The following is a 72,089-nucleotide window of genomic DNA, read 5'->3' as shown; positions in this document are numbered from 1 at the left end:
CGATTAATACTACCAAAATTATATATTCATGACTTGTTTAAGCCTATTTCACTTATCTACACATGATCTATACATCTAGCATAAACATGTTTAATGTTTTAAACATTTATTCACCAATTATGTTGTGCAAGAATAATTAAAACACTTTCTATTCATTATTAACCACTCATTATCAAAAACTAATATGAGTGGAGTCTAATGTTCCCCTATCAACACAGGTGATCAATTGGTGATGTTTAACAAGTCCCTGTAGTAAAAAAAAACTCATGGTGACAAATTTGCAATTTTAGTGAACTTTTAAACAACGGTTATTTAAATAATCGTCTTTAAAAGTGAAAATGATGACAATTATAGAAAGAACCATCGTTAAAAATGCAGTACTTTCAATAATCCTCTGAAGACAAACGTGGTTTAATAAGAATATCAACGGGAATAGTTTTTTCGTTGGTCATTCCAAGGGCTTCTCTCATATCAATAGCTTCATTAGGTTTATTAAATATTTCAAAAGAGTGCAAAAAATTAGCTAAAGTTAAATAAATCATGTTAAGACCAAAGGATATTCCTGGATATATTCTTTTGCCACTTCCAAATAGTAATAACTCAAAATTTTGACCCTTAACATCAACATATCTCTGAGTAATAATGAACATTTTTGGTTTGAAAACTTCAATGGATCCAATCAAATATTAGGATCAATTTGGATCTTCGACAAGTTTGTGATTAATCGAGTTCTCTTTTTTATATAATAGTCACCTAACATGCAATCTTTTTGTGAATTCATGAGGTGTTGAGAGAGGTCTTGGTAGATACAATCTCAGTGTCTCTTTCACTACTGCTTGAAGGTACACTAACTTGTTCACATCTGACTCATTTATGAATCTCTCTTTTCCAGTTTGAGCGTTGATATCTTCTTTTACCTTTTTTAATATAAGAGGATTTTCCAATAAGAAACATATTACTCATTGTAAGAGTGGTTGTGCTTGTATAAGTGGTGTGAGACCTTGGAAAATTAACCCATAATTATCTGTCTAATCTGTCTTTAATGCACTGCTGAGTCACCTGGCTGCTTCCTTAAATGCACCGCGCCACACACTCAGTCTCATTAAAACGCACTCACACAATCTGACGCACGCCGGCCAAGTGTCACTTTGGAACCTTCTGAATCTGAAGTGGGGGTGCAGGTGTCAGCAGAAGAGCGCACGTCCGTTTTGGGGCATGGGCAACACAGAAAAATCGTTTTCTGAAAAACTCTGCTCATTCTCTGCATGCTCCTTCTTCTTCCTCAGAACTCAACCTCCATTTTTTCTCCACCTTCTCTCTAGAAAACATTCAACTTCTCTCTACTGTTACTCACCCATTTCTTCTCCTTTCAACATTCAGAACCGTAGGAACGTTCCCTGCACCGTGAGCTTCCATTTGAACCGAACAGTTTTCAGATCTGAAACGGGTAAGTTTCCCTTCAGTAGTTCGTTCTTAGGTTTTCTGAAAAACTAGGTCTTTGGCTGCATGCAAGTATTTAGTCTGAGTATATCGATTCTTCTTGTGGTTAGATTGATTGGAATAGTAAGCGATCGTTACTGCTAGAGAATGAACGTTGGACGAGTCTCCATTCTTTCGTATTAAACGTTGCAGTCATCAATCCGGGTAAGGGAAGCTTAGTAATTTAATTAATACTTGTGTGTTGTATGTAAGCATGATATGAACTGAATGTATGAGATGTATGCGGATTGTGTAGGCATGAACGAACGTTATTGTACTGGATGAATAGAGTATATGTTGGTTGAAATGTATGTTTATGGTTGATACGTATGAATATGAGATGAGCTATAAATTTGAGGTATGAATGATAAATGTGAATCATATAAAGTCTGGAAATTGAGATTGATATGAAGTATAAAGTATGAACTGATATGTTGAAAATTGTTAAATTGAACTAGATGAAAATCTGAAATATGAAGTCCTTGCTATGATAAAATACGTTCGTCATCGTACGGTCTTATACCGTTCGGTTTCTAATCAATTGCTTAAAAAGGAATTCTTTCATTTGGAAAGAATTCTGATCGAGAACGAACGACCAGTGAAGTGCTATGTTTGAGCGTTCGGCTCAACTTAGTCTTACCGTATTCTTCAAATTAAATAATAAAGTATTTCAATCGTCAGTCTTAAAATTTGTAATGCTCGGTCTTATACCAAGCGTTCGTCGTGAGAAGCGCTCGGTCTGATACTGAGCGTTCGTCTTAATTAATTATCGGTATTATATCTAGCGTTCGTCCTAAGTAGTGTTCGGTCTTATATCGAACGCTCGTCCTTACTTTGATTTCTAAACGAGCGTAAATAGCGTTCGTCCAAATTATTAGTAAATGTATATTATCACGTTCGGTCATTGACTGGCAGTCAATCCCTTTAAACAAGTCGTTCTCAGTATAGTTAATTATTTTCTCCTGTTGTGTCTTTATCCATTTGGATTCGACCTCGAGTCTTATACCTAAATTAATTCTGAACATTTATTTTATATCTCTAAGAGTCGGTTCATTCAACTGATTCGAGTAGCATTGACGTTCGTCATATAAGTATGTGTTGACCTATTCTGATTGACAACGAATCTTCTAAATATAGTCTTTAGCGTTCGTCTTCGTCCTTCAGAAGTATGAACGTTCGTTATTTTATACCTTTGAAACTAAAGATGAAAATGATGATAAATTATAAGACTTTGCAGTGCAAACACTATATTGAGTGATTATGAGTTTATGGAATTTGAACGAGCGTTCCAGGGAGGAATGACTCTTATATTTATTAAATATTAAATTTGGTAAAGTATGACTGTGGATAAGTTAAGACTCGTTGTCCATCCTGATGTTCCGTGAGTACTCATCCTCATGTAGAGGGGGTAGGTCATGTGTGGGAACGGCAGGAGGTCCTTAGTCCATAAGTTAACATGGGCGACGTAAGAACGGACTAACCTCGAGTGACAGCTGTGGAGTGTATTTCAGTTACTACATCACTCGGGTGCAAGGACGCTTGTAACTACACAGATTCATACAGTCCGGACGATCGGTCTAGTATATATATATATATATATATATATAGTTCTGATGATGTTTTATATGTTGAGTTATGTGCTTGTGTAGATTGAAATGTTATTGTATATGTTGATGTATAAATTAAATTACCTAAGCTTACCCTTTCGTTTTCCTTGTGTTGCCTGTTGTCGTTGTACGTTCGTCCTGTCATTGCAATGATCATCCGTGTGGATGTGAGCAGATGGAGGTGCGTCACTTGAAGAAATGCTAGAAGAAGAAAATTTGGAAGACGCGAATCTGGTGGAAGTGGAAGTTAAAGCCGAGCCTTAGAGCGCTCGTTAAGTTTTAGATTAATAGACGTTCGTTTTGTTTTTTTTTTAACGTTCGATTAAGTTTTGTAAAACCGTTCGTCTTTGAACTCTTCGTTTTTGGTTGTAATTGTAATTATCCCCGTACTTAAGTCGTTCGACTTTTTGAACCTCGTTTGTTAATATAATTAATTCTAATTTATAGTTATTACTGTATTTTAGGATGTTACAAGTGGCATCCAAGAGAATGCCTGCAAATCAAGTGCAAGTTCTATAATTAAGAGAAATGCTAGGAAAACAAAAATTCTACTTGTAAATTAGTTTCTATTAATATTAAAATATAAGTAGCTAAAATTTTGGTAATGATATTAGAGATTAATTAACACTATAATTTATAAATCAATTATAAATTTTATTAATAATAGAGATTATGTTAGATATTGATAAATTTTATTTTCTAAAATAGTGTTTAAACTAGTCAATATAATAATTAATTATATTTATTTCTAAATTATTTGTTATTTAATTTCTTATAATGAATTAATTTTTTAAAGAAATTAATTTAAGTGATTTTTTGTTATTTAAGTTATTTAATTTTTAATTATTTGTTAGGATATTTTTCTGGAAGAAAAAATCTAATTAGAGTATTGATTCTCTAATTTTTCAATTTAATACTTTTAAATTGACATTTGTAAGACTTGGTTTATAAATTGAGTACCACTTGTACCATGTTATCTTAATAGATTTTTGTTTAGTAAAAAAAAATCATTCAGGAAAATTACATGTTAGAACATGAGTTTTTAGTTTAAGTTGGAGGTTTTATAAAAATGAAAAAGATAACCTATAGTAATTATAATATAGTCACTGGGTTTTAAATATATGTGGAGGATTTAAAAGGAAAATAATATTTGGTTGTAATGAAATCTTTTTATGCAAATTAAAAAATAATACTTCAATATATTAATATTTTAATAGTATTTGTTTAAAATATGATGCCGATTAAAAATAATACTCCAATATATTAATATTTTAATTATATTTGTTTAAAATAGGATGAGGAGCTGCATCTCCATTGTAGTCCGATCAGCCATCAATGTTTTTTAATTGTTTGTTGCCGTCGAAATTATCCCTTTCAACCAATTCATTAGAGGACATTTTCAAGACGTGTTGAGTAAGGGTTTTGAATTTTTAGAGAAACCATAAAAAAGAATTTAAAAACCCACCTTAATTATTTAATTCTAGTTAAAAAAACATGAAAATTGGAAAGCTGCAAAAAAAAAAACTTAAATAAAAAAGTTATTTGAATAATGAGTTAATTTAGACAGATTTTTCAGGGTTAGTCAATATTTCTTTTAAATTTTTATTTTAGTTTAAATAAATGAAATAAATATATCAAACCTTTAAAAAATTAAAATCAATTACTTTTATAATAATTAATTATTAAATTTTAATAAAAAAATATCCTATATGAAAAATAAAATTTGAATTTAAAATATACCAATAAATATTAAATTTCATTATTAAATTGGATCTTAATTCCAACAAAATTATCATTCATTTCTCAAATCTAACCGTTATTATGTATTTTATTAAATTTATTTATCTTTGTTTAGGTCTAGTTATCACTATTAGAGTTTAAACAAACAAAAATTAATAATTTATTATATTGTATATTTATGCAGATAAAATTTAATTTCAAAAGTTGAAAAAAAATTATAGAGTTTGTGATCCAATTCAAATCACATCCAAAACAAATTGTGAATGGCGCACGGTTTATCCAACACCCGCTTGTCTGGCGCCCTCACAACTGACTTAGAGAAATATCTACTAAACTTAATTAATTAAATAATGCATAAAATTCTCCTAAAAATAAGATTGAAATATATTTTTATTTAACTTATTTTACTTCTCCAACCAAATTGTTTGAGTCACAAAATTCCAACAATCTCCTTGTTCACTCAAAGTCAACATATACACTAAGTTTTTTTGTCCTTGACCTTATCATCTAAAGTTTCTTTACTTTTGGAAGTCCCGATCACAATTTCTTGCTTAGTCTTTACGTCCTTACAATATTTCACAATTTTCTCATCTACTTGTAGTTGTTCTTTTGGCTTTTCCGCATTTTCAGCTTTTGTTTTGGGAAGAGTTGTCCTATAATGCTTTTCTTCCTCTAATTTTTCTGGTTTAATTTGACTTTCACTAACTTTAATACCCACTAGCTCTATTTTCTTGTCATTCAGAGATGAAGTTCTTTTAGGTCCTCTAACATCCGTACGAACTGCAGCTTGTTTGTTGCTCTCCAAGATTTGTCTTTTGGAAAAGGCAACCTTGTTTGTTTTCCATATTACAAAGTTGCGCATACGGGTGATTTCTCTTCTAGTTTGGGAAGCCCTTGTATCCGCATATTGTCTTCAACCTTGTGCACAACAAACTGCTCTTTATCAATCAAATTCAAAGCAAAACTCTTGTCTTTCATTCAAACTCTGAATAATTCTTTATTATCTGAATCTTTAATCATGCATGTTTTATCTTCAAATAGAACTTTATAGCCTTTCTCTAGAAGTTGGCCAACACTCAACAAGTTTTGGTCAATTTCAAGAACATATAGAACATCAGTAATTAATTTCAAACCTGTGCAACCTTTGATCGCGATGGTTCCTTTGCCCTTCACTACTATTTTTGCTCCGTTTCCAATTCTGACATTTGTGTAGTAGGTTGCATCAAGATCTTTGAATAATTCTTAATCATAAGTGTCAACACCCAATTTCGTCCGGGTAAATATAATTCATCACAAAAATAAATAAAAAAAAACATAAAAAAAACAAAATGAAAAATACTATTTATTTTACTTTTTGCACCCCCAAATTTTCTTTTAAACACTTAATCCAATGGCCCAAAATAATCTCACTTTTTTACTTCCTCACCACCCATATTTTCTTATCACACCCCATTCTCCACATCACCATCCACCTCACCCTCCACATCATCTACCTTTTTCATTTACTTTTTCCACATCATTTTCATATTAATTTTATATATCAACTTTTCTAATTATTCCACTTACATTTTTTAATTATATATTCTCCATCAACATTTTTTATCCATTTTTCTCCACCTTATTTTTCCACCCACTTTTTATATTATTTCTTTCACTTATTTTCCACATTAACTTTTACTCTTCACTATATTTTATTTCACCTAATTTCTTCACCAACTTTTTATATTATTTCTTCCACTTAATTTCCACACCTAATTTCTCCACCAACTTTTTATATTATTTTTTTCACTTATTTTCCACATTAACTTTTACTATTCACTATCATCATGCGAAGCCGAATATATTGCTTTAGCTGAGACCACATGTTAGTGTGCTTGGCTAGAGACAATTCTGGATGAGTTGAAGATTGAATGTTGTAAGCCAATACAACTATTGATAGATTGTATGTCAAGTTTAATCAGGTAATAACCTACTCTTAGTTAAGCAGGTATGTTAAGTTTAGTCAGGTTATGAAGTTAGTTAATTTAAATTGATCTTTAAATATATCTACAAAGTTAAAAATTCACATAATATGTACATCTATAACTAGGGATGACAACGGGTCGGGCACGGATAGTGCCTATCCGCAACCCGACCCACATGCAAAAAACCGTACCCGCAACTCGACCCGCTAGCTGCTGGATATCCGCATAAAAAAAATCCACGGATTTTTTTCAACCCGCGAATACCCGTTGGATACCCATTTTCAACCCACAAATATTTAAAAAATATATTTTGTGAATTTTTAAATAAGGTTTAAATTAAATTACAAGTTAAAGAGAACAATTTAATATATTTGCTACATATTAAAAAGACACAATATAGTTTTTAAACAAGTTAAAGAAAACAAATACATAACAAATTTTGAAAGAAAAAAAAGATGAGGAAGAAACACCAACTGAAGTCTCAATTTAGTCACATGATTAACCCACAAATACCTATCAATGTATGAAATAGAGAGATAAAGAATTTCCGAGCGAACGCAAACAGGAACCCTAAACCCAAATTTCGGAAACGAACGCAATCACAGAAATCTCCAAATCACGATAACCACCAGGGTCTTCAAAAATCCAATCTACATCAATGAACTAAAATCCAAAAAAACTCAACACTCATTCGAATCATAACCCCAAAATCGCGTCACCAATCAACAGGGAAGAAATCAAGAAATGAACTCCAAAACGTGAATCAAAACGTACAAAAGAAACCCCCAAAATCAGAAAACAAATAAAACCCTAATTTCAAATCCCAAATTGAAGCAGAACCCCAATCAGAACCAAGAGAGAGAGAGAGGAAGAGGGAATGAAGCCTACTCCCTGCGCGAGCTGAACTAGAAGGAAGAAGAAAAGAGTCCTCCGTTAAGAGAGAATTTTCTAATGGGATTATATGTATATGTTTGATATCTCTATTAGGGTTAGCACAAAAGTAATGTAACCCCTTTTTTTCTTTTCTTCTTTAAAAAAAAGGTAATTGAAAGAAATCCTAAGTCATTGTTATTAAAATTTCCCCTTTTTTAAGAGTAATAAAAGAAATTTAATTTTAAAAAATATTAATTTTTTTTTCGGGTAATGGGTATCTGCGGGTTGGATAGTATAATACCCGCATCCGACCCGTCTAGAAGCGGGTATTAAAATACCTGCTACCCGTTACCCGCGGATAATAAATATCCGCGGATAGTAACTATCCGTCACGAGTTATATCCGCGGACGTGAATTTTTTTGCCATCGCTATCTATAACTCAAAATAAGCATAACAATGGTATTATTTACTAAAATAAATTTATGTATAATTCAACATAAATAATTGTTTTTTCACTACAAGAATACACTAAATTAGCGGTGAAAAGATAGTGTTGATCTCCACTATGATGCTATTAGCGTCTTGATTAGCATCGACTAGACGATGCTTACTTGAGATTATTAAACTGAAAATAATATAAACATAAATTAGTTATTATGCAAGAGTCAACAAATATAATTTTGTCTCTATTAGCGTGCCTAAACGATACTAAACTTGATATTATAAAACTAATAATAATATAAAAATATATTAGTTATTACATGAGGATGAGCAAAATATATTTTATTCTCAAAACATTGGTTAGCCTACGCTAACTTGATATTATATTTTATCCCATTAAGATTGGTTATTCTACAACAATAAACAAAACACTACTTCTACACGTTCTTACCTTGTACTTAGGGCAGCTCCAGAATTGCTTCCCTCTGTTCTTAGCAGTTCTAGCTGTTCTTACCATTATTTTCTCTCCACAGAGGCAAAGGAGTGATATACCATCAATGGTAGATACTCCACCACCACGAAAAATGACATCACAGTTTTGATTCCGCCACCCATTGCATGTCGAAGATGAACAAGAATGCGACTTCTGCACTTCATTATCCATCACTTCGAATCGAACAAAGAACGCGCACCCTCCCACTTCCAACTACATAATCTTCACCCACGAACACCGGCGCTTCGAATCCAAGAAAGAATGGGATTTTTTCCCTCACGCGAACCCTAGTAGTAAGAACCCCCAATTTCTTTCCCCAATCTCAGTTGCATTCCTCAATTAAAACGTCTTGCCCTTTATCGCGATTTTTGGCCTCTCACGCGAACCCTAATAATAAAAACCCTCAATTTCTTTCCCCAATCTCAGTTGCATTCCTCAATTAAAACGTCTTGCCCTTTAATTTTTTCAAATTTCCTAGTTTGCCCTTACCCAAAACTTAATATACATCTGTGCATACCAATTATTTAATACAAAAATCGTTTTAAATGCCACGTCTGATTAGTAATTGCACTGAACCATGCCACGTAACCAATACTATAACGGCCGTTTGTCCAATTTAACGGCAGGCCTGTAATTGATTCAATTTTACAAAAACAAGGACTCAATTGATACGTCGAAAAGAAAGAGGACCTATTTGAAATTCATGACCAAAATAGGGACCTACGGATACATTAAACCAAAATACAATTTACCTGTATATTATTACATACGGATTTGGATTCATAGGTAAATAATATGTTGCATATGAATTTTACCTACGAATGTTGGAAATTGCTTTACATACAAATTATTATGTAAGTAGTGGGGGAAAAATTTATATATAAATATTCTGTATGGAAAATTAATATGTAATGTTGTAGCGAGAATTTTGCTAAGGATTATAAAGATAAATCCATACGTAAAACCCTAGAAAAAATTGACCTATTAAATTTCAAAATAATAATAATTAAAAATAAAACTAAAGCTTTTGACTAAGCACTCACACAATATATTTCTCACTCACACGCGATTCTCCCCTCTAATACAAAAAGTCACACCCAGTTTGAATTCCCAGTAAATAAGTCTATTTAAAATTTCATTTTACAGTTAGGGAATTATTTCAAATATTATTTTGAGAAAAATTTCAGTTATATATATATAAGTATTTTATTTTGTAGATAGAGATGAGAAAATTTGTTTGCAGTGATACTTTATAAACATCAACTCAAACCAAGAAATATTATTTGCACTTCTGTTAAAATCTATTCGATTTTCTGTTTAATTTTGCTTTATATATTGATAATCGTGATCATGAACTATTTTTACGAATGTAGTTTAATATCACTTTATTCATATTTTATAACAATTCTATCATTTTAATTCCTGATCATTTCTTACTTAATTTTCTTCTCTTCATTAACAATAATTTTTTAAAATTATAAAATTTTTAATGCAGCTTATTATCATTGATATTCTATTCCCATTTTGATATCACGGATGAAATTAATTTTTCATATTTTACCAAATGTTATTTTTAAAAATCAAAGTAAAAATACTTTTAATAAATTCAAATATCTTTAAAGGCTATTGTAGCAACTGGTGGTAGCTGTCCAATTTATTATCGGATCATGTTAATAATTTTTTTTAATAATTTTTTGACAATAGACTACGTATTATTATTTTATTAATTCGTTAATATATTTGAAACGGACTAATACAAATTATTATATAAATTATAAAAAAATTGTCAAAAAATTGTTAAAAAAACATTTTTCTTTGTCGTCAGAAGAAGTTAAGTAATGAAGCAATGACAAAAAAAAAAAAGGAAGCAGGCAGCCAAAACTGAGTATGAAACACTATTGCAAGGAAACAATAAAATGAAATCAAAGGGTTACATTGTTTGATGGCAACTAAATGAATGCCACATTCATCTAGCTAGGAACAAAACTATCACATTCTTACATAACACTTTCAAAGGAAAACTCGATTTAATAAACTTAAAATAGACCATAAACTATCACTCTATTGGACAACATAAAATAACTAAGCACAATCAGATCACTACTAACATAATTTAGAACATGCACACTACTAACATAAGGATTACAAAGATTCATAATAGTTTGGAGGTAGGCGTGGCTTAACCAAAACCTCCAGTGGAGTAGCTCTCGTATTGACAAATCCAAACAACTCAGTCATATCAACAGGTTCAGTCGAAGGATTTGAGATGTCAAAGGAATGCAACATATTAGCCAAAGTGAAATGAAGCACGTTTAAGCCAAGGGACATTCCAGCACACATTCTTCTCCCACTTCCAAAGGGTAACAACTCAAAATGTCGACCTTTCAGATCCACATGTTGGTGAGTGGTGAGGAACCTTTCTGGTTTGAATTCTAAAGGATCTGACCAAACACTAGGGTCTCTGTGGATCTTCCACAGGTTATGCATTAGTCGAGTTCCCTTTTTTATGTGGTAGCCACCTAAGATGCAGTTTTCTATGAATACACGAGGTGATGAAAGAGGTGCTGGTGGATACAATCTTAATGTCTCTTTCACTATGGCTTGAAGATACACAAGTTTGCTTATGTCTGATTCTCTTATGTATCCATCTTTCCCAATTTGCATGTCTATTTCTTCTTTAGCCTTTTCCATTGCAAGAGGATTTCGTACTAGCAGACTAAGTGCCCATGTAAGAGTAACAGCAGTTGAATCAGTTCCACCCAAAATCAATTCCTGCAAATATGTTCAAGCTTCACCAAGAATTCTTCGAACAAAAACAGGAAATAAACTGGAAATACTATTCAATATTTGACAGAATACAATTTTGCTTCCATGTCCATGTTCATAGCATTTTAGTAAATGGCTCATTACTATACTTACCAGGGTAGTGGCTTTGCAAATGGTATCAGCATCAAACCCATGAATCGGAGCCCCATTAAGTGCTGAAATCATCACATCCATGAAGTCTTGATCGCCCTTAACCTTTTCACCCAAACCCTTCTTCTCACGGTGCTCCTCCAACCACTCACTCAACAACGTGTCCATTTCCTTAGCCGTTGCTTTCATGGCCTTCTCATGGCCCCCCAGATCCAACCACCTCAAGCAAGGAACCCCATCAGCCACAGTGAAAGTGCCCATCAAATTCATGAACTCATCTAAATTCTTCATAAACCTTTCTGCCTTCTCCTTGCCCTCCACATGCGCCACACCAAAGTACCTCTTCCCCACCACCATCCTCACTATTATATTGAAAGTCAAATGTTCAAACCACTCTTTCATGTCCACCAAAGTAGCAGCACCATAACTAGATTCATTCTCCTTCTTGTTGTTTACACTAGTATTGCATAAATCGCATAGCTCTTTGAATGAGGTTTGAATCTCTGAGATACGAATGTGGCTGAGTTGCTCTATTCTGCGGTTGGAGAGAAACTCTTTAGTCACAATCTTTCGAAGCTCTCGCCAATAGGGTCCGTATGGAGCCAACCCTACGAAGGCTTGGTTGTAGGACATGACTTCCACAGCAACGAGTTTAGGGCGTGATGAAACGGCAAGGTCGTTTGTGGTGAAGAGTTCCTTGGACATTTCCCAGTTGCTGAGCACCAAAGCATCTTTCAGACCGAGTTTGATGGTGAACAAGGGTCCATACTTGTCAGCCAAAGCAGCCAAAGTTCTATGGGGTGTTTTTGAACCATTTAACAGTGAAAGATGACCAAGTATTGGCCATGCACCTTTCACTATAGGAGCCCGTTTCTCAGAAGAAATTCTACGATATAGATAGAAAAATAACAAGATTAGAGAAAGAAACGATGCAATAAGAGTGGTGGTGTTTAAGGTTAAGCAATTTAGGAGAAAGTCCATTTTTGCTTGTTAAGGTGGAATGTCTTGAAACTGTTTTTCTTTCTGCTTTTATAGGGAAAGCATGGGTCTAACCTTTCTGCATGGCCACATGTTTGACCAATATGGCGTCATTTTTTGTTTATAATAATGAATGGAAGCTTGTGTGGAATAGTCAAAATTTTTGTAATGTTGTGTATGAAATATAAGATATTCTACTATAGCAACTTTTTGTTACGTGATCTGCAAGTATTATAATATATTAGTCGATAGTTCTGCATAATAGAGACAAAACTTGGAGACGAAACAAGGGTTATTATGAATACTTCAAATATTGATTTTTTTTTTTAAAAATACATTTTTTTTAATTTATAAATAACTTTTTATATTACTGTAATATTTTTTGTTTTTGTTCCTACAAAATTAAAATTCAGTATTTCTATTCTTATAACATTTATTTTTACTGTACATAAAACTTATTTTAGGAAACTCCGAAAGTTTTACATTGACCAAACCCACCTACTAGTTTATTTTAAGGTGGCTGAAGCGAATAATTGGACAACCTTGGTGACCAAGGATAGTTGACCAGGAAGGATAAAAGTGTAGCAGTGAGACATTGACTCATGTGACCAATAACAAGACCAACGCATTCATGCATCTTTCACATTGAATATAACTAATTATAATCAAACAGAAAGAAAGAAAAGGAAAAGGAAAGAGTAGAAAATTGTTATAATTAATTTTAGTAGAAAGATGAAAAATAAATTTTCTATGCTTTTTGAAAAATACAATTTGAAATATATTAAAAAGTTTCTAATTACGTATTTTAGAAACATTATGAAAAAATATATACTTATAAATATTACATTGACCGAAGAACGTGATTGAAAAATAGGAGATAAAAACGTAATAATAATAATGAGAGAACAAAAATTATATTCGTTGAACCTAAACTCTACTAAATTTCGTTTAAATAATCAAAATAATTATAAAATAGTTTAAGTTATTTATAAAAATAATCACTATGATATATTGACACAAATTGTGCCCAAATATTAACAGGGACATTAATAATATGCCAATTTAATTATATTAATATTTAAAAGTTAATTTGATATTTTTTTTACGTTATATATCTTATAGTACTGAATTGTAATTGGGATATATATACGGAAAAAAATGAAATAGTAAAAATTGATAAGCATCACCGTTTTTTGCTATGTATACTTTTAAACTCGCACAATAGACCTTTTTTTACACAAAACCGTTGTCTATTCAGACACGGTGGCAGTTTCGTAATTAACGAAACCTTATAAGCCTCGGTTCAGACGAGACCGGTGCCAAAAAGAGATCTCACTTCGGTTGTGAAGGCAACCGGTGCCTAATTATCAGTGTCTGACGTAGTTTCTGACGCGGTTAAGAGAAACCCGAGGTGAAAGAACTATACGACATTGGTTGGTAGGAAGGACCGAGGCATAAGCCTCTACTACCTCAGACCCGAGGCATATAAGCCTCTCTTTTTTTTCCCAAAATTTTCCCCAAGTTAACCTAGCTCCCTCCGCACTCTCGCCTCCCCTGGCTCTCCCTCCCTCCCTCCCCTGGCTCTCGCCTCCCCTCCCCTCCCCTCGCTCTCGCCTCCCTTGGCTCTCGCCTCCCTCCCCAGGCTCTCGCCACCTCTCGCTCTTGGATTCTTCTCTCCCTCCATTCCATTGCCGCTTCTTCCTTACCCCCGCGAACCTCCCACAACTAAACCACACCACGCCACTGCCAGCCCCAGATCTACCACCGTTTCCGTAAAGAGCACGCGATGAAGAGGAAGGAGAGGCATCGCGTAGTCGGCGGCGGCGGAGGAAGAGCAGCGCGCGACAGAGGAGTGGACAATCTCCGATGAGATGCGGCGGCTGGAGGAGAATATCGGCATGGCGGTGGCGGATGCGGAGGGCGCGGGGGCGAATGCGGAGGGCGCGGAGGCGAATGCAGAGGATGTGGCGGAGGAGGAGGAGAAGCGGCAGAGGAAGCGGTGATGGCGGAGGCGGAGGCGGAGGCGGCGATTGAGGTGGCGGAGGCGAATCCAGAAGCTTTTTTCTCCAGATTTCATTTCTTTTTGTTTTGAATTGAATTGAATCTGAGTTCACACCGAAGATTTGATTTTGTTTTGATTTGTTTGGTTCCTTTGTTAAATTGAATTTGACTTTACTTGTTAAATTGATTTGTTGAATTGAATCTGAGAAGGATCCTTTGTACCAAAAAATTTGTTTTATCTGCCATTGAAGCGTGATTTAAGCGTGTTTGGTCTGGTTTGTTTGTGAAATTTTTTTGTCAAGAAGCTTGAGCAAAGACATAAAAGAAGCTTGAGGCACCAAAATGATACGAGTGGCTAAAGAAGAAGAAAAAAAAATAAAAAAAAGGACCTTACTGCCTCGGTTCAGGCTCCAACCGAGGCAGTAAAGGGAGTGAAACGATTTCGGTTATTAGAACCGAGGCCTAATCGTATCATTATATGTCCCGTTTCAAAACCGAGACATAAAGTCCACCGCTTTTTACCTCGCCCGAATATGCCTCGATTCAGGAACCGGTGTCTATCAGCGAAAATAATCGCTATTATTTCCCTTAACTGTACTAGTGATTAACCTCTCTTTTTTAATTGTTCAAACTCTTGTTCATAAGTACCGTTTGAGAATTTAGCTAAGTTGCTCAAAGTCAAAACTACTGTCGAAATAATGTAAACAAATTTATTCGTATTGATGTTGGTTGTGTTAAATTCTCTTTAAATTCACAAGGGAAGTAGGAGATAATATGATCTTACAAGGAAGTAACTAATCATATAATAAAACCAGATGCACACAAAACTGAAAATCTTTATCTTTCACTCACTTCCACTGATAGAAATTCCATGATCTGTAACAATGTTGCATGACAAATTTAAGATTACAAAGTGTAGTTTTAACTAATTTATTAGAACAGATAATAACACTGCTACCACATCACATGGATTCATAATAGTTTGAGGACAAACGTGGTTTAACAAGAATCTCAAGTGGAGTAGCTTTTTCATTGGTCATTCCAAGGGCTTCTCTCATATCAATAGTTTCATTAGGTTTATTAAATATTTCAAAAGAATGTAAGAAATTAGCTAGAGTTAAATGAATCATGTTAAGACCAAAGGATATTCCTGGACATATTCTTCTGCCACTTCCAAACGGTAGCAACTCAAAATTTTGACCTTTAACATCAACATCTCTGTGAGTAGTAATAAATCTTTCTGGTTTGAATTTCAATGGATCCAACCAAATATTAGGATCAGTTTGGATCTTCCACAAGTTTGTGATTAATCGAGTTCCCTTTTTTATGTGATATCCACCTAACATGCAATCTTCTGTGAATTCACGAGGTGCTGAAAGAGGTCCTGGTGGATACAATCTCAGTGTCTCTTTCACTACTGCTTGAAGGTATACTAACTTATTCACATCTGACTCACTTATGAATCTCTCTTTCCCAATGTGAGTGCTAATCTCTTCTTTTACCTTTTCTAATATAAGAGGATTTTTCAACAAGAAACATATCACCCATGTAAGAGTGACAGTGCTTGTATCCGTGGCACCCAAAATCAGTGCCTACAGATATCAAATGCAAATTCTATAATTAAGAAAGATGTTAGGCAAACAAAAATTTTACTTATAAATTAGTTTCTATTAATATTAATAATATAAGTAGCTAAAATTTTGGTAATAATATAAATTAGTTTCTAATTGGAGTATTGATTCTATTTAGCACTTTTAAATTAATTGACATTTTGTAAGACTTGGTTTATAAATTTGAATACCACTGGTACCATGTTATCTTAATAGATTTTTGTTTAGTAAAAGAAATCATTCAGTAAAATTACATGTAAGAAACTAATGAGCTTTCAGTTAAAGTTGGAGTTTTTATAAAAATGAAAAAGATACCCATAGATAAACCTAGAGTAATTATCATATAGTTACTGACTTTTACATGTAAGAAACTAATGAGATTTCAGTTAAAGTTGGAGTTTTTATAAAAATGAAAATGATACCCATAGATATAAACCTATAGTAATTATCATATAGCTACTTACTTTTAAACATGCCGAGGATGTTAAAGGAAAATAATATTTGGTAGTGTAATGAAATGTACGGATTAAATATACGGAGGATTTGAAAGAAAAATAATATATAGTTGATACTTTAATATATTAATGTTTTAATTATATTTGTTTATACATTTTAATAATATTATTATATTGTTAGAATAGATTATAAAGAATTTTGTTTTATAAGGCGCGCGTAAAGTATAATTTTTCTTTAAATGAACCAGAAACAGATTAAAGAAGCAATAAGAAGACCAAATTTAAGCATATACAATCCATGAAAAATTGTTATATGCAACACACATACCAATGTTGTGGCTTTGTTTATAGTAGCAGCATCGAAGCCATCGATGGTGGCACCTTCAAGAACTGAAAGCATCGTATCCATGAAGTCTTGGTCGTCACTTTCAACACCCTTTTCACCAAATAAAGCCCTCTTCTTGCTGTGCTCCACCAACCACTCATCTAAGATCACATCCAATTCTCTGGCAGTTTCTTTCATGGCTTTCACTCCCAAATTCATCCACCTCAGAACAGGAACAGCATCAGCCACCGTGCACACTCCCAACATCTGCATGAACTCCCTCAAAGCCTTCACACACTTTTCTGCATCTTTCTCACTAACCACTGCGGTTTTACCTATTGCCAAAACAAATCTCTCTTCAATATATCTTTAAATTCAAACAACAAAAATGGAAAGAACATTCTTTTAATCACACTTTATAAGGTTTTCTGAGATGCAAGATCAGAAGAGAGAGCTTCTAATGCTTGTTTTTAGACAGAAAGATTTTACCAAATAATCGCTTCCCAGCCATGGTTTGGAAAACTATATTGAACACCAACTCTGTGAACCACTGCTTCATCTCCACCACCACACACTCATCACTCCCCTTCTTCTCCGACCAAACATGAAACAGCTCTTTAACAGAACTTCGAATCTCAGAAACCCTAACGCGGCTTAGAAGCTCCGTTTTGCGGTCGGAGAGGAACATGGTCACAATCTTCCGTATCTCACGCCAGTAAGGACCATAGGGTGCGAACCCAAAACTTGCTTGGTTGTACGCAACGTGTTCAATGGCCACGAGCTTGGAGCGAGAGGAGACGACGACGTCGTTTGTGGTGTAACATTCTTTCGTCATTTTCCAGTTGCTGAGAACCAAAGCGCGTCTAGAACCGAGCTTGATGGTGAAGAGGGGTCCATATTTGTCAGCCATGGCTGCCAACGTCTTGTGGGGTGTTGGTGAGCCCCCGAGAAGCATGAGATGGCCGAGTATGGGCCATGCACCTGAGGCCATTGGAGGTTCTGGCAGATTACTACCGGCTTTGGAGGGACGAAAGAGAAATAGAGAGAAAGATAACAGTAATGTTAGAGAAAAGAGAGCAAGTGCAGTGGTGTTTAGGTTACTCACAAGGAACAAATCCATTTTGCTAGGGTTGATGGAGGAATGATACAAATGTTTATATGTGTTTATATGTTGCTTATATGTATTTTTAACTTAATCAAAGAGTATCTAAATTAAGGGATACCAAAACTTCTTTTACTTTTTAAGATTCATTTCGTTTCTTATTATAAATTTGTATAAATTTGTGTTAAGAAGTGAATTTTAAAACTAACTCAATCTTATAAAATCGGTTTGTAAAGTGAGGTTTGTATTCACTTATATATTATTAAATCGGCCTTATCCCTAATAGATGTAGAACTTCCAATTATCCCTAATCAATGTAAGACTTTCAATACAATCTTTCACGCGGAGGTATATACATTTTGAGTGTGAGACTCAACCCCAAATAAAATTGCATCCACTTATATATTATAAATCGACCTTATCCTTAGTCGACGTGGAACTTTTAACCGTTTGATTCAATTTAATAAATGATGATGTTACATTTTAAAAATAACTAAATGAAAAATATAAAGGGGTAAAAAAAATAGTAATTCATTGGAAATTATTGTCATATAAGAGACGTTTAATCCATGACACTTGCACTACTGTAATAAGAATGTCACTTTTGGTGTTTGTTCAGCAAAACTGGCACACTTGGAAGGATAAGACGTCTAGCACAACTGAACAATTCAAAACAGACAAATAGAGAAAGAGAAAGAGTTGTTCTATGCTTATTTTAAGGTCAGATATACGAAAATAGTTAAGTCGGCTGAGAATAAAATGAAATGGTTACAATCTGCACATTTGTTTAATATTTTCAAACATCTGCCCCATCCCATAAAAAACCGTTATGTTTGGTATAGCTAGTCATAGATTCCAAGTACAGGATTGAACTAATTACTTAATTAAAAGTTTTAAAATTTTGCGAGCAAACTTTATTTTGTCCAGGGATCGATATTAAAGAAAGGAAAATTAATATTTATTATTAAATAGATTCTGTTATCGTTAATTAAATAATTTGATACTAACATAAATATCCATTTATTACATTAAATGTTACTTTATACTAAACTTACTTTAAAAATATCTAAACAATTTTAAAATAATTTTAATTTTTTAACTTTTAAAATTATATTAGAGTTGGCTAAATTTATTCAAATAACACCACAATTTCATCTATAATAATATACGTAATAGTTAATTTGATATTTTGGTAAACTTATTAAAAGTTTTAATAAGATTGGAATTCAACTTACTTCTTCATCAGAAGCTAATTTCTTCTTGTTATGGACGTATTCAGCGCGTCAATTTTGTTATATTTGGTGTAGCTAGTTATAGATTCCAAGTACAGTAGTTATAGATTCCAACAAGTTTGACCTAATTATTTAGTTAAAAGTTTTAAATTTTGACAGGAAATTTGATTTGGTCCAGAGTGATATTAAAAAGGGAAAATTAATTACTGCATTGAGCTTTTGCAAGCAAATCAAGGAAGACAGTTAGGTTTGAGATTTTCATTTCCTATTTCCTCTTTACATAGAAATTGTGTTCTACAGTTAAACAAAGTTATTTTATATATTTTTTATCAAACACCATCCATCCAAGATATTCCTTTTAATTCAAAATCGTAAAACCATGAATTTTATTCTTTAATTTACGTTAAATATAAGAATCAGCCTCATATTTAAAATTTCAACCGTTATATTATAATTTAACCAATTACATAATACTTGGTAAATCTTATTATAACAAGGAAATTTTGATCACAAGCGTAGTTGGTGGCTTATTTAATTGTTGCTTAATAGTAGTACATGCAACTGGTTTCAGCATCTATGAGATTAATTACTTGACACACCTTGGCCAAACACATGCTACACTCGACGATTATTCGACACTTATTATCAAGTTCTAGTTCTTAAAACCCATATAGATTGTTTAAACCTTCCCTGTCATCTTGTCTTGTATTCCGTCTTACCCCTGAATATGTGGGTGCCATAATCGCGTTAGGATCGTTACTGTGTCCAAGCCCCAGATTGTGACCAAGTTCATGCAAACAAACAGTTTCAACATCAATGGTTGGTGATGACCCTGTAGTGCTCCAGTTTTCATCTGCATCCATGTGCATTCTTCCATCATCTGGAGCAAAAGCGTGTGCCAGAACCCCACCTCGCCCATCAAATGGGTAAAAATCAAAGTGTAAGCCACGGTGGAAGCCAGCGACTATGTCAGATTGACCAGTGGTTTCAGTGAACGTGAAACTGTTGTTCTGTCCCCAGGTGTTAAAGGCATTCCTCAATGCTTGTTTAAAGTCATTCTGGCTGACGGAAACAGATGAAGGCATTCGAGTCACTCGATAGGTTAAGGTAAACTTGCTCCATTTTGGATTTCCTGGGAAGTAAGTGTAGTTTTGGGGGGGCGACGACGACGACAAACCATTAGGGTTAGGGTTAGGAGTGGCTGTGATATCAGGCAATCCACAACGTGGGAGGCTCATGGTTTCGATGGTTTGATCATCCACCACACCACTGGTGTGCAAGCCATGGAAAGCTTGGTACTGTTTCAGAGCAGATTCATCGTTTGCATCGAAGTTGTTGTCGGAAGATGATTTGTCGTTTACTTGGTAGCCTAAATTTTTGAGGTGGCTTCTGAGGATGCCTACGCCATCCGCGTTTTGTCCCCTACGAATGCCCCTCAGGTTTTGGAGAGTTCTTATAAATGGAATTGCACACTCGACAGAGGGAAAAGGATTCAACGCACAGAGTACGAGGAACAAGAGTAAAGGTTTTAGAGCAAGAGACATGGTTGGATAAAAAAAGAACTAGGGTTTCTAGTTTTCTAAATGTTTGATGTGTATTTTGGTGCATGGATGCATGGACATTTATAAAAGGAAGGGGAGTTGGGATATTCTAATTGGTGTGGTCAGATGCATATTAGAAAAGATTTTGTTTATGTAAAATTCAATGTACTTTAATTACTCTGTAAATTCAAAAGTCTTATAATCTTTTATTACCTTGGGTAACACCTAAAAATTTATTGGCTACATCTAGAGGGTTGATTTATAAACTTCAGAATTTTATAAACATATGTTTACAAGTTTTACGAAAAAAATGCTTGTTGTTTAATTTGAAATTGGTAATTTTGATTGAATTAACATCACTACAATTACAAAAAATGTGTGTATATAAAATAATTTATCACCTTTATCAATCAAGAGAGTTGAGCAAAAATTATTCTATATATCAAGAAACAAAATTAAGTATTGTTTCAATTTAGACGGTAAAATTGAGTGAATATTATAACAAAGTTCTAACAAATTCTTTTTTAATATTATAATATATATATATATATATATATAGAGAGAGAGACGACATCTCAATAATCCGCAACATCAAAAAAAATTTAAGTCAAATTCATAATAAATATTAAATAGAATCAAGAATAACGAGTAAAAATATTTAATTATTTATTTGTAAATGACGTGAATATAGGTATTATAATATTTAATATATATATATATATATATATATATATGGTATTCGTTATTTTTGTTTAAATATTTTTAACAATTAAGTAATTTAGTCTAATCTTTATCATGAGATTTCTGCAGTATATATTTTGTATTACTTCGTTTTATTTTCTTTTAATAATTTTTTATACGATCACATATGACTGATGAATTTTGAAATGTCAACATACTTAACATATCAAAATTGATAGTAATATTTAATAAGATCTTAGAAGTCAATTTATTTTTAATATTAACATTTCCTTGTATTTTAAATAAAATTTTCAAATTATTTACTTAAGTACACTTAATTATTTTAGGAAATAATTAATATCCTTTTGACAAAAATTTTCTTCCTTCATTAATATATATTTAATGATTATTTTAATATGAGAAAGAGGAAAATGAAGACCTTTCTTACTGATCACTTCACACACACACAATATATATATATATATATATATATATATATATATATATATATATATATATATATATATATATATATATATATATATATATATATATATATATATATATTAGAAGAGTTCTTGTTTATTGTAAGTGACACACATAATTAATAATACTTCAACACATAATTAATAATACTTCAAGTCAGAAAATTTCTCTCGTTTTAGCTTTGGGTATCTCTCTATTTATAAATAAAGTAATTATTAATAATGTATATTAAAAATAAGAAGACAATATTTCAATTACAAAATACAAATATATATAATAAAAAAAATAAACTCAGTTATCTTTTGCTAAAATATTTCTTTCATTTAAGATCTTAACTAAATAAAAAAAAATTATAAGAGTTAAGCCCAATTAAGCCCATATAATTTGATCAGGTTTTCATCGATCATCTATCTTGGAGTATTGGGTCAAATTCCTGACGATCCAGATGGTACATAGATCCCAGTGTTGAGCTAGAGTGTATGAAACGTCTGAAAAAGTTCGTTAAGTCTATTTTGAATACTTTCTTATCAAACTTTTTCACTTATTTTGTTTTAATTAGTTATCTTGTTTTATCAATTTTAAATTTGGTGTCATCTCCTCGCACAATCGCTTTAGTTTTCTATCTAGTGCTTCACTTTCTCTAGTGTCATCTTTTGGTACGTTTCTCCTTTAGTGTTCGTCTCTAGCTATGTAATAATTTATAACTTTATTTATTTTTCTTGTAAAATTAAGAACTTATTGGTTTTATTTTAGCTTACCAATGAATGACAACCAATCGTGTCATACTTGATTTAAATTGACCTTTTAGGTCGGCCCACTAATGCAAAAAAAGAGTTTTCAACGTTGTTAGAAAAGTAGTCCCTATATCTCAAGCCAAGAAGGGGGTAAATTGAATTTCAAAAGTTTTATAAATCTTTAAAGAATCTTGAAATCACTGATAAAAGGTGTTTGAATCAATCAAGTAAAGAAATATAAAGAAAGACTAAAAACACAAAGATTTATACTTGTTCAATTCTCACAAGCCTACATCCAATCTTCCCTCAACAACCTTAGTTGGGGGAGGGGGGAATCCACTAATCAAGATTTGAGTCCAAGAATACAATGATACACTCAATGTTATCCTTACCACACTCAAATCTTAACACAATCAATACAATAGAGGATACACTCACTCTCACACTTGGCCTACCCAACACAGGTATCAAATCATACACAAAGTATAAGAACCTAATGAGATTACACTCAAGTAGTGCAGAAATATCAGAACAAGTAAGCTCTAGTGAGTCTTGATGGGTTTCTTGATTCCTTCTTCACCAATGTAACTTCAAAACCTCAAAGAACTCTTCTTGAGAATGCTTGTACTCAACTCAAAGAGAATGCTAATATATGTCAATCAAAACGTTAAAGAGTCACGACTCCAATCTGATTTATATAGAAAATCAGATTATGTCTCAGTTTAATCGATTAGATTAATAACGTAATCGATTATGCTTTTTTTTCTGTTTTAATTGATTAGATCACTTATATAATTGATTAATTTGACACTTATGCCTTATACTGCTTCTATCAACTAAACTAACAGATTAGATTATTGGCATAATGGATTAGACTAATGTTTCTGTTTTAATCGACTATGCCATTTATGTAATCGATTAAAGTATCATTATGCCTTGTTTCACTTCATTTCACATAGTCTAACATATTAGATTATCTGCATAATAGATTATGCCTAACTTTTTTTTAATCGATTATGCTACTTATGTAATCAATTATAACATACAGTTTTGTCCTGATTTTGCTTCCTATGTGTTCTTACTTCTTTTAATGGATTAGATTACTTATGTAATCGATTAATACTACCAAAATTATATATTCATGACTTGTTTAAGCCTATTTCACTTATCTACACATGATCTATACATCTAGCATAAACATGTTTAATGTTTTAAACATTTATTCACCAATTATGTTGTGCAAGAATAATTAAAACACTTTCTATTCATTATTAACCACTCATTATCAAAAACTAATATGAGTGGAGTCTAATGTTCCCCTATCAACACAGGTGATCAATTGGTGATGTTTAACAAGTCCCTGTAGTAAAAAAAAACTCATGGTGACAAATTTGCAATTTTAGTGAACTTTTAAACAACGGTTATTTAAATAATCGTCTTTAAAAGTGAAAATGATGACAATTATAGAAAGAACCATCGTTAAAAATGCAGTACTTTCAATAATCCTCTGAAGACAAACGTGGTTTAATAAGAATATCAACGGGAATAGTTTTTTCGTTGGTCATTCCAAGGGCTTCTCTCATATCAATAGCTTCATTAGGTTTATTAAATATTTCAAAAGAGTGCAAAAAATTAGCTAAAGTTAAATAAATCATGTTAAGACCAAAGGATATTCCTGGATATATTCTTTTGCCACTTCCAAATAGTAATAACTCAAAATTTTGACCCTTAACATCAACATATCTCTGAGTAATAATGAACATTTTTGGTTTGAAAACTTCAATGGATCCAATCAAATATTAGGATCAATTTGGATCTTCGACAAGTTTGTGATTAATCGAGTTCTCTTTTTTATATAATAGTCACCTAACATGCAATCTTTTTGTGAATTCATGAGGTGTTGAGAGAGGTCTTGGTAGATACAATCTCAGTGTCTCTTTCACTACTGCTTGAAGGTACACTAACTTGTTCACATCTGACTCATTTATGAATCTCTCTTTTCCAGTTTGAGCGTTGATATCTTCTTTTACCTTTTTTAATATAAGAGGATTTTCCAATAAGAAACATATTACTCATTGTAAGAGTGGTTGTGCTTGTATAAGTGGTGTGAGACCTTGGAAAATTAACCCATAATTATCTGTCTAATCTGTCTTTAATGCACTGCTGAGTCACCTGGCTGCTTCCTTAAATGCACCGCGCCACACACTCAGTCTCATTAAAACGCACTCACACAATCTGACGCACGCCGGCCAAGTGTCACTTTGGAACCTTCTGAATCTGAAGTGGGGGTGCAGGTGTCAGCAGAAGAGCGCACGTCCGTTTTGGGGCATGGGCAACACAGAAAAATCGTTTTCTGAAAAACTCTGCTCATTCTCTGCATGCTCCTTCTTCTTCCTCAGAACTCAACCTCCATTTTTTCTCCACCTTCTCTCTAGAAAACATTCAACTTCTCTCTACTGTTACTCACCCATTTCTTCTCCTTTCAACATTCAGAACCGTAGGAACGTTCCCTGCACCGTGAGCTTCCATTTGAACCGAACAGTTTTCAGATCTGAAACGGGTAAGTTTCCCTTCAGTAGTTCGTTCTTAGGTTTTCTGAAAAACTAGGTCTTTGGCTGCATGCAAGTATTTAGTCTGAGTATATCGATTCTTCTTGTGGTTAGATTGATTGGAATAGTAAGCGATCGTTACTGCTAGAGAATGAACGTTGGACGAGTCTCCATTCTTTCGTATTAAACGTTGCAGTCATCAATCCGGGTAAGGGAAGCTTAGTAATTTAATTAATACTTGTGTGTTGTATGTAAGCATGATATGAACTGAATGTATGAGATGTATGCGGATTGTGTAGGCATGAACGAACGTTATTGTACTGGATGAATAGAGTATATGTTGGTTGAAATGTATGTTTATGGTTGATACGTATGAATATGAGATGAGCTATAAATTTGAGGTATGAATGATAAATGTGAATCATATAAAGTCTGGAAATTGAGATTGATATGAAGTATAAAGTATGAACTGATATGTTGAAAATTGTTAAATTGAACTAGATGAAAATCTGAAATATGAAGTCCTTGCTATGATAAAATACGTTCGTCATCGTACGGTCTTATACCGTTCGGTTTCTAATCAATTGCTTAAAAAGGAATTCTTTCATTTGGAAAGAATTCTGATCGAGAACGAACGACCAGTGAAGTGCTATGTTTGAGCGTTCGGCTCAACTTAGTCTTACCGTATTCTTCAAATTAAATAATAAAGTATTTCAATCGTCAGTCTTAAAATTTGTAATGCTCGGTCTTATACCAAGCGTTCGTCGTGAGAAGCGCTCGGTCTGATACTGAGCGTTCGTCTTAATTAATTATCGGTATTATATCTAGCGTTCGTCCTAAGTAGTGTTCGGTCTTATATCGAACGCTCGTCCTTACTTTGATTTCTAAACGAGCGTAAATAGCGTTCGTCCAAATTATTAGTAAATGTATATTATCACGTTCGGTCATTGACTGGCAGTCAATCCCTTTAAACAAGTCGTTCTCAGTATAGTTAATTATTTTCTCCTGTTGTGTCTTTATCCATTTGGATTCGACCTCGAGTCTTATACCTAAATTAATTCTGAACATTTATTTTATATCTCTAAGAGTCGGTTCATTCAACTGATTCGAGTAGCATTGACGTTCGTCATATAAGTATGTGTTGACCTATTCTGATTGACAACGAATCTTCTAAATATAGTCTTTAGCGTTCGTCTTCGTCCTTCAGAAGTATGAACGTTCGTTATTTTATACCTTTGAAACTAAAGATGAAAATGATGATAAATTATAAGACTTTGCAGTGCAAACACTATATTGAGTGATTATGAGTTTATGGAATTTGAACGAGCGTTCCAGGGAGGAATGACTCTTATATTTATTAAATATTAAATTTGGTAAAGTATGACTGTGGATAAGTTAAGACTCGTTGTCCATCCTGATGTTCCGTGAGTACTCATCCTCATGTAGAGGGGGTAGGTCATGTGTGGGAACGGCAGGAGGTCCTTAGTCCATAAGTTAACATGGGCGACGTAAGAACGGACTAACCTCGAGTGACAGCTGTGGAGTGTATTTCAGTTACTACATCACTCGGGTGCAAGGACGCTTGTAACTACACAGATTCATACAGTCCGGACGATCGGTCTAGTATATATATATATATATATATATATAGTTCTGATGATGTTTTATATGTTGAGTTATGTGCTTGTGTAGATTGAAATGTTATTGTATATGTTGATGTATAAATTAAATTACCTAAGCTTACCCTTTCGTTTTCCTTGTGTTGCCTGTTGTCGTTGTACGTTCGTCCTATCATTGCAATGATCATCCGTGTGGATGTGAGCAGATGGAGGTGCGTCACTTGAAGAAATGCTAGAAGAAGAAAATTTGGAAGACGCGAATCTGGTGGAAGTGGAAGTTAAAGCCGAGCCTTAGAGCGCTCGTTAAGTTTTAGATTAATAGACGTTCGTTTTGTTTTTTTTTTAACGTTCGATTAAGTTTTGTAAAACCGTTCGTCTTTGAACTCTTCGTTTTTGGTTGTAATTGTAATTATCCCCGTACTTAAGTCGTTCGACTTTTTGAACCTCGTTTGTTAATATAATTAATTCTAATTTATAGTTATTACTGTATTTTAGGATGTTACAAGTGGCATCCAAGAGAATGCCTGCAAATCAAGTGCAAGTTCTATAATTAAGAGAAATGCTAGGAAAACAAAAATTCTACTTGTAAATTAGTTTCTATTAATATTAAAATATAAGTAGCTAAAATTTTGGTAATGATATTAGAGATTAATTAACACTATAATTTATAAATCAATTATAAATTTTATTAATAATAGAGATTATGTTAGATATTGATAAATTTTATTTTCTAAAATAGTGTTTAAACTAGTCAATATAATAATTAATTATATTTATTTCTAAATTATTTGTTATTTAATTTCTTATAATGAATTAATTTTTTAAAGAAATTAATTTAAGTGATTTTTTGTTATTTAAGTTATTTAATTTTTAATTATTTGTTAGGATATTTTTCTGGAAGAAAAAATCTAATTAGAGTATTGATTCTCTAATTTTTCAATTTAATACTTTTAAATTGACATTTGTAAGACTTGGTTTATAAATTGAGTACCACTTGTACCATGTTATCTTAATAGATTTTTGTTTAGTAAAAAAAAATCATTCAGGAAAATTACATGTTAGAACATGAGTTTTTAGTTTAAGTTGGAGGTTTTATAAAAATGAAAAAGATAACCTATAGTAATTATAATATAGTCACTGGGTTTTAAATATATGTGGAGGATTTAAAAGGAAAATAATATTTGGTTGTAATGAAATCTTTTTATGCAAATTAAAAAATAATACTTCAATATATTAATATTTTAATAGTATTTGTTTAAAATATGATGCCGATTAAAAATAATACTCCAATATATTAATATTTTAATTATATTTGTTTAAAATAGGATGAGGAGCTGCATCTCCATTGTAGTCCGATCAGCCATCAATGTTTTTTAATTGTTTGTTGCCGTCGAAATTATCCCTTTCAACCAATTCATTAGAGGACATTTTCAAGACGTGTTGAGTAAGGGTTTTGAATTTTTAGAGAAACCATAAAAAAGAATTTAAAAACCCACCTTAATTATTTAATTCTAGTTAAAAAAACATGAAAATTGGAAAGCTGCAAAAAAAAAAACTTAAATAAAAAAGTTATTTGAATAATGAGTTAATTTAGACAGATTTTTCAGGGTTAGTCAATATTTCTTTTAAATTTTTATTTTAGTTTAAATAAATGAAATAAATATATCAAACCTTTAAAAAATTAAAATCAATTACTTTTATAATAATTAATTATTAAATTTTAATAAAAAAATATCCTATATGAAAAATAAAATTTGAATTTAAAATATACCAATAAATATTAAATTTCATTATTAAATTGGATCTTAATTCCAACAAAATTATCATTCATTTCTCAAATCTAACCGTTATTATGTATTTTATTAAATTTATTTATCTTTGTTTAGGTCTAGTTATCACTATTAGAGTTTAAACAAACAAAAATTAATAATTTATTATATTGTATATTTATGCAGATAAAATTTAATTTCAAAAGTTGAAAAAAAATTATAGAGTTTGTGATCCAATTCAAATCACATCCAAAACAAATCGTGAATGGCGCACGGTTTATCCAACACCCGCTTGTCTGGCGCCCTCACAACTGACTTAGAGAAATATCTACTAAACTTAATTAATTAAATAATGCATAAAATTCTCCTAAAAATAAGATTGAAATATATTTTTATTTAACTTATTTTACTTCTCCAACCAAATTGTTTGAGTCACAAAATTCCAACAATCTCCTTGTTCACTCAAAGTCAACATATACACTAAGTTTTTTTGTCCTTGACCTTATCATCTAAAGTTTCTTTACTTTTGGAAGTCCCGATCACAATTTCTTGCTTAGTCTTTACGTCCTTACAATATTTCACAATTTTCTCATCTACTTGTAGTTGTTCTTTTGGCTTTTCCGCATTTTCAGCTTTTGTTTTGGGAAGAGTTGTCCTATAATGCTTTTCTTCCTCTAATTTTTCTGGTTTAATTTGACTTTCACTAACTTTAATACCCACTAGCTCTATTTTCTTGTCATTCAGAGATGAAGTTCTTTTAGGTCCTCTAACATCCGTACGAACTGCAGCTTGTTTGTTGCTCTCCAAGATTTGTCTTTTGGAAAAGGCAACCTTGTTTGTTTTCCATATTACAAAGTTGCGCATACGGGTGATTTCTCTTCTAGTTTGGGAAGCCCTTGTATCCGCATATTGTCTTCAACCTTGTGCACAACAAACTGCTCTTTATCAATCAAATTCAAAGCAAAACTCTTGTCTTTCATTCAAACTCTGAATAATTCTTTATTATCTGAATCTTTAATCATGCATGTTTTATCTTCAAATAGAACTTTATAGCCTTTCTCTAGAAGTTGGCCAACACTCAACAAGTTTTGGTCAATTTCAAGAACATATAGAACATCAGTAATTAATTTCAAACCTGTGCAACCTTTGATCGCGATGGTTCCTTTGCCCTTCACTACTATTTTTGCTCCGTTTCCAATTCTGACATTTGTGTAGTAGGTTGCATCAAGATCTTTGAATAATTCTTAATCATAAGTGTCAACACCCAATTTCGTCCGGGTAAATATAATTCATCACAAAAATAAATAAAAAAAAACATAAAAAAAACAAAATGAAAAATACTATTTATTTTACTTTTTGCACCCCCAAATTTTCTTTTAAACACTTAATCCAATGGCCCAAAATAATCTCACTTTTTTACTTCCTCACCACCCATATTTTCTTATCACACCCCATTCTCCACATCACCATCCACCTCACCCTCCACATCATCTACCTTTTTCATTTACTTTTTCCACATCATTTTCATATTAATTTTATATATCAACTTTTCTAATTATTCCACTTACATTTTTTAATTATATATTCTCCATCAACATTTTTTATCCATTTTTCTCCACCTTATTTTTCCACCCACTTTTTATATTATTTCTTTCACTTATTTTCCACATTAACTTTTACTCTTCACTATATTTTATTTCACCTAATTTCTTCACCAACTTTTTATATTATTTCTTCCACTTAATTTCCACACCTAATTTCTCCACCAACTTTTTATATTATTTTTTTCACTTATTTTCCACATTAACTTTTACTATTCACTATCATCATGCGAAGCCGAATATATTGCTTTAGCTGAGACCACATGTTAGTGTGCTTGGCTAGAGACAATTCTGGATGAGTTGAAGATTGAATGTTGTAAGCCAATACAACTATTGATAGATTGTATGTCAAGTTTAATCAGGTAATAACCTACTCTTAGTTAAGCAGGTATGTTAAGTTTAGTCAGGTTATGAAGTTAGTTAATTTAAATTGATCTTTAAATATATCTACAAAGTTAAAAATTCACATAATATGTACATCTATAACTAGGGATGACAACGGGTCGGGCACGGATAGTGCCTATCCGCAACCCGACCCACATGCAAAAAACCGTACCCGCAACTCGACCCGCTAGCTGCTGGATATCCGCATAAAAAAAATCCACGGATTTTTTTCAACCCGCGAATACCCGTTGGATACCCATTTTCAACCCACAAATATTTAAAAAATATATTTTGTGAATTTTTAAATAAGGTTTAAATTAAATTACAAGTTAAAGAGAACAATTTAATATATTTGCTACATATTAAAAAGACACAATATAGTTTTTAAACAAGTTAAAGAAAACAAATACATAACAAATTTTGAAAGAAAAAAAAGATGAGGAAGAAACACCAACTGAAGTCTCAATTTAGTCACATGATTAACCCACAAATACCTATCAATGTATGAAATAGAGAGATAAAGAATTTCCGAGCGAACGCAAACAGGAACCCTAAACCCAAATTTCGGAAACGAACGCAATCACAGAAATCTCCAAATCACGATAACCACCAGGGTCTTCAAAAATCCAATCTACATCAATGAACTAAAATCCAAAAAAACTCAACACTCATTCGAATCATAACCCCAAAATCGCGTCACCAATCAACAGGGAAGAAATCAAGAAATGAACTCCAAAACGTGAATCAAAACGTACAAAAGAAACCCCCAAAATCAGAAAACAAATAAAACCCTAATTTCAAATCCCAAATTGAAGCAGAACCCCAATCAGAACCAAGAGAGAGAGAGAGGAAGAGGGAATGAAGCCTACTCCCTGCGCGAGCTGAACTAGAAGGAAGAAGAAAAGAGTCCTCCGTTAAGAGAGAATTTTCTAATGGGATTATATGTATATGTTTGATATCTCTATTAGGGTTAGCACAAAAGTAATGTAACCCCTTTTTTTCTTTTCTTCTTTAAAAAAAAGGTAATTGAAAGAAATCCTAAGTCATTGTTATTAAAATTTCCCCTTTTTTAAGAGTAATAAAAGAAATTTAATTTTAAAAAATATTAATTTTTTTTTCGGGTAATGGGTATCTGCGGGTTGGATAGTATAATACCCGCATCCGACCCGTCTAGAAGCGGGTATTAAAATACCTGCTACCCGTTACCCGCGGATAATAAATATCCGCGGATAGTAACTATCCGTCACGAGTTATATCCGCGGACGTGAATTTTTTTGCCATCGCTATCTATAACTCAAAATAAGCATAACAATGGTATTATTTACTAAAATAAATTTATGTATAATTCAACATAAATAATTGTTTTTTCACTACAAGAATACACTAAATTAGCGGTGAAAAGATAGTGTTGATCTCCACTATGATGCTATTAGCGTCTTGATTAGCATCGACTAGACGATGCTTACTTGAGATTATTAAACTGAAAATAATATAAACATAAATTAGTTATTATGCAAGAGTCAACAAATATAATTTTGTCTCTATTAGCGTGCCTAAACGATACTAAACTTGATATTATAAAACTAATAATAATATAAAAATATATTAGTTATTACATGAGGATGAGCAAAATATATTTTATTCTCAAAACATTGGTTAGCCTACGCTAACTTGATATTATATTTTATCCCATTAAGATTGGTTATTCTACAACAATAAACAAAACACTACTTCTACACGTTCTTACCTTGTACTTAGGGCAGCTCCAGAATTGCTTCCCTCTGTTCTTAGCAGTTCTAGCTGTTCTTACCATTATTTTCTCTCCACAGAGGCAAAGGAGTGATATACCATCAATGGTAGATACTCCACCACCACGAAAAATGACATCACAGTTTTGATTCCGCCACCCATTGCATGTCGAAGATGAACAAGAATGCGACTTCTGCACTTCATTATCCATCACTTCGAATCGAACAAAGAACGCGCACCCTCCCACTTCCAACTACATAATCTTCACCCACGAACACCGGCGCTTCGAATCCAAGAAAGAATGGGATTTTTTCCCTCACGCGAACCCTAGTAGTAAGAACCCCCAATTTCTTTCCCCAATCTCAGTTGCATTCCTCAATTAAAACGTCTTGCCCTTTATCGCGATTTTTGGCCTCTCACGCGAACCCTAATAATAAAAACCCTCAATTTCTTTCCCCAATCTCAGTTGCATTCCTCAATTAAAACGTCTTGCCCTTTAATTTTTTCAAATTTCCTAGTTTGCCCTTACCCAAAACTTAATATACATCTGTGCATACCAATTATTTAATACAAAAATCGTTTTAAATGCCACGTCTGATTAGTAATTGCACTGAACCATGCCACGTAACCAATACTATAACGGCCGTTTGTCCAATTTAACGGCAGGCCTGTAATTGATTCAATTTTACAAAAACAAGGACTCAATTGATACGTCGAAAAGAAAGAGGACCTATTTGAAATTCATGACCAAAATAGGGACCTACGGATACATTAAACCAAAATACAATTTACCTGTATATTATTACATACGGATTTGGATTCATAGGTAAATAATATGTTGCATATGAATTTTACCTACGAATGTTGGAAATTGCTTTACATACAAATTATTATGTAAGTAGTGGGGGAAAAATTTATATATAAATATTCTGTATGGAAAATTAATATGTAATGTTGTAGCGAGAATTTTGCTAAGGATTATAAAGATAAATCCATACGTAAAACCCTAGAAAAAATTGACCTATTAAATTTCAAAATAATAATAATTAAAAATAAAACTAAAGCTTTTGACTAAGCACTCACACAATATATTTCTCACTCACACGCGATTCTCCCCTCTAATACAAAAAGTCACACCCAGTTTGAATTCCCAGTAAATAAGTCTATTTAAAATTTCATTTTACAGTTAGGGAATTATTTCAAATATTATTTTGAGAAAAATTTCAGTTATATATATATAAGTATTTTATTTTGTAGATAGAGATGAGAAAATTTGTTTGCAGTGATACTTTATAAACATCAACTCAAACCAAGAAATATTATTTGCACTTCTGTTAAAATCTATTCGATTTTCTGTTTAATTTTGCTTTATATATTGATAATCGTGATCATGAACTATTTTTACGAATGTAGTTTAATATCACTTTATTCATATTTTATAACAATTCTATCATTTTAATTCCTGATCATTTCTTACTTAATTTTCTTCTCTTCATTAACAATAATTTTTTAAAATTATAAAATTTTTAATGCAGCTTATTATCATTGATATTCTATTCCCATTTTGATATCACGGATGAAATTAATTTTTCATATTTTACCAAATGTTATTTTTAAAAATCAAAGTAAAAATACTTTTAATAAATTCAAATATCTTTAAAGGCTATTGTAGCAACTGGTGGTAGCTGTCCAATTTATTATCGGATCATGTTAATAATTTTTTTTAATAATTTTTTGACAATAGACTACGTATTATTATTTTATTAATTCGTTAATATATTTGAAACGGACTAATACAAATTATTATATAAATTATAAAAAAATTTTCAAAAAATTGTTAAAAAAACATTTTTCTTTGTCGTCAGAAGAAGTTAAGTAATGAAGCAATGACAAAAAAAAAAAAGGAAGCAGGCAGCCAAAACTGAGTATGAAACACTATTGCAAGGAAACAATAAAATGAAATCAAAGGGTTACATTGTTTGATGGCAACTAAATGAATGCCACATTCATCTAGCTAGGAACAAAACTATCACATTCTTACATAACACTTTCAAAGGAAAACTCGATTTAATAAACTTAAAATAGACCATAAACTATCACTCTATTGGACAACATAAAATAACTAAGCACAATCAGATCACTACTAACATAATTTAGAACATGCACACTACTAACATAAGGATTACAAAGATTCATAATAGTTTGGAGGTAGGCGTGGCTTAACCAAAACCTCCAGTGGAGTAGCTCTCGTATTGACAAATCCAAACAACTCAGTCATATCAACAGGTTCAGTCGAAGGATTTGAGATGTCAAAGGAATGCAACATATTAGCCAAAGTGAAATGAAGCACGTTTAAGCCAAGGGACATTCCAGCACACATTCTTCTCCCACTTCCAAAGGGTAACAACTCAAAATGTCGACCTTTCAGATCCACATGTTGGTGAGTGGTGAGGAACCTTTCTGGTTTGAATTCTAAAGGATCTGACCAAACACTAGGGTCTCTGTGGATCTTCCACAGGTTATGCATTAGTCGAGTTCCCTTTTTTATGTGGTAGCCACCTAAGATGCAGTTTTCTATGAATACACGAGGTGATGAAAGAGGTGCTGGTGGATACAATCTTAATGTCTCTTTCACTATGGCTTGAAGATACACAAGTTTGCTTATGTCTGATTCTCTTATGTATCCATCTTTCCCAATTTGCATGTCTATTTCTTCTTTAGCCTTTTCCATTGCAAGAGGATTTCGTACTAGCAGACTAAGTGCCCATGTAAGAGTAACAGCAGTTGAATCAGTTCCACCCAAAATCAATTCCTGCAAATATGTTCAAGCTTCACCAAGAATTCTTCGAACAAAAACAGGAAATAAACTGGAAATACTATTCAATATTTGACAGAATACAATTTTGCTTCCATGTCCATGTTCATAGCATTTTAGTAAATGGCTCATTACTATACTTACCAGGGTAGTGGCTTTGCAAATGGTATCAGCATCAAACCCATGAATCGGAGCCCCATTAAGTGCTGAAATCATCACATCCATGAAGTCTTGATCGCCCTTAACCTTTTCACCCAAACCCTTCTTCTCACGGTGCTCCTCCAACCACTCACTCAACAACGTGTCCATTTCCTTAGCCGTTGCTTTCATGGCCTTCTCATGGCCCCCCAGATCCAACCACCTCAAGCAAGGAACCCCATCAGCCACAGTGAAAGTGCCCATCAAATTCATGAACTCATCTAAATTCTTCATAAACCTTTCTGCCTTCTCCTTGCCCTCCACATGCGCCACACCAAAGTACCTCTTCCCCACCACCATCCTCACTATTATATTGAAAGTCAAATGTTCAAACCACTCTTTCATGTCCACCAAAGTAGCAGCACCATAACTAGATTCATTCTCCTTCTTGTTGTTTACACTAGTATTGCATAAATCGCATAGCTCTTTGAATGAGGTTTGAATCTCTGAGATACGAATGTGGCTGAGTTGCTCTATTCTGCGGTTGGAGAGAAACTCTTTAGTCACAATCTTTCGAAGCTCTCGCCAATAGGGTCCGTATGGAGCCAACCCTACGAAGGCTTGGTTGTAGGACATGACTTCCACAGCAACGAGTTTAGGGCGTGATGAAACGGCAAGGTCGTTTGTGGTGAAGAGTTCCTTGGACATTTCCCAGTTGCTGAGCACCAAAGCATCTTTCAGACCGAGTTTGATGGTGAACAAGGGTCCATACTTGTCAGCCAAAGCAGCCAAAGTTCTATGGGGTGTTTTTGAACCATTTAACAGTGAAAGATGACCAAGTATTGGCCATGCACCTTTCACTATAGGAGCCCGTTTCTCAGAAGAAATTCTACGATATAGATAGAAAAATAACAAGATTAGAGAAAGAAACGATGCAATAAGAGTGGTGGTGTTTAAGGTTAAGCAATTTAGGAGAAAGTCCATTTTTGCTTGTTAAGGTGGAATGTCTTGAAACTGTTTTTCTTTCTGCTTTTATAGGGAAAGCATGGGTCTAACCTTTCTGCATGGCCACATGTTTGACCAATATGGCGTCATTTTTTGTTTATAATAATGAATGGAAGCTTGTGTGGAATAGTCAAAATTTTTGTAATGTTGTGTATGAAATATAAGATATTCTACTATAGCAACTTTTTGTTACGTGATCTGCAAGTATTATAATATATTAGTCGATAGTTCTGCATAATAGAGACAAAACTTGGAGACGAAACAAGGGTTATTATGAATACTTCAAATATTGATTTTTTTTTTTAAAAATACATTTTTTTTAATTTATAAATAACTTTTTATATTACTGTAATATTTTTTGTTTTTGTTCCTACAAAATTAAAATTCAGTATTTCTATTCTTATAACATTTATTTTTACTGTACATAAAACTTATTTTAGGAAACTCCGAAAGTTTTACATTGACCAAACCCACCTACTAGTTTATTTTAAGGTGGCTGAAGCGAATAATTGGACAACCTTGGTGACCAAGGATAGTTGACCAGGAAGGATAAAAGTGTAGCAGTGAGACATTGACTCATGTGACCAATAACAAGACCAACGCATTCATGCATCTTTCACATTGAATATAACTAATTATAATCAAACAGAAAGAAAGAAAAGGAAAAGGAAAGAGTAGAAAATTGTTATAATTAATTTTAGTAGAAAGATGAAAAATAAATTTTCTATGCTTTTTGAAAAATACAATTTGAAATATATTAAAAAGTTTCTAATTACGTATTTTAGAAACATTATGAAAAAATATATACTTATAAATATTACATTGACCGAAGAACGTGATTGAAAAATAGGAGATAAAAACGTAATAATAATAATGAGAGAACAAAAATTATATTCGTTGAACCTAAACTCTACTAAATTTCGTTTAAATAATCAAAATAATTATAAAATAGTTTAAGTTATTTATAAAAATAATCACTATGATATATTGACACAAATTGTGCCCAAATATTAACAGGGACATTAATAATATGCCAATTTAATTATATTAATATTTAAAAGTTAATTTGATATTTTTTTTACGTTATATATCTTATAGTACTGAATTGTAATTGGGATATATATACGGAAAAAAATGAAATAGTAAAAATTGATAAGCATCACCGTTTTTTGCTATGTATACTTTTAAACTCGCACAATAGACCTTTTTTTACACAAAACCGTTGTCTATTCAGACACGGTGGCAGTTTCGTAATTAACGAAACCTTATAAGCCTCGGTTCAGACGAGACCGGTGCCAAAAAGAGATCTCACTTCGGTTGTGAAGGCAACCGGTGCCTAATTATCAGTGTCTGACGTAGTTTCTGACGCGGTTAAGAGAAACCCGAGGTGAAAGAACTATACGACATTGGTTGGTAGGAAGGACCGAGGCATAAGCCTCTACTACCTCAGACCCGAGGCATATAAGCCTCTCTTTTTTTTCCCAAAATTTTCCCCAAGTTAACCTAGCTCCCTCCGCACTCTCGCCTCCCCTGGCTCTCCCTCCCTCCCTCCCCTGGCTCTCGCCTCCCCTCCCCTCCCCTCGCTCTCGCCTCCCTTGGCTCTCGCCTCCCTCCCCAGGCTCTCGCCACCTCTCGCTCTTGGATTCTTCTCTCCCTCCATTCCATTGCCGCTTCTTCCTTACCCCCGCGAACCTCCCACAACTAAACCACACCACGCCACTGCCAGCCCCAGATCTACCACCGTTTCCGTAAAGAGCACGCGATGAAGAGGAAGGAGAGGCATCGCGTAGTCGGCGGCGGCGGAGGAAGAGCAGCGCGCGACAGAGGAGTGGACAATCTCCGATGAGATGCGGCGGCTGGAGGAGAATATCGGCATGGCGGTGGCGGATGCGGAGGGCGCGGGGGCGAATGCGGAGGGCGCGGAGGCGAATGCAGAGGATGTGGCGGAGGAGGAGGAGAAGCGGCAGAGGAAGCGGTGATGGCGGAGGCGGAGGCGGAGGCGGCGATTGAGGTGGCGGAGGCGAATCCAGAAGCTTTTTTCTCCAGATTTCATTTCTTTTTGTTTTGAATTGAATTGAATCTGAGTTCACACCGAAGATTTGATTTTGTTTTGATTTGTTTGGTTCCTTTGTTAAATTGAATTTGACTTTACTTGTTAAATTGATTTGTTGAATTGAATCTGAGAAGGATCCTTTGTACCAAAAAATTTGTTTTATCTGCCATTGAAGCGTGATTTAAGCGTGTTTGGTCTGGTTTGTTTGTGAAATTTTTTTGTCAAGAAGCTTGAGCAAAGACATAAAAGAAGCTTGAGGCACCAAAATGATACGAGTGGCTAAAGAAGAAGAAAAAAAAATAAAAAAAAAGGACCTTACTGCCTCGGTTCAGGCTCCAACCGAGGCAGTAAAGGGAGTGAAACGATTTCGGTTATTAGAACCGAGGCCTAATCGTATCATTATATGTCCCGTTTCAAAACCGAGACATAAAGTCCACCGCTTTTTACCTCGCCCGAATATGCCTCGATTCAGGAACCGGTGTCTATCAGCGAAAATAATCGCTATTATTTCCCTTAACTGTACTAGTGATTAACCTCTCTTTTTTAATTGTTCAAACTCTTGTTCATAAGTACCGTTTGAGAATTTAGCTAAGTTGCTCAAAGTCAAAACTACTGTCGAAATAATGTAAACAAATTTATTCGTATTGATGTTGGTTGTGTTAAATTCTCTTTAAATTCACAAGGGAAGTAGGAGATAATATGATCTTACAAGGAAGTAACTAATCATATAATAAAACCAGATGCACACAAAACTGAAAATCTTTATCTTTCACTCACTTCCACTGATAGAAATTCCATGATCTGTAACAATGTTGCATGACAAATTTAAGATTACAAAGTGTAGTTTTAACTAATTTATTAGAACAGATAATAACACTGCTACCACATCACATGGATTCATAATAGTTTGAGGACAAACGTGGTTTAACAAGAATCTCAAGTGGAGTAGCTTTTTCATTGGTCATTCCAAGGGCTTCTCTCATATCAATAGTTTCATTAGGTTTATTAAATATTTCAAAAGAATGTAAGAAATTAGCTAGAGTTAAATGAATCATGTTAAGACCAAAGGATATTCCTGGACATATTCTTCTGCCACTTCCAAACGGTAGCAACTCAAAATTTTGACCTTTAACATCAACATCTCTGTGAGTAGTAATAAATCTTTCTGGTTTGAATTTCAATGGATCCAACCAAATATTAGGATCAGTTTGGATCTTCCACAAGTTTGTGATTAATCGAGTTCCCTTTTTTATGTGATATCCACCTAACATGCAATCTTCTGTGAATTCACGAGGTGCTGAAAGAGGTCCTGGTGGATACAATCTCAGTGTCTCTTTCACTACTGCTTGAAGGTATACTAACTTATTCACATCTGACTCACTTATGAATCTCTCTTTCCCAATGTGAGTGCTAATCTCTTCTTTTACCTTTTCTAATATAAGAGGATTTTTCAACAAGAAACATATCACCCATGTAAGAGTGACAGTGCTTGTATCCGTGGCACCCAAAATCAGTGCCTGCAGATATCAAATGCAAATTCTATAATTAAGAAAGATGTTAGGCAAACAAAAATTTTACTTATAAATTAGTTTCTATTAATATTAATAATATAAGTAGCTAAAATTTTGGTAATAATATAAATTAGTTTCTAATTGGAGTATTGATTCTATTTAGCACTTTTAAATTAATTGACATTTTGTAAGACTTGGTTTATAAATTTGAATACCACTGGTACCATGTTATCTTAATAGATTTTTGTTTAGTAAAAGAAATCATTCAGTAAAATTACATGTAAGAAACTAATGAGCTTTCAGTTAAAGTTGGAGTTTTTATAAAAATGAAAAAGATACCCATAGATAAACCTAGAGTAATTATCATATAGTTACTGACTTTTACATGTAAGAAACTAATGAGATTTCAGTTAAAGTTGGAGTTTTTATAAAAATGAAAATGATACCCATAGATATAAACCTATAGTAATTATCATATAGCTACTTACTTTTAAACATGCCGAGGATGTTAAAGGAAAATAATATTTGGTAGTGTAATGAAATGTACGGATTAAATATACGGAGGATTTGAAAGAAAAATAATATATAGTTGATACTTTAATATATTAATGTTTTAATTATATTTGTTTATACATTTTAATAATATTATTATATTGTTAGAATAGATTATAAAGAATTTTGTTTTATAAGGCGCGCGTAAAGTATAATTTTTCTTTAAATGAACCAGAAACAGATTAAAGAAGCAATAAGAAGACCAAATTTAAGCATATACAATCCATGAAAAATTGTTATATGCAACACACATACCAATGTTGTGGCTTTGTTTATAGTAGCAGCATCGAAGCCATCGATGGTGGCACCTTCAAGAACTGAAAGCATCGTATCCATGAAGTCTTGGTCGTCACTTTCAACACCCTTTTCACCAAATAAAGCCCTCTTCTTGCTGTGCTCCACCAACCACTCATCTAAGATCACATCCAATTCTCTGGCAGTTTCTTTCATGGCTTTCACTCCCAAATTCATCCACCTCAGAACAGGAACAGCATCAGCCACCGTGCACACTCCCAACATCTGCATGAACTCCCTCAAAGCCTTCACACACTTTTCTGCATCTTTCTCACTAACCACTGCGGTTTTACCTATTGCCAAAACAAATCTCTCTTCAATATATCTTTAAATTCAAACAACAAAAATGGAAAGAACATTCTTTTAATCACACTTTATAAGGTTTTCTGAGATGCAAGATCAGAAGAGAGAGCTTCTAATGCTTGTTTTTAGACAGAAAGATTTTACCAAATAATCGCTTCCCAGCCATGGTTTGGAAAACTATATTGAACACCAACTCTGTGAACCACTGCTTCATCTCCACCACCACACACTCATCACTCCCCTTCTTCTCCGACCAAACATGAAACAGCTCTTTAACAGAACTTCGAATCTCAGAAACCCTAACGCGGCTTAGAAGCTCCGTTTTGCGGTCGGAGAGGAACATGGTCACAATCTTCCGTATCTCACGCCAGTAAGGACCATAGGGTGCGAACCCAAAACTTGCTTGGTTGTACGCAACGTGTTCAATGGCCACGAGCTTGGAGCGAGAGGAGACGACGACGTCGTTTGTGGTGTAACATTCTTTCGTCATTTTCCAGTTGCTGAGAACCAAAGCGCGTCTAGAACCGAGCTTGATGGTGAAGAGGGGTCCATATTTGTCAGCCATGGCTGCCAACGTCTTGTGGGGTGTTGGTGAGCCCCCGAGAAGCATGAGATGGCCGAGTATGGGCCATGCACCTGAGGCCATTGGAGGTTCTGGCAGATTACTACCGGCTTTGGAGGGACGAAAGAGAAATAGAGAGAAAGATAACAGTAATGTTAGAGAAAAGAGAGCAAGTGCAGTGGTGTTTAGGTTACTCACAAGGAACAAATCCATTTTGCTAGGGTTGATGGAGGAATGATACAAATGTTTATATGTGTTTATATGTTGCTTATATGTATTTTTAACTTAATCAAAGAGTATCTAAATTAAGGGATACCAAAACTTCTTTTACTTTTTAAGATTCATTTCGTTTCTTATTATAAATTTGTATAAATTTGTGTTAAGAAGTGAATTTTAAAACTAACTCAATCTTATAAAATCGGTTTGTAAAGTGAGGTTTGTATTCACTTATATATTATTAAATCGGCCTTATCCCTAATAGATGTAGAACTTCCAATTATCCCTAATCAATGTAAGACTTTCAATACAATCTTTCACGCGGAGGTATATACATTTTGAGTGTGAGACTCAACCCCAAATAAAATTGCATCCACTTATATATTATAAATCGACCTTATCCTTAGTCGACGTGGAACTTTTAACCGTTTGATTCAATTTAATAAATGATGATGTTACATTTTAAAAATAACTAAATGAAAAATATAAAGGGGTAAAAAAAATAGTAATTCATTGGAAATTATTGTCATATAAGAGACGTTTAATCCATGACACTTGCACTACTGTAATAAGAATGTCACTTTTGGTGTTTGTTCAGCAAAACTGGCACACTTGGAAGGATAAGACGTCTAGCACAACTGAACAATTCAAAACAGACAAATAGAGAAAGAGAAAGAGTTGTTCTATGCTTATTTTAAGGTCAGATATACGAAAATAGTTAAGTCGGCTGAGAATAAAATGAAATGGTTACAATCTGCACATTTGTTTAATATTTTCAAACATCTGCCCCATCCCATAAAAAACCGTTATGTTTGGTATAGCTAGTCATAGATTCCAAGTACAGGATTGAACTAATTACTTAATTAAAAGTTTTAAAATTTTGCGAGCAAACTTTATTTTGTCCAGGGATCGATATTAAAGAAAGGAAAATTAATATTTATTATTAAATAGATTCTGTTATCGTTAATTAAATAATTTGATACTAACATAAATATCCATTTATTACATTAAATGTTACTTTATACTAAACTTACTTTAAAAATATCTAAACAATTTTAAAATAATTTTAATTTTTTAACTTTTAAAATTATATTAGAGTTGGCTAAATTTATTCAAATAACACCACAATTTCATCTATAATAATATACGTAATAGTTAATTTGATATTTTGGTAAACTTATTAAAAGTTTTAATAAGATTGGAATTCAACTTACTTCTTCATCAGAAGCTAATTTCTTCTTGTTATGGACGTATTCAGCGCGTCAATTTTGTTATATTTGGTGTAGCTAGTTATAGATTCCAAGTACAGTAGTTATAGATTCCAACAAGTTTGACCTAATTATTTAGTTAAAAGTTTTAAATTTTGACAGGAAATTTGATTTGGTCCAGAGTGATATTAAAAAGGGAAAATTAATTACTGCATTGAGCTTTTGCAAGCAAATCAAGGAAGACAGTTAGGTTTGAGATTTTCATTTCCTATTTCCTCTTTACATAGAAATTGTGTTCTACAGTTAAACAAAGTTATTTTATATATTTTTTATCAAACACCATCCATCCAAGATATTCCTTTTAATTCAAAATCGTAAAACCATGAATTTTATTCTTTAATTTACGTTAAATATAAGAATCAGCCTCATATTTAAAATTTCAACCGTTATATTATAATTTAACCAATTACATAATACTTGGTAAATCTTATTATAACAAGGAAATTTTGATCACAAGCGTAGTTGGTGGCTTATTTAATTGTTGCTTAATAGTAGTACATGCAACTGGTTTCAGCATCTATGAGATTAATTACTTGACACACCTTGGCCAAACACATGCTACACTCGACGATTATTCGACACTTATTATCAAGTTCTAGTTCTTAAAACCCATATAGATTGTTTAAACCTTCCCTGTCATCTTGTCTTGTATTCCGTCTTACCCCTGAATATGTGGGTGCCATAATCGCGTTAGGATCGTTACTGTGTCCAAGCCCCAGATTGTGACCAAGTTCATGCAAACAAACAGTTTCAACATCAATGGTTGGTGATGACCCTGTAGTGCTCCAGTTTTCATCTGCATCCATGTGCATTCTTCCATCATCTGGAGCAAAAGCGTGTGCCAGAACCCCACCTCGCCCATCAAATGGGTAAAAATCAAAGTGTAAGCCACGGTGGAAGCCAGCGACTATGTCAGATTGACCAGTGGTTTCAGTGAACGTGAAACTGTTGTTCTGTCCCCAGGTGTTAAAGGCATTCCTCAATGCTTGTTTAAAGTCATTCTGGCTGACGGAAACAGATGAAGGCATTCGAGTCACTCGATAGGTTAAGGTAAACTTGCTCCATTTTGGATTTCCTGGGAAGTAAGTGTAGTTTTGGGGGGGCGACGACGACGACAAACCATTAGGGTTAGGGTTAGGAGTGGCTGTGATATCAGGCAATCCACAACGTGGGAGGCTCATGGTTTCGATGGTTTGATCATCCACCACACCACTGGTGTGCAAGCCATGGAAAGCTTGGTACTGTTTCAGAGCAGATTCATCGTTTGCATCGAAGTTGTTGTCGGAAGATGATTTGTCGTTTACTTGGTAGCCTAAATTTTTGAGGTGGCTTCTGAGGATGCCTACGCCATCCGCGTTTTGTCCCCTACGAATGCCCCTCAGGTTTTGGAGAGTTCTTATAAATGGAATTGCACACTCGACAGAGGGAAAAGGATTCAACGCACAGAGTACGAGGAACAAGAGTAAAGGTTTTAGAGCAAGAGACATGGTTGGATAAAAAAAGAACTAGGGTTTCTAGTTTTCTAAATGTTTGATGTGTATTTTGGTGCATGGATGCATGGACATTTATAAAAGGAAGGGGAGTTGGGATATTCTAATTGGTGTGGTCAGATGCATATTAGAAAAGATTTTTTTTATGTAAAATTCAATGTACTTTAATTACTCTGTAAATTCAAAAGTCTTATAATCTTTTATTACCTTGGGTAACACCTAAAAATTTATTGGCTACATCTAGAGGGTTGATTTATAAACTTCAGAATTTTATAAACATATGTTTACAAGTTTTACGAAAAAAATGCTTGTTGTTTAATTTGAAATTGGTAATTTTGATTGAATTAACATCACTACAATTACAAAAAATGTGTGTATATAAAATAATTTATCACCTTTATCAATCAAGAGAGTTGAGCAAAAATTATTCTATATATCAAGAAACAAAATTAAGTATTGTTTCAATTTAGACGGTAAAATTGAGTGAATATTATAACAAAGTTCTAACAAATTCTTTTTTAATATTATAATATATATAATAAAAAAAATAAACTCAGTTATCTTTTGCTAAAATATTTCTTTCATTTAAGATCTTAACTAAATAAAAAAAAAATTATAAGAGTTAAGCCCAATTAAGCCCATATAATTTGATCAGGTTTTCATCGATCATCTATCTTGGAGTATTGGGTCAAATTCCTGACGATCCAGATGGTACATAGATCCCAGTGTTGAGCTAGAGTGTATGAAACGTCTGAAAAAGTTCGTTAAGTCTATTTTGAATACTTTCTTATCAAACTTTTTCACTTATTTTGTTTTAATTAGTTATCTTGTTTTATCAATTTTAAATTTGGTGTCATCTCCTCGCACAATCGCTTTAGTTTTCTATCTAGTGCTTCACTTTCTCTAGTGTCATCTTTTGGTACGTTTCTCCTTTAGTGTTCGTCTCTAGCTATGTAATAATTTATAACTTTATTTATTTTTCTTGTAAAATTAAGAACTTATTGGTTTTATTTTAGCTTACCAATGAATGACAACCAATCGTGTCATACTTGATTTAAATTGACCTTTTAGGTCGGCCCACTAATGCAAAAAAAGAGTTTTCAACGTTGTTAGAAAAGTAGTCCCTATATCTCAAGTCAAGAAGGGGGTAAATTGAATTTCAAAAGTTTTATAAATCTTTAAAGAATCTTGAAATCACTGATAAAAGGTGTTTGAATCAATCAAGTAAAGAAATATAAAGAAAGACTAAAAACACAAAGATTTATACTTGTTCAATTCTCACAAGCCTACATCCAATCTTCCCTCAACAACCTTAGTTGGGGGAGGGGGGAATCCACTAATCAAGATTTGAGTCCAAGAATACAATGATACACTCAATGTTATCCTTACCACACTCAAATCTTAACACAATCAATACAATAGAGGATACACTCACTCTCACACTTGGCCTACCCAACACAGGTATCAAATCATACACAAAGTATAAGAACCTAATGAGATTACACTCAAGTAGTGCAGAAATATCAGAACAAGTAAGCTCTAGTGAGTCTTGATGGGTTTCTTGATTCCTTCTTCACCAATGTAACTTCAAAACCTCAAAGAACTCTTCTTGAGAATGCTTGTACTCAACTCAAAGAGAATGCTAGTATATGTCAATCAAAACGTTAAAGAGTCACGACTCCAATCTGATTTATATAGAAAATCAGATTATGTCTCAGTTTAATCGATTAGATTAATAACGTAATCGATTATGCTTTTTTTTCTGTTTTAATTGATTAGATCACTTATATAATTGATTAATTTGACACTTATGCCTTATACTGCTTCTATCAACTAAACTAACAGATTAGGTTATTGGCATAATGGATTAGACTAATGTTTCTGTTTTAATCGACTATGCCATTTATGTAATCGATTAAAGTATCATTATGCCTTGTTTCACTTCATTTCACATAGTCTAACATATTAGATTATCTGCATAATAGATTATGCCTAACTTTTTTTTAATCGATTATGCTACTTATGTAATCAATTATAACATACAGTTTTGTCCTGATTTTGCTTCCTATGTGTTCTTACTTCTTTTAATGGATTAGATTACTTATGTAATCGATTAATACTACCAAAATTATATATTCATGACTTGTTTAAGCCTATTTCACTTATCTACACATGATCTATACATCTAGCATAAACATGTTTAATGTTTTAAACATTTATTCACCAATTATGTTGTGCAAGAATAATTAAAACACTTTCTATTCATTATTAACCACTCATTATCAAAAACTAATATGAGTGGAGTCTAATGTTCCCCTATCAACACAGGTGATCAATTGGTGATGTTTAACAAGTCCCTGTAGTAAAAAAAAACTCATGGTGACAAATTTGCAATTTTAGTGAACTTTTAAACAACGGTTATTTAAATAATCGTCTTTAAAAGTGAAAATGATGACAATTATAGAAAGAACCATCGTTAAAAATGCAGTACTTTCAATAATCCTCTGAAGACAAACGTGGTTTAATAAGAATATCAACGGGAATAGTTTTTTCGTTGGTCATTCCAAGGGCTTCTCTCATATCAATAGCTTCATTAGGTTTATTAAATATTTCAAAAGAGTGCAAAAAATTAGCTAAAGTTAAATAAATCATGTTAAGACCAAAGGATATTCCTGGATATATTCTTTTGCCACTTCCAAATAGTAATAACTCAAAATTTTGACCCTTAACATCAACATATCTCTGAGTAATAATGAACATTTTTGGTTTGAAAACTTCAATGGATCCAATCAAATATTAGGATCAATTTGGATCTTCGACAAGTTTGTGATTAATCGAGTTCTCTTTTTTATATAATAGTCACCTAACATGCAATCTTTTTGTGAATTCATGAGGTGTTGAGAGAGGTCTTGGTAGATACAATCTCAGTGTCTCTTTCACTACTGCTTGAAGGTACACTAACTTGTTCACATCTGACTCATTTATGAATCTCTCTTTTCCAGTTTGAGCGTTGATATCTTCTTTTACCTTTTTTAATATAAGAGGATTTTCCAATAAGAAACATATTACTCATTGTAAGAGTGGTTGTGCTTGTATAAGTGGTGTGAGACCTTGGAAAATTAACCCATAATTATCTGTCTAATCTGTCTTTAATGCACTGCTGAGTCACCTGGCTGCTTCCTTAAATGCACCGCGCCACACACTCAGTCTCATTAAAACGCACTCACACAATCTGACGCACGCCGGCCAAGTGTCACTTTGGAACCTTCTGAATCTGAAGTGGGGGTGCAGGTGTCAGCAGAAGAGCGCACGTCCGTTTTGGGGCATGGGCAACACAGAAAAATCGTTTTCTGAAAAACTCTGCTCATTCTCTGCACGCTCCTTCTTCTTCCTCAGAACTCAACCTCCATTTTTTCTCCACCTTCTCTCTAGAAAACATTCAACTTCTCTCTACTGTTACTCACCCATTTCTTCTCCTTTCAACATTCAGAACCGTAGGAACGTTCCCTGCGCCGTGAGCTTCCATTTGAACCGAACAGTTTTCAGATCTGAAACGGGTAAGTTTCCCTTCAGTAGTTCGTTCTTAGGTTTTCTGAAAAACTAGGTCTTTGGCTGCATGCAAGTATTTAGTCTGAGTATATCGATTCTTCTTGTGGTTAGATTGATTGGAATAGTAAGCGATCGTTACTGCTAGAGAATGAACGTTGGACGAGTCTCCATTCTTTCGTATTAAACGTTGCAGTCATCAATCCGGGTAAGGGAAGCTTAGTAATTTAATTAATACTTGTGTGTTGTATGTAAGCATGATATGAACTGAATGTATGAGATGTATGCGGATTGTGTAGGCATGAACGAACGTTATTGTACTGGATGAATAGAGTATATGTTGGTTGAAATGTATGTTTATGGTTGATACGTATGAATATGAGATGAGCTATAAATTTGAGGTATGAATGATAAATGTGAATCATATAAAGTCTGGAAATTGAGATTGATATGAAGTATAAAGTATGAACTGATATGTTGAAAATTGTTAAATTGAACTAGATGAAAATCTGAAATATGAAGTCCTTGCTATGATAAAATACGTTCGTCATCGTACGGTCTTATACCGTTCGGTTTCTAATCAATTGCTTAAAAAGGAATTCTTTCATTTGGAAAGAATTCTGATCGAGAACGAACGACCAGTGAAGTGCTATGTTTGAGCGTTCGGCTCAACTTAGTCTTACCGTATTCTTCAAATTAAATAATAAAGTATTTCAATCGTCAGTCTTAAAATTTGTAATGCTCGGTCTTATACCAAGCGTTCGTCGTGAGAAGCGCTCGGTCTGATACTGAGCGTTCGTCTTAATTAATTATCGGTATTATATCTAGCGTTCGTCCTAAGTAGTGTTCGGTCTTATATCGAACGCTCGTCCTTACTTTGATTTCTAAACGAGCGTAAATAGCGTTCGTCCAAATTATTAGTAAATGTATATTATCACGTTCGGTCATTGACTGGCAGTCAATCCCTTTAAACAAGTCGTTCTCAGTATAGTTAATTATTTTCTCCTGTTGTGTCTTTATCCATTTGGATTCGACCTCGAGTCTTATACCTAAATTAATTCTGAACATTTATTTTATATCTCTAAGAGTCGGTTCATTCAACTGATTCGAGTAGCATTGACGTTCGTCATATAAGTATGTGTTGACCTATTCTGATTGACAACGAATCTTCTAAATATAGTCTTTAGCGTTCGTCTTCGTCCTTCAGAAGTATGAACGTTCGTTATTTTATACCTTTGAAACTAAAGATGAAAATGATGATAAATTATAAGACTTTGCAGTGCAAACACTATATTGAGTGATTATGAGTTTATGGAATTTGAACGAGCGTTCCAGGGAGGAATGACTCTTATATTTATTAAATATTAAATTTGGTAAAGTATGACTGTGGATAAGTTAAGACTCGTTGTCCATCCTGATGTTCCGTGAGTACTCATCCTCATGTAGAGGGGGTAGGTCATGTGTGGGAACGGCAGGAGGTCCTTAGTCCATAAGTTAACATGGGCGACGTAAGAACGGACTAACCTCGAGTGACAGCTGTGGAGTGTATTTCAGTTACTACATCACTCGGGTGCAAGGACGCTTGTAACTACACAGATTCATACAGTCCGGACGATCGGTCTAGTATATATATATATATATATATATATATATATATATATATATATATATATATATATAGTTCTGATGATGTTTTATATGTTGAGTTATGTGCTTGTGTGGATTGAAATGTTATTGTATATGTTGATGTATAAATTAAATTACCTAAGCTTACCCTTTCGTTTTCCTTGTGTTGCCTGTTGTCGTTGTACGTTCGTCTTGTCATTGCAATGATCATCCGTGTGGATGTGAGCAGATGGAGGTGCGTCACTTGAAGAAATGCTAGAAGAAGAAAATTTGGAAGACGCGAATCTGGTGGAAGTGAAAGTTAAAGCCGAGCCTTAGAGCGCTCGTTAAGTTTTAGATTAATAGACGTTCGTTTTGTTTTTTTTTTAACGTTCGGTTAAGTTTTGTAAAACCGTTCGTCTTTGAACTCTTCGTTTTTGGTTGTAATTGTAATTATCCCCGTACTTAAGTCGTTCGACTTTTTGAACCTCGTTTGTTAATGTTAAGACTGCATTTGTTTACTGTTAAATATAATTAATTCTAATTTATAGTTATTACTGTATTTTGGGATGTTACAAGTGGCATCCAAGAGAATGCCTGCAAATCAAGTGCAAGTTCTATAATTAAGAGAAATGCTAGGAAAACAAAAATTCTACTTGTAAATTAGTTTCTATTAATATTAAAATATAAGTAGCTAAAATTTTGGTAATGATATTAGAGATTAATTAACACTATAATTTATAAATCAATTATAAATTTTATTAATAATAGAGATTATGTTAGATATTGATAAATTTTATTTTCTAAAATAGTGTTTAAACTAGTCAATATAATAATTAATTATATTTATTTCTAAATTATTTGTTATTTAATTTCTTATAATGAATTAATTTTTTAAAGAAATTAATTTAAGTGATTTTTTGTTATTTAAGTTATTTAATTTTTAATTATTTGTTAGGATATTTTTCTGGAAGAAAAAATCTAATTAGAGTATTGATTCTCTAATTTTTCAATTTAATACTTTTAAATTGACATTTGTAAAACTTGGTTTATAAATTGAGTACCACTTGTACCATGTTATCTTAATAGATTTTTGTTTAGTAAAAAAAAAATCATTCAGGAAAATTACATGTTAGAACATGAGTTTTTAGTTTAAGTTGGAGGTTTTATAAAAATGAAAAAGATAACCTATAGTAATTATAATATAGTCACTGGGTTTTAAATATATGTGGAGGATTTAAAAGGAAAATAATATTTGGTTGTAATGAAATCTTTTTATGCAAATTAAAAAATAATACTTCAATATATTAATATTTTAATAGTATTTGTTTAAAATATGATGCCGATTAAAAATAATACTCCAATATATTAATATTTTAATTATATTTGTTTAAAATAGGATGAGGAGCTGCATCTCCATTGTAGTCCGATCAGCCATCAATGTTTTTTAATTGTTTGTTGCCGTCGAAATTATCCCTTTCAACCAATTCATTAGAGGACATTTTCAAGACGTGTTGAGTAAGGGTTTTGAATTTTTAGAGAAACCATAAAAAAGAATTTAAAAACCCACCTTAATTATTTAATTCTAGTTAAAAAAACATGAAAATTGGAAAGCTGCAAAAAAAAAAACTTAAATAAAAAAGTTATTTGAATAATGAGTTAATTTAGACAGATTTTTCAGGGTTAGTCAATATTTCTTTTAAATTTTTATTTTAGTTTAAATAAATGAAATAAATATATCAAACCTTTAAAAAATTAAAATCAATTACTTTTATAATAATTAATTATTAAATTTTAATAAAAAAATATCCTATATGAAAAATAAAATTTGAATTTAAAATATACCAATAAATATTAAATTTCATTATTAAATTGGATCTTAATTCCAACAAAATTATCATTCATTTCTCAAATCTAACCGTTATTATGTATTTTATTAAATTTATTTATCTTTGTTTAGGTCTAGTTATCACTATTAGAGTTTAAACAAACAAAAATTAATAATTTATTATATTGTATATTTATGCAGATAAAATTTAATTTCAAAAGTTGAAAAAAAATTATAGAGTTTGTGATCCAATTCAAATCACATCCAAAACAAATCGTGAATGGCGCACGGTTTATCCAACACCCGCTTGTCTGGCGCCCTCACAACTGACTTAGAGAAATATCTACTAAACTTAATTAATTAAATAATGCATAAAATTCTCCTAAAAATAAGATTGAAATATATTTTTATTTAACTTATTTTACTTCTCCAACCAAATTGTTTGAGTCACAAAATTCCAACAATCTCCTTGTTCACTCAAAGTCAACATATACACTAAGTTTTTTTGTCCTTGACCTTATCATCTAAAGTTTCTTTACTTTTGGAAGTCCCGATCACAATTTCTTGCTTAGTCTTTACGTCCTTACAATATTTCACAATTTTCTCATCTACTTGTAGTTGTTCTTTTGGCTTTTCCGCATTTTCAGCTTTTGTTTTGGGAAGAGTTGTCCTATAATGCTTTTCTTCCTCTAATTTTTCTGGTTTAATTTGACTTTCACTAACTTTAATACCCACTAGCTCTATTTTCTTGTCATTCAGAGATGAAGTTCTTTTAGGTCCTCTGACATCCGTACGAACTGCAGCTTGTTTGTTGCTCTCCAAGATTTGTCTTTTGGAAAAGGCAACCTTGTTTGTTTTCCATATTACAAAGTTGCGCATACGGGTGATTTCTCTTCTAGTTTGGGAAGCCCTTGTATCCGCATATTGTCTTCAACCTTGTGCACAACAAACTGCTCTTTATCAATCAAATTCAAAGCAAAACTCTTGTCTTTCATTCAAACTCTGAATAATTCTTTATTATCTGAATCTTTAATCATGCATGTTTTATCTTCAAATAGAACTTTATAGCATTTCTCTAGAAGTTGGCCAACACTCAACAAGTTTTGGTCAATTTCAAGAACATATAGAACATCAGTAATTAATTTCAAACCTGTGCAACCTTTGATCGCGATGGTTCCTTTGCCCTTCACTACTATTTTTGCTCCGTTTCCAATTCTGACATTTGTGTAGTAGGTTGCATCAAGATCTTTGAATAATTCTTAATCATAAGTGTCAACACCCAATTTCGTCCGGGTAAATATAATTCATCACAAAAATAAATAAAAAAAAAACATAAAAAAAACAAAATGAAAAATACTATTTATTTTACTTTTTGCACCCCCAAATTTTCTTTTAAACACTTAATCCAATGGCCCAAAATAATCTCACTTTTTTACTTCCTCACCACCCATATTTTCTTATCACACCCCATTCTCCACATCACCATCCACCTCACCCTCCACATCATCTACCTTTTTCATTTACTTTTTCCACATCATTTTCATATTAATTTTATATATCAACTTTTCTAATTATTCCACTTACATTTTTTAATTATATATTCTCCATCAACATTTTTTATCCATTTTTCTCCACCTTATTTTTCCACCCACTTTTTATATTATTTCTTTCACTTATTTTCCACATTAACTTTTACTCTTCACTATATTTTATTTCACCTAATTTCTTCACCAACTTTTTATATTATTTCTTCCACTTAATTTCCACACCTAATTTCTCCACCAACTTTTTATATTATTTTTTTCACTTATTTTCCACATTAACTTTTACTATTCACTATCATCATGCGAAGCCGAATATATTGCTTTAGCTGAGACCACATGTTAGTGTGCTTGGCTAGAGACAATTCTGGATGAGTTGAAGATTGAATGTTGTAAGCCAATACAACTATTGATAGATTGTATGTCAAGTTTAATCAGGTAATAACCTACTCTTAGTTAAGCAGGTATGTTAAGTTTAGTCAGGTTATGAAGTTAGTTAATTTAAATTGATCTTTAAATATATCTACAAAGTTAAAAATTCACATAATATGTACATCTATAACTAGGGATGACAACGGGTCGGGCACGGATAGTGCCTATCCGCAACCCGACCCACATGCAAAAAACCGTACCCGCAACTCGACCCGCTAGCTGCTGGATATCCGCATAAAAAAAATCCACGGATTTTTTTCAACCCGCGAATACCCGTTGGATACCCATTTTCAACCCACAAATATTTAAAAAATATATTTTGTGAATTTTTAAATAAGGTTTAAATTAAATTACAAGTTAAAGAGAACAATTTAATATATTTGCTACATATTAAAAAGACACAATATAGTTTTTAAACAAGTTAAAGAAAACAAATACATAACAAATTTTGAAAGAAAAAAAAGATGAGGAAGAAACACCAACTGAAGTCTCAATTTAGTCACATGATTAACCCACAAATACCTATCAATGTATGAAATAGAGAGATAAAGAATTTCCGAGCGAACGCAAACAGGAACCCTAAACCCAAATTTCGGAAACGAACGCAATCACAGAAATCTCCAAATCACGATAACCACCAGGGTCTTCAAAAATCCAATCTACATCAATGAACTAAAATCCAAAAAAACTCAACACTCATTCGAATCATAACCCCAAAATCGCGTCACCAATCAACAGGGAAGAAATCAAGAAATGAACTCCAAAACGTGAATCAAAACGTACAAAAGAAACCCCCAAAATCAGAAAACAAATAAAACCCTAATTTCAAATCCCAAATTGAAGCAGAACCCCAATCAGAACCAAGAGAGAGAGAGAGAGGAAGAGGGAATGAAGCCTACTCCCTGCGCGAGCTGAACTAGAAGGAAGAAGAAAAGAGTCCTCCGTTAAGAGAGAATTTTCTAATGGGATTATATGTATATGTTTGATATCTCTATTAGGGTTAGCACAAAAGTAATGTAACCCCTTTTTTTCTTTTCTTCTTTAAAAAAAAGGTAATTGAAAGAAATCCTAAGTCATTGTTATTAAAATTTCCCCTTTTTTAAGAGTAATAAAAGAAATTTAATTTTAAAAAATATTAATTTTTTTTTCGGGTAATGGGTATCTGCGGGTTGGATAGTATAATACCCGCATCCGACCCGTCTAGAAGCGGGTATTAAAATACCTGCTACCCGTTACCCGCGGATAATAAATATCCGCGGATAGTAACTATCCGTCACGAGTTATATCCGCGGACGTGAATTTTTTTGCCATCGCTATCTATAACTCAAAATAAGCATAACAATGGTATTATTTACTAAAATAAATTTATGTATAATTCAACATAAATAATTGTTTTTTCACTACAAGAATACACTAAATTAGCGGTGAAAAGATAGTGTTGATCTCCACTATGATGCTATTAGCGTCTTGATTAGCATCGACTAGACGATGCTTACTTGAGATTATTAAACTGAAAATAATATAAACATAAATTAGTTATTATGCAAGAGTCAACAAATATAATTTTGTCTCTATTAGCGTGCCTAAACGATACTAAACTTGATATTATAAAACTAATAATAATATAAAAATATATTAGTTATTACATGAGGATGAGCAAAATATATTTTATTCTCAAAACATTGGTTAGCCTACGCTAACTTGATATTATATTTTATCCCATTAAGATTGGTTATTCTACAACAATAAACAAAACACTACTTCTACACGTTCTTACCTTGTACTTAGGGCAGCTCCAGAATTGCTTCCCTCTGTTCTTAGCAGTTCTAGCTGTTCTTACCATTATTTTCTCTCCACAGAGGCAAAGGAGTGATATACCATCAATGGTAGATACTCCACCACCACGAAAAATGACATCACAGTTTTGATTCCGCCACCCATTGCATGTCGAAGATGAACAAGAATGCGACTTCTGCACTTCATTATCCATCACTTCGAATCGAACAAAGAACGCGCACCCTCCCACTTCCAACTACATAATCTTCACCCACGAACACCGGCGCTTCGAATCCAAGAAAGAATGGGATTTTTTCCCTCACGCGAACCCTAGTAGTAAGAACCCCCAATTTCTTTCCCCAATCTCAGTTGCATTCCTCAATTAAAACGTCTTGCCCTTTATCGCGATTTTTGGCCTCTCACGCGAACCCTAATAATAAAAACCCTCAATTTCTTTCCCCAATCTCAGTTGCATTCCTCAATTAAAACGTCTTGCCCTTTAATTTTTTCAAATTTCCTAGTTTGCCCTTACCCAAAACTTAATATACATCTGTGCATACCAATTATTTAATACAAAAATCGTTTTAAATGCCACGTCTGATTAGTAATTGCACTGAACCATGCCACGTAACCAATACTATAACGGCCGTTTGTCCAATTTAACGGCAGGCCTGTAATTGATTCAATTTTACAAAAACAAGGACTCAATTGATACGTCGAAAAGAAAGAGGACCTATTTGAAATTCATGACCAAAATAGGGACCTACGGATACATTAAACCAAAATACAATTTACCTGTATATTATTACATACGGATTTGGATTCATAGGTAAATAATATGTTGCATATGAATTTTACCTACGAATGTTGGAAATTGCTTTACATACAAATTATTATGTAAGTAGTGGGGGAAAAATTTATATATAAATATTCTGTATGGAAAATTAATATGTAATGTTGTAGCGAGAATTTTGCTAAGGATTATAAAGATAAATCCATACGTAAAACCCTAGAAAAAATTGACCTATTAAATTTCAAAATAATAATAATTAAAAATAAAACTAAAGCTTTTGACTAAGCACTCACACAATATATTTCTCACTCACACGCGATTCTCCCCTCTAATACAAAAAGTCACACCCAGTTTGAATTCCCAGTAAATAAGTCTATTTAAAATTTCATTTTACAGTTAGGGAATTATTTCAAATATTATTTTGAGAAAAATTTCAGTTATATATATATAAGTATTTTATTTTGTAGATAGAGATGAGAAAATTTGTTTGCAGTGATACTTTATAAACATCAACTCAAACCAAGAAATATTATTTGCACTTCTGTTAAAATCTATTCGATTTTCTGTTTAATTTTGCTTTATATATTGATAATCGTGATCATGAACTATTTTTACGAATGTAGTTTAATATCACTTTATTCATATTTTATAACAATTCTATCATTTTAATTCCTGATCATTTCTTACTTAATTTTCTTCTCTTCATTAACAATAATTTTTTAAAATTATAAAATTTTTAATGCAGCTTATTATCATTGATATTCTATTCCCATTTTGATATCACGGATGAAATTAATTTTTCATATTTTACCAAATGTTATTTTTAAAAATCAAAGTAAAAATACTTTTAATAAATTCAAATATCTTTAAAGGCTATTGTAGCAACTGGTGGTAGCTGTCCAATTTATTATCGGATCATGTTAATAATTTTTTTTAATAATTTTTTGACAATAGACTATGTATTATTATTTTATTAATTCGTTAATATATTTGAAACGGACTAATACAAATTATTATATAAATTATAAAAAAATTGTCAAAAAATTGTTAAAAAAACATTTTTCTTTGTCGTCAGAAGAAGTTAAGTAATGAAGCAATGACAAAAAAAAAAAAGGAAGCAGGCAGCCAAAACTGAGTATGAAACACTATTGCAAGGAAACAATAAAATGAAATCAAAGGGTTACATTGTTTGATGGCAACTAAATGAATGCCACATTCATCTAGCTAGGAACAAAACTATCACATTCTTACATAACACTTTCAAAGGAAAACTCGATTTAATAAACTTAAAATAGACCATAAACTATCACTCTATTGGACAACATAAAATAACTAAGCACAATCAGATCACTACTAACATAATTTAGAACATGCACACTACTAACATAAGGATTACAAAGATTCATAATAGTTTGGAGGTAGGCGTGGCTTAACCAAAACCTCCAGTGGAGTAGCTCTCGTATTGACAAATCCAAACAACTCAGTCATATCAACAGGTTCAGTCGAAGGATTTGAGATGTCAAAGGAATGCAACATATTAGCCAAAGTGAAATGAAGCACGTTTAAGCCAAGGGACATTCCAGCACACATTCTTCTCCCACTTCCAAAGGGTAACAACTCAAAATGTCGACCTTTCAGATCCACATGTTGGTGAGTGGTGAGGAACCTTTCTGGTTTGAATTCTAAAGGATCTGACCAAACACTAGGGTCTCTGTGGATCTTCCACAGGTTATGCATTAGTCGAGTTCCCTTTTTTATGTGGTAGCCACCTAAGATGCAGTTTTCTATGAATACACGAGGTGATGAAAGAGGTGCTGGTGGATACAATCTTAATGTCTCTTTCACTATGGCTTGAAGATACACAAGTTTGCTTATGTCTGATTCTCTTATGTATCCATCTTTCCCAATTTGCATGTCTATTTCTTCTTTAGCCTTTTCCATTGCAAGAGGATTTCGTACTAGCAGACTAAGTGCCCATGTAAGAGTAACAGCAGTTGAATCAGTTCCACCCAAAATCAATTCCTGCAAATATGTTCAAGCTTCACCAAGAATTCTTCGAACAAAAACAGGAAATAAACTGGAAATACTATTCAATATTTGACAGAATACAATTTTGCTTCCATGTCCATGTTCATAGCATTTTAGTAAATGGCTCATTACTATACTTACCAGGGTAGTGGCTTTGCAAATGGTATCAGCATCAAACCCATGAATCGGAGCCCCATTAAGTGCTGAAATCATCACATCCATGAAGTCTTGATCGCCCTTAACCTTTTCACCCAAACCCTTCTTCTCACGGTGCTCCTCCAACCACTCACTCAACAACGTGTCCATTTCCTTAGCCGTTGCTTTCATGGCCTTCTCATGGCCCCCCAGATCCAACCACCTCAAGCAAGGAACCCCATCAGCCACAGTGAAAGTGCCCATCAAATTCATGAACTCATCTAAATTCTTCATAAACCTTTCTGCCTTCTCCTTGCCCTCCACATGCGCCACACCAAAGTACCTCTTCCCCACCACCATCCTCACTATTATATTGAAAGTCAAATGTTCAAACCACTCTTTCATGTCCACCAAAGTAGCAGCACCATAACTAGATTCATTCTCCTTCTTGTTGTTTACACTAGTATTGCATAAATCGCATAGCTCTTTGAATGAGGTTTGAATCTCTGAGATACGAATGTGGCTGAGTTGCTCTATTCTGCGGTTGGAGAGAAACTCTTTAGTCACAATCTTTCGAAGCTCTCGCCAATAGGGTCCGTATGGAGCCAACCCTACGAAGGCTTGGTTGTAGGACATGACTTCCACAGCAACGAGTTTAGGGCGTGATGAAACGGCAAGGTCGTTTGTGGTGAAGAGTTCCTTGGACATTTCCCAGTTGCTGAGCACCAAAGCATCTTTCAGACCGAGTTTGATGGTGAACAAGGGTCCATACTTGTCAGCCAAAGCAGCCAAAGTTCTATGGGGTGTTTTTGAACCATTTAACAGTGAAAGATGACCAAGTATTGGCCATGCACCTTTCACTATAGGAGCCCGTTTCTCAGAAGAAATTCTACGATATAGATAGAAAAATAACAAGATTAGAGAAAGAAACGATGCAATAAGAGTGGTGGTGTTTAAGGTTAAGCAATTTAGGAGAAAGTCCATTTTTGCTTGTTAAGGTGGAATGTCTTGAAACTGTTTTTCTTTCTGCTTTTATAGGGAAAGCATGGGTCTAACCTTTCTGCATGGCCACATGTTTGACCAATATGGCGTCATTTTTTGTTTATAATAATGAATGGAAGCTTGTGTGGAATAGTCAAAATTTTTGTAATGTTGTGTATGAAATATAAGATATTCTACTATAGCAACTTTTTGTTACGTGATCTGCAAGTATTATAATATATTAGTCGATAGTTCTGCATAATAGAGACAAAACTTGGAGACGAAACAAGGGTTATTATGAATACTTCAAATATTGATTTTTTTTTTTAAAAATACATTTTTTTTAATTTATAAATAACTTTTTATATTACTGTAATATTTTTTGTTTTTGTTCCTACAAAATTAAAATTCAGTATTTCTATTCTTATAACATTTATTTTTACTGTACATAAAACTTATTTTAGGAAACTCCGAAAGTTTTACATTGACCAAACCCACCTACTAGTTTATTTTAAGGTGGCTGAAGCGAATAATTGGACAACCTTGGTGACCAAGGATAGTTGACCAGGAAGGATAAAAGTGTAGCAGTGAGACATTGACTCATGTGACCAATAACAAGACCAACGCATTCATGCATCTTTCACATTGAATATAACTAATTATAATCAAACAGAAAGAAAGAAAAGGAAAAGGAAAGAGTAGAAAATTGTTATAATTAATTTTAGTAGAAAGATGAAAAATAAATTTTCTATGCTTTTTGAAAAATACAATTTGAAATATATTAAAAAGTTTCTAATTACGTATTTTAGAAACATTATGAAAAAATATATACTTATAAATATTACATTGACCGAAGAACGTGATTGAAAAATAGGAGATAAAAACGTAATAATAATAATGAGAGAACAAAAATTATATTCGTTGAACCTAAACTCTACTAAATTTCGTTTAAATAATCAAAATAATTATAAAATAGTTTAAGTTATTTATAAAAATAATCACTATGATATATTGACACAAATTGTGCCCAAATATTAACAGGGACATTAATAATATGCCAATTTAATTATATTAATATTTAAAAGTTAATTTGATATTTTTTTTACGTTATATATCTTATAGTACTGAATTGTAATTGGGATATATATACGGAAAAAAATGAAATAGTAAAAATTGATAAGCATCACCGTTTTTTGCTATGTATACTTTTAAACTCGCACAATAGACCTTTTTTTACACAAAACCGTTGTCTATTCAGACACGGTGGCAGTTTCGTAATTAACGAAACCTTATAAGCCTCGGTTCAGACGAGACCGGTGCCAAAAAGAGATCTCACTTCGGTTGTGAAGGCAACCGGTGCCTAATTATCAGTGTCTGACGTAGTTTCTGACGCGGTTAAGAGAAACCCGAGGTGAAAGAACTATACGACATTGGTTGGTAGGAAGGACCGAGGCATAAGCCTCTACTACCTCAGACCCGAGGCATATAAGCCTCTCTTTTTTTTCCCAAAATTTTCCCCAAGTTAACCTAGCTCCCTCCGCACTCTCGCCTCCCCTGGCTCTCCCTCCCTCCCTCCCCTGGCTCTCGCCTCCCCTCCCCTCCCCTCGCTCTCGCCTCCCTTGGCTCTCGCCTCCCTCCCCAGGCTCTCGCCACCTCTCGCTCTTGGATTCTTCTCTCCCTCCATTCCATTGCCGCTTCTTCCTTACCCCCGCGAACCTCCCACAACTAAACCACACCACGCCACTGCCAGCCCCAGATCTACCACCGTTTCCGTAAAGAGCACGCGATGAAGAGGAAGGAGAGGCATCGCGTAGTCGGCGGCGGCGGAGGAAGAGCAGCGCGCGACAGAGGAGTGGACAATCTCCGATGAGATGCGGCGGCTGGAGGAGAATATCGGCATGGCGGTGGCGGATGCGGAGGGCGCGGGGGCGAATGCGGAGGGCGCGGAGGCGAATGCAGAGGATGTGGCGGAGGAGGAGGAGAAGCGGCAGAGGAAGCGGTGATGGCGGAGGCGGAGGCGGAGGCGGCGATTGAGGTGGCGGAGGCGAATCCAGAAGCTTTTTTCTCCAGATTTCATTTCTTTTTGTTTTGAATTGAATTGAATCTGAGTTCACACCGAAGATTTGATTTTGTTTTGATTTGTTTGGTTCCTTTGTTAAATTGAATTTGATTTTACTTGTTAAATTGATTTGTTGAATTGAATCTGAGAAGGATCCTTTGTACCAAAAAATTTGTTTTATCTGCCATTGAAGCGTGATTTAAGCGTGTTTGGTCTGGTTTGTTTGTGAAATTTTTTTGTCAAGAAGCTTGAGCAAAGACATAAAAGAAGCTTGAGGCACCAAAATGATACGAGTGGCTAAAGAAGAAGAAAAAAAAATAAAAAAAAGGACCTTACTGCCTCGGTTCAGGCTCCAACCGAGGCAGTAAAGGGAGTGAAACGATTTCGGTTATTAGAACCGAGGCCTAATCGTATCATTATATGTCCCGTTTCAAAACCGAGACATAAAGTCCACCGCTTTTTACCTCGCCCGAATATGCCTCGATTCAGGAACCGGTGTCTATCAGCGAAAATAATCGCTATTATTTCCCTTAACTGTACTAGTGATTAACCTCTCTTTTTTAATTGTTCAAACTCTTGTTCATAAGTACCGTTTGAGAATTTAGCTAAGTTGCTCAAAGTCAAAACTACTGTCGAAATAATGTAAACAAATTTATTCGTATTGATGTTGGTTGTGTTAAATTCTCTTTAAATTCACAAGGGAAGTAGGAGATAATATGATCTTACAAGGAAGTAACTAATCATATAATAAAACCAGATGCACACAAAACTGAAAATCTTTATCTTTCACTCACTTCCACTGATAGAAATTCCATGATCTGTAACAATGTTGCATGACAAATTTAAGATTACAAAGTGTAGTTTTAACTAATTTATTAGAACAGATAATAACACTGCTACCACATCACATGGATTCATAATAGTTTGAGGACAAACGTGGTTTAACAAGAATCTCAAGTGGAGTAGCTTTTTCATTGGTCATTCCAAGGGCTTCTCTCATATCAATAGTTTCATTAGGTTTATTAAATATTTCAAAAGAATGTAAGAAATTAGCTAGAGTTAAATGAATCATGTTAAGACCAAAGGATATTCCTGGACATATTCTTCTGCCACTTCCAAACGGTAGCAACTCAAAATTTTGACCTTTAACATCAACATCTCTGTGAGTAGTAATAAATCTTTCTGGTTTGAATTTCAATGGATCCAACCAAATATTAGGATCAGTTTGGATCTTCCACAAGTTTGTGATTAATCGAGTTCCCTTTTTTATGTGATATCCACCTAACATGCAATCTTCTGTGAATTCACGAGGTGCTGAAAGAGGTCCTGGTGGATACAATCTCAGTGTCTCTTTCACTACTGCTTGAAGGTATACTAACTTATTCACATCTGACTCACTTATGAATCTCTCTTTCCCAATGTGAGTGCTAATCTCTTCTTTTACCTTTTCTAATATAAGAGGATTTTTCAACAAGAAACATATCACCCATGTAAGAGTGACAGTGCTTGTATCCGTGGCACCCAAAATCAGTGCCTGCAGATATCAAATGCAAATTCTATAATTAAGAAAGATGTTAGGCAAACAAAAATTTTACTTATAAATTAGTTTCTATTAATATTAATAATATAAGTAGCTAAAATTTTGGTAATAATATAAATTAGTTTCTAATTGGAGTATTGATTCTATTTAGCACTTTTAAATTAATTGACATTTTGTAAGACTTGGTTTATAAATTTGAATACCACTGGTACCATGTTATCTTAATAGATTTTTGTTTAGTAAAAGAAATCATTCAGTAAAATTACATGTAAGAAACTAATGAGCTTTCAGTTAAAGTTGGAGTTTTTATAAAAATGAAAAAGATACCCATAGATAAACCTAGAGTAATTATCATATAGTTACTGACTTTTACATGTAAGAAACTAATGAGATTTCAGTTAAAGTTGGAGTTTTTATAAAAATGAAAATGATACCCATAGATATAAACCTATAGTAATTATCATATAGCTACTTACTTTTAAACATGCCGAGGATGTTAAAGGAAAATAATATTTGGTAGTGTAATGAAATGTACGGATTAAATATACGGAGGATTTGAAAGAAAAATAATATATAGTTGATACTTTAATATATTAATGTTTTAATTATATTTGTTTATACATTTTAATAATATTATTATATTGTTAGAATAGATTATAAAGAATTTTGTTTTATAAGGCGCGCGTAAAGTATAATTTTTCTTTAAATGAACCAGAAACAGATTAAAGAAGCAATAAGAAGACCAAATTTAAGCATATACAATCCATGAAAAATTGTTATATGCAACACACATACCAATGTTGTGGCTTTGTTTATAGTAGCAGCATCGAAGCCATCGATGGTGGCACCTTCAAGAACTGAAAGCATCGTATCCATGAAGTCTTGGTCGTCACTTTCAACACCCTTTTCACCAAATAAAGCCCTCTTCTTGCTGTGCTCCACCAACCACTCATCTAAGATCACATCCAATTCTCTGGCAGTTTCTTTCATGGCTTTCACTCCCAAATTCATCCACCTCAGAACAGGAACAGCATCAGCCACCGTGCACACTCCCAACATCTGCATGAACTCCCTCAAAGCCTTCACACACTTTTCTGCATCTTTCTCACTAACCACTGCGGTTTTACCTATTGCCAAAACAAATCTCTCTTCAATATATCTTTAAATTCAAACAACAAAAATGGAAAGAACATTCTTTTAATCACACTTTATAAGGTTTTCTGAGATGCAAGATCAGAAGAGAGAGCTTCTAATGCTTGTTTTTAGACAGAAAGATTTTACCAAATAATCGCTTCCCAGCCATGGTTTGGAAAACTATATTGAACACCAACTCTGTGAACCACTGCTTCATCTCCACCACCACACACTCATCACTCCCCTTCTTCTCCGACCAAACATGAAACAGCTCTTTAACAGAACTTCGAATCTCAGAAACCCTAACGCGGCTTAGAAGCTCCGTTTTGCGGTCGGAGAGGAACATGGTCACAATCTTCCGTATCTCACGCCAGTAAGGACCATAGGGTGCGAACCCAAAACTTGCTTGGTTGTACGCAACGTGTTCAATGGCCACGAGCTTGGAGCGAGAGGAGACGACGACGTCGTTTGTGGTGTAACATTCTTTCGTCATTTTCCAGTTGCTGAGAACCAAAGCGCGTCTAGAACCGAGCTTGATGGTGAAGAGGGGTCCATATTTGTCAGCCATGGCTGCCAACGTCTTGTGGGGTGTTGGTGAGCCCCCGAGAAGCATGAGATGGCCGAGTATGGGCCATGCACCTGAGGCCATTGGAGGTTCTGGCAGATTACTACCGGCTTTGGAGGGACGAAAGAGAAATAGAGAGAAAGATAACAGTAATGTTAGAGAAAAGAGAGCAAGTGCAGTGGTGTTTAGGTTACTCACAAGGAACAAATCCATTTTGCTAGGGTTGATGGAGGAATGATACAAATGTTTATATGTGTTTATATGTTGCTTATATGTATTTTTAACTTAATCAAAGAGTATCTAAATTAAGGGATACCAAAACTTCTTTTACTTTTTAAGATTCATTTCGTTTCTTATTATAAATTTGTATAAATTTGTGTTAAGAAGTGAATTTTAAAACTAACTCAATCTTATAAAATCGGTTTGTAAAGTGAGGTTTGTATTCACTTATATATTATTAAATCGGCCTTATCCCTAATAGATGTAGAACTTCCAATTATCCCTAATCAATGTAAGACTTTCAATACAATCTTTCACGCGGAGGTATATACATTTTGAGTGTGAGACTCAACCCCAAATAAAATTGCATCCACTTATATATTATAAATCGACCTTATCCTTAGTCGACGTGGAACTTTTAACCGTTTGATTCAATTTAATAAATGATGATGTTACATTTTAAAAATAACTAAATGAAAAATATAAAGGGGTAAAAAAAATAGTAATTCATTGGAAATTATTGTCATATAAGAGACGTTTAATCCATGACACTTGCACTACTGTAATAAGAATGTCACTTTTGGTGTTTGTTCAGCAAAACTGGCACACTTGGAAGGATAAGACGTCTAGCACAACTGAACAATTCAAAACAGACAAATAGAGAAAGAGAAAGAGTTGTTCTATGCTTATTTTAAGGTCAGATATACGAAAATAGTTAAGTCGGCTGAGAATAAAATGAAATGGTTACAATCTGCACATTTGTTTAATATTTTCAAACATCTGCCCCATCCCATAAAAAACCGTTATGTTTGGTATAGCTAGTCATAGATTCCAAGTACAGGATTGAACTAATTACTTAATTAAAAGTTTTAAAATTTTGCGAGCAAACTTTATTTTGTCCAGGGATCGATATTAAAGAAAGGAAAATTAATATTTATTATTAAATAGATTCTGTTATCGTTAATTAAATAATTTGATACTAACATAAATATCCATTTATTACATTAAATGTTACTTTATACTAAACTTACTTTAAAAATATCTAAACAATTTTAAAATAATTTTAATTTTTTAACTTTTAAAATTATATTAGAGTTGGCTAAATTTATTCAAATAACACCACAATTTCATCTATAATAATATACGTAATAGTTAATTTGATATTTTGGTAAACTTATTAAAAGTTTTAATAAGATTGGAATTCAACTTACTTCTTCATCAGAAACTAATTTCTTCTTGTTATGGACGTATTCAGCGCGTCAATTTTGTTATATTTGGTGTAGCTAGTTATAGATTCCAAGTACAGTAGTTATAGATTCCAACAAGTTTGACCTAATTATTTAGTTAAAAGTTTTAAATTTTGACAGGAAATTTGATTTGGTCCAGAGTGATATTAAAAAGGGAAAATTAATTACTGCATTGAGCTTTTGCAAGCAAATCAAGGAAGACAGTTAGGTTTGAGATTTTCATTTCCTATTTCCTCTTTACATAGAAATTGTGTTCTACAGTTAAACAAAGTTATTTTATATATTTTTTATCAAACACCATCCATCCAAGATATTCCTTTTAATTCAAAATCGTAAAACCATGAATTTTATTCTTTAATTTACGTTAAATATAAGAATCAGCCTCATATTTAAAATTTCAACCGTTATATTATAATTTAACCAATTACATAATACTTGGTAAATCTTATTATAACAAGGAAATTTTGATCACAAGCGTAGTTGGTGGCTTATTTAATTGTTGCTTAATAGTAGTACATGCAACTGGTTTCAGCATCTATGAGATTAATTACTTGACACACCTTGGCCAAACACATGCTACACTCGACGATTATTCGACACTTATTATCAAGTTCTAGTTCTTAAAACCCATATAGATTGTTTAAACCTTCCCTGTCATCTTGTCTTGTATTCCGTCTTACCCCTGAATATGTGGGTGCCATAATCGCGTTAGGATCGTTACTGTGTCCAAGCCCCAGATTGTGACCAAGTTCATGCAAACAAACAGTTTCAACATCAATGGTTGGTGATGACCCTGTAGTGCTCCAGTTTTCATCTGCATCCATGTGCATTCTTCCATCATCTGGAGCAAAAGCGTGTGCCAGAACCCCACCTCGCCCATCAAATGGGTAAAAATCAAAGTGTAAGCCACGGTGGAAGCCAGCGACTATGTCAGATTGACCAGTGGTTTCAGTGAACGTGAAACTGTTGTTCTGTCCCCAGGTGTTAAAGGCATTCCTCAATGCTTGTTTAAAGTCATTCTGGCTGACGGAAACAGATGAAGGCATTCGAGTCACTCGATAGGTTAAGGTAAACTTGCTCCATTTTGGATTTCCTGGGAAGTAAGTGTAGTTTTGGGGGGGCGACGACGACGACAAACCATTAGGGTTAGGGTTAGGAGTGGCTGTGATATCAGGCAATCCACAACGTGGGAGGCTCATGGTTTCGATGGTTTGATCATCCACCACACCACTGGTGTGCAAGCCATGGAAAGCTTGGTACTGTTTCAGAGCAGATTCATCGTTTGCATCGAAGTTGTTGTCGGAAGATGATTTGTCGTTTACTTGGTAGCCTAAATTTTTGAGGTGGCTTCTGAGGATGCCTACGCCATCCGCGTTTTGTCCCCTACGAATGCCCCTCAGGTTTTGGAGAGTTCTTATAAATGGAATTGCACACTCGACAGAGGGAAAAGGATTCAACGCACAGAGTACGAGGAACAAGAGTAAAGGTTTTAGAGCAAGAGACATGGTTGGATAAAAAAAGAACTAGGGTTTCTAGTTTTCTAAATGTTTGATGTGTATTTTGGTGCATGGATGCATGGACATTTATAAAAGGAAGGGGAGTTGGGATATTCTAATTGGTGTGGTCAGATGCATATTAGAAAAGATTTTTTTTATGTAAAATTCAATGTACTTTAATTACTCTGTAAATTCAAAAGTCTTATAATCTTTTATTACCTTGGGTAACACCTAAAAATTTATTGGCTACATCTAGAGGGTTGATTTATAAACTTCAGAATTTTATAAACATATGTTTACAAGTTTTACGAAAAAAATGCTTGTTGTTTAATTTGAAATTGGTAATTTTGATTGAATTAACATCACTACAATTACAAAAAATGTGTGTATATAAAATAATTTATCACCTTTATCAATCAAGAGAGTTGAGCAAAAATTATTCTATATATCAAGAAACAAAATTAAGTATTGTTTCAATTTAGACGGTAAAATTGAGTGAATATTATAACAAAGTTCTAACAAATTCTTTTTTAATATTATAATATATATATATATATATATATATATATAGAGAGAGAGAGACGACATCTCAATAATCCGCAACATCAAAAAAAATTTAAGTCAAATTCATAATAAATATTAAATAGAATCAAGAATAACGAGTAAAAATATTTAATTATTTATTTGTAAATGACGTGAATATAGGTATTATAATATTTAATATATATATATATATATATATATGGTATTCGTTATTTTTGTTTAAATATTTTTAACAATTAAGTAATTTAGTCTAATCTTTATCATGAGATTTCTGCAGTATATATTTTGTATTACTTCGTTTTATTTTCTTTTAATAATTTTTTATACGATCACATATGACTGATGAATTTTGAAATGTCAACATACTTAACATATCAAAATTGATAGTAATATTTAATAAGATCTTAGAAGTCAATTTATTTTTAATATTAACATTTCCTTGTATTTTAAATAAAATTTTCAAATTATTTACTTAAGTACACTTAATTATTTTAGGAAATAATTAATATCCTTTTGACAAAAATTTTCTTCCTTCATTAATATATATTTAATGATTATTTTAATATGAGAAAGAGGAAAATGAAGACCTTTCTTACTGATCACTTCACACACACACAATATATATATATATATATATATATATATATATATATATATATATATATATATATATATATATATATATATATATATATTAGAAAAGTTCTTTTTTATTGTAAGTGACACACATAATTAATAATACTTCAACACATAATTAATAATACTTCAAGTCAGAAAATTTCTCTCGTTTTAGCTTTGGGTATCTCTCTATTTATAAATAAAGTAATTATTAATAATGTATATTAAAAATAAGAAGACAATATTTCAATTACAAAATACAAATATATATAATAAAAAAAATAAACTCAGTTATCTTTTGCTAAAATATTTCTTTCATTTAAGATCTTAACTAAATAAAAAAAAATTATAAGAGTTAAGCCCAATTAAGCCCATATAATTTGATCAGGTTTTCATCGATCATCTATCTTGGAGTATTGGGTCAAATTCCTGACGATCCAGATGGTACATAGATCCCAGTGTTGAGCTAGAGTGTATGAAACGTCTGAAAAAGTTCGTTAAGTCTATTTTGAATACTTTCTTATCAAACTTTTTCACTTATTTTGTTTTAATTAGTTATCTTGTTTTATCAATTTTAAATTTGGTGTCATCTCCTCGCACAATCGCTTTAGTTTTCTATCTAGTGCTTCACTTTCTCTAGTGTCATCTTTTGGTACGTTTCTCCTTTAGTGTTCGTCTCTAGCTATGTAATAATTTATAACTTTATTTATTTTTCTTGTAAAATTAAGAACTTATTGGTTTTATTTTAGCTTACCAATGAATGACAACCAATCGTGTCATACTTGATTTAAATTGACCTTTTAGGTCGGCCCACTAATGCAAAAAAAGAGTTTTCAACGTTGTTAGAAAAGTAGTCCCTATATCTCAAGCCAAGAAGGGGGTAAATTGAATTTCAAAAGTTTTATAAATCTTTAAAGAATCTTGAAATCACTGATAAAAGGTGTTTGAATCAATCAAGTAAAGAAATATAAAGAAAGACTAAAAACACAAAGATTTATACTTGTTCAATTCTCACAAGCCTACATCCAATCTTCCCTCAACAACCTTAGTTGGGGGAGGGGGGAATCCACTAATCAAGATTTGAGTCCAAGAATACAATGATACACTCAATGTTATCCTTACCACACTCAAATCTTAACACAATCAATACAATAGAGGATACACTCACTCTCACACTTGGCCTACCCAACACAGGTATCAAATCATACACAAAGTATAAGAACCTAATGAGATTACACTCAAGTAGTGCAGAAATATCAGAACAAGTAAGCTCTAGTGAGTCTTGATGGGTTTCTTGATTCCTTCTTCACCAATGTAACTTCAAAACCTCAAAGAACTCTTCTTGAGAATGCTTGTACTCAACTCAAAGAGAATGCTAATATATGTCAATCAAAACGTTAAAGAGTCACGACTCCAATCTGATTTATATAGAAAATCAGATTATGTCTCAGTTTAATCGATTAGATTAATAACGTAATCGATTATGCTTTTTTTTCTGTTTTAATTGATTAGATCACTTATATAATTGATTAATTTGACACTTATGCCTTATACTGCTTCTATCAACTAAACTAACAGATTAGATTATTGGCATAATGGATTAGACTAATGTTTCTGTTTTAATCGACTATGCCATTTATGTAATCGATTAAAGTATCATTATGCCTTGTTTCACTTCATTTCACATAGTCTAACATATTAGATTATCTGCATAATAGATTATGCCTAACTTTTTTTTAATCGATTATGCTACTTATGTAATCAATTATAACATACAGTTTTGTCCTGATTTTGCTTCCTATGTGTTCTTACTTCTTTTAATGGATTAGATTACTTATGTAATCGATTAATACTACCAAAATTATATATTCATGACTTGTTTAAGCCTATTTCACTTATCTACACATGATCTATACATCTAGCATAAACATGTTTAATGTTTTAAACATTTATTCACCAATTATGTTGTGCAAGAATAATTAAAACACTTTCTATTCATTATTAACCACTCATTATCAAAAACTAATATGAGTGGAGTCTAATGTTCCCCTATCAACACAGGTGATCAATTGGTGATGTTTAACAAGTCCCTGTAGTAAAAAAAAACTCATGGTGACAAATTTGCAATTTTAGTGAACTTTTAAACAACGGTTATTTAAATAATCGTCTTTAAAAGTGAAAATGATGACAATTATAGAAAGAACCATCGTTAAAAATGCAGTACTTTCAATAATCCTCTGAAGACAAACGTGGTTTAATAAGAATATCAACGGGAATAGTTTTTTCGTTGGTCATTCCAAGGGCTTCTCTCATATCAATAGCTTCATTAGGTTTATTAAATATTTCAAAAGAGTGCAAAAAATTAGCTAAAGTTAAATAAATCATGTTAAGACCAAAGGATATTCCTGGATATATTCTTTTGCCACTTCCAAATAGTAATAACTCAAAATTTTGACCCTTAACATCAACATATCTCTGAGTAATAATGAACATTTTTGGTTTGAAAACTTCAATGGATCCAATCAAATATTAGGATCAATTTGGATCTTCGACAAGTTTGTGATTAATCGAGTTCTCTTTTTTATATAATAGTCACCTAACATGCAATCTTTTTGTGAATTCATGAGGTGTTGAGAGAGGTCTTGGTAGATACAATCTCAGTGTCTCTTTCACTACTGCTTGAAGGTACACTAACTTGTTCACATCTGACTCATTTATGAATCTCTCTTTTCCAGTTTGAGCGTTGATATCTTCTTTTACCTTTTTTAATATAAGAGGATTTTCCAATAAGAAACATATTACTCATTGTAAGAGTGGTTGTGCTTGTATAAGTGGTGTGAGACCTTGGAAAATTAACCCATAATTATCTGTCTAATCTGTCTTTAATGCACTGCTGAGTCACCTGGCTGCTTCCTTAAATGCACCGCGCCACACACTCAGTCTCATTAAAACGCACTCACACAATCTGACGCACGCCGGCCAAGTGTCACTTTGGAACCTTCTGAATCTGAAGTGGGGGTGCAGGTGTCAGCAGAAGAGCGCACGTCCGTTTTGGGGCATGGGCAACACAGAAAAATCGTTTTCTGAAAAACTCTGCTCATTCTCTGCATGCTCCTTCTTCTTCCTCAGAACTCAACCTCCATTTTTTCTCCACCTTCTCTCTAGAAAACATTCAACTTCTCTCTACTGTTACTCACCCATTTCTTCTCCTTTCAACATTCAGAACCGTAGGAACGTTCCCTGCACCGTGAGCTTCCATTTGAACCGAACAGTTTTCAGATCTGAAACGGGTAAGTTTCCCTTCAGTAGTTCGTTCTTAGGTTTTCTGAAAAACTAGGTCTTTGGCTGCATGCAAGTATTTAGTCTGAGTATATCGATTCTTCTTGTGGTTAGATTGATTGGAATAGTAAGCGATCGTTACTGCTAGAGAATGAACGTTGGACGAGTCTCCATTCTTTCGTATTAA

General features: G+C 33.0%; 9 protein-coding genes across 9 annotated transcripts; all 9 read right to left on the bottom strand.

The window, feature by feature from the left end:
* Positions 1-10,480: 10,480 nt before the first annotated feature.
* Positions 10,481-12,531, bottom strand: LOC128193631 (cytochrome P450 82A3-like). Its single transcript, XM_052867591.1, has 2 exons — positions 11,518-12,531; positions 10,481-11,370 (listed from the first exon to the last, which is right to left on the bottom strand). The coding sequence occupies exons 1-2, from the start codon at positions 12,493-12,495 to the stop codon at positions 10,741-10,743; spliced, it is 1,608 nt and encodes a 535-aa protein (XP_052723551.1). The 5' UTR covers positions 12,496-12,531; the 3' UTR covers positions 10,481-10,740.
* A 2,924-nt stretch (positions 12,532-15,455) lies between these two features.
* LOC128193613 (cytochrome P450 82A3-like) lies at positions 15,456-18,003 on the bottom strand. Its single transcript, XM_052867522.1, has 3 exons — positions 17,373-18,003; positions 16,887-17,218; positions 15,456-16,085 (listed from the first exon to the last, which is right to left on the bottom strand). Exons 1-3 carry the CDS (start codon positions 18,001-18,003, stop codon positions 15,456-15,458), a joined length of 1,593 nt encoding a protein of 530 aa, XP_052723482.1.
* Positions 18,004-19,876: 1,873 nt separating this feature from the next.
* Positions 19,877-20,761, bottom strand: LOC128193512 (uncharacterized). Its single transcript, XM_052867124.1, has one exon. It carries the CDS (start codon positions 20,759-20,761, stop codon positions 19,877-19,879), a length of 885 nt encoding a protein of 294 aa, XP_052723084.1.
* Positions 20,762-34,252: 13,491 nt separating this feature from the next.
* Positions 34,253-36,303, bottom strand: LOC128193628 (cytochrome P450 82A3-like). The gene is made up of 2 exons (XM_052867587.1): positions 35,290-36,303; positions 34,253-35,142 (listed from the first exon to the last, which is right to left on the bottom strand). Exons 1-2 carry the CDS (start codon positions 36,265-36,267, stop codon positions 34,513-34,515), a joined length of 1,608 nt encoding a protein of 535 aa, XP_052723547.1. The 5' UTR covers positions 36,268-36,303; the 3' UTR covers positions 34,253-34,512.
* A 2,925-nt stretch (positions 36,304-39,228) lies between these two features.
* On the bottom strand, positions 39,229-41,776 carry LOC128193615 (cytochrome P450 82A3-like). The gene is made up of 3 exons (XM_052867525.1): positions 41,146-41,776; positions 40,660-40,991; positions 39,229-39,858 (listed from the first exon to the last, which is right to left on the bottom strand). Exons 1-3 carry the CDS (start codon positions 41,774-41,776, stop codon positions 39,229-39,231), a joined length of 1,593 nt encoding a protein of 530 aa, XP_052723485.1.
* Positions 41,777-43,649: 1,873 nt separating this feature from the next.
* On the bottom strand, positions 43,650-44,534 carry LOC128193511 (uncharacterized). Its single transcript, XM_052867123.1, has one exon. The coding sequence runs from the start codon at positions 44,532-44,534 to the stop codon at positions 43,650-43,652; it is 885 nt and encodes a 294-aa protein (XP_052723083.1).
* A 12,656-nt stretch (positions 44,535-57,190) lies between these two features.
* LOC128193630 (cytochrome P450 82A3-like) lies at positions 57,191-59,241 on the bottom strand. Its single transcript, XM_052867589.1, has 2 exons — positions 58,228-59,241; positions 57,191-58,080 (listed from the first exon to the last, which is right to left on the bottom strand). The coding sequence occupies exons 1-2, from the start codon at positions 59,203-59,205 to the stop codon at positions 57,451-57,453; spliced, it is 1,608 nt and encodes a 535-aa protein (XP_052723549.1). The 5' UTR covers positions 59,206-59,241; the 3' UTR covers positions 57,191-57,450.
* A 2,924-nt stretch (positions 59,242-62,165) lies between these two features.
* On the bottom strand, positions 62,166-64,713 carry LOC128193612 (cytochrome P450 82A3-like). The gene is made up of 3 exons (XM_052867521.1): positions 64,083-64,713; positions 63,597-63,928; positions 62,166-62,795 (listed from the first exon to the last, which is right to left on the bottom strand). Exons 1-3 carry the CDS (start codon positions 64,711-64,713, stop codon positions 62,166-62,168), a joined length of 1,593 nt encoding a protein of 530 aa, XP_052723481.1.
* A 1,873-nt stretch (positions 64,714-66,586) lies between these two features.
* On the bottom strand, positions 66,587-67,471 carry LOC128193510 (uncharacterized). The gene has a single exon (XM_052867117.1). The coding sequence runs from the start codon at positions 67,469-67,471 to the stop codon at positions 66,587-66,589; it is 885 nt and encodes a 294-aa protein (XP_052723077.1).
* Between the last annotated feature and the right edge of the window lie 4,618 nt (positions 67,472-72,089).

The sequence above is a fragment of the Vigna angularis genome, chromosome 8, assembly GCF_016808095.1.
Source record: "Vigna angularis cultivar LongXiaoDou No.4 chromosome 8, ASM1680809v1, whole genome shotgun sequence".
In the NCBI taxonomy this organism is placed as follows: domain Eukaryota; kingdom Viridiplantae; phylum Streptophyta; class Magnoliopsida; order Fabales; family Fabaceae; genus Vigna; species Vigna angularis.
The sequence above is the reverse complement of the archived record's forward strand: the minus strand, read 5'-3'. Positions and strand labels throughout refer to the sequence as shown.

Bases quoted from the DNA above. Each gene is read 5' to 3' on its own strand.
- LOC128193510 (XM_052867117.1), bottom strand. From the start codon at position 67,471: ATGTCTCTTGCTCTAAAACCTTTACTCTTGTTCCTCGTACTCTGTGCG.
- LOC128193612 (XM_052867521.1), bottom strand. From the start codon at position 64,713: ATGGATTTGTTCCTTGTGAGTAACCTAAACACCACTGCACTTGCTCTC. The intron at 63,929-64,082 runs GTAAAATCTTTC...TTTTGGCAATAG, and splicing joins GGCTGGGAAGCGATTATTTG to GTAAAACCGCAGTGGTTAGT. The intron at 62,796-63,596 runs GTATGTGTGTTG...TGATATCTGCAG, and splicing joins TAAACAAAGCCACAACATTG to GCACTGATTTTGGGTGCCAC.
- LOC128193628 (XM_052867587.1), bottom strand. From the start codon at position 36,267: ATGGACTTTCTCCTAAATTGCTTAACCTTAAACACCACCACTCTTATT. The intron at 35,143-35,289 runs GTAAGTATAGTA...ACATATTTGCAG, and splicing joins TTTGCAAAGCCACTACCCTG to GAATTGATTTTGGGTGGAAC.
- LOC128193630 (XM_052867589.1), bottom strand. From the start codon at position 59,205: ATGGACTTTCTCCTAAATTGCTTAACCTTAAACACCACCACTCTTATT. The intron at 58,081-58,227 runs GTAAGTATAGTA...ACATATTTGCAG, and splicing joins TTTGCAAAGCCACTACCCTG to GAATTGATTTTGGGTGGAAC.
- LOC128193512 (XM_052867124.1), bottom strand. From the start codon at position 20,761: ATGTCTCTTGCTCTAAAACCTTTACTCTTGTTCCTCGTACTCTGTGCG.
- LOC128193615 (XM_052867525.1), bottom strand. From the start codon at position 41,776: ATGGATTTGTTCCTTGTGAGTAACCTAAACACCACTGCACTTGCTCTC. The intron at 40,992-41,145 runs GTAAAATCTTTC...TTTTGGCAATAG, and splicing joins GGCTGGGAAGCGATTATTTG to GTAAAACCGCAGTGGTTAGT. The intron at 39,859-40,659 runs GTATGTGTGTTG...TGATATCTGCAG, and splicing joins TAAACAAAGCCACAACATTG to GCACTGATTTTGGGTGCCAC.
- LOC128193613 (XM_052867522.1), bottom strand. From the start codon at position 18,003: ATGGATTTGTTCCTTGTGAGTAACCTAAACACCACTGCACTTGCTCTC. The intron at 17,219-17,372 runs GTAAAATCTTTC...TTTTGGCAATAG, and splicing joins GGCTGGGAAGCGATTATTTG to GTAAAACCGCAGTGGTTAGT. The intron at 16,086-16,886 runs GTATGTGTGTTG...TGATATCTGTAG, and splicing joins TAAACAAAGCCACAACATTG to GCACTGATTTTGGGTGCCAC.
- LOC128193631 (XM_052867591.1), bottom strand. From the start codon at position 12,495: ATGGACTTTCTCCTAAATTGCTTAACCTTAAACACCACCACTCTTATT. The intron at 11,371-11,517 runs GTAAGTATAGTA...ACATATTTGCAG, and splicing joins TTTGCAAAGCCACTACCCTG to GAATTGATTTTGGGTGGAAC.
- LOC128193511 (XM_052867123.1), bottom strand. From the start codon at position 44,534: ATGTCTCTTGCTCTAAAACCTTTACTCTTGTTCCTCGTACTCTGTGCG.